The 69,046-nt window shown below is 38.2% G+C and overlaps 4 long non-coding RNA genes and 1 pseudogene across 4 annotated transcripts; 2 read left to right on the top strand and 3 right to left on the bottom strand.

The window, feature by feature from the left end:
* Nucleotides 1–22,948: 22,948 nt before the first annotated feature.
* LOC131017291 (uncharacterized) lies at nucleotides 22,949–23,941 on the bottom strand. The gene is made up of 2 exons (XR_009099529.1): nucleotides 23,738–23,941; nucleotides 22,949–23,260 (listed from the first exon to the last, which is right to left on the bottom strand). It is a non-coding gene; the product is annotated as an uncharacterized LOC131017291 (long non-coding RNA).
* Nucleotides 23,942–27,309: 3,368 nt separating this feature from the next.
* LOC131017298 (uncharacterized) lies at nucleotides 27,310–28,267 on the bottom strand. Its single transcript, XR_009099536.1, has 2 exons — nucleotides 28,103–28,267; nucleotides 27,310–27,625 (listed from the first exon to the last, which is right to left on the bottom strand). It is a non-coding gene; the product is annotated as an uncharacterized LOC131017298 (long non-coding RNA).
* A 2,576-nt stretch (nucleotides 28,268–30,843) lies between these two features.
* On the top strand, nucleotides 30,844–33,885 carry LOC131017288 (salviol synthase-like; annotated as a pseudogene).
* A 7,237-nt stretch (nucleotides 33,886–41,122) lies between these two features.
* LOC131017305 (uncharacterized) lies at nucleotides 41,123–43,531 on the bottom strand. Its single transcript, XR_009099543.1, has 2 exons — nucleotides 43,406–43,531; nucleotides 41,123–41,391 (listed from the first exon to the last, which is right to left on the bottom strand). It is a non-coding gene; the product is annotated as an uncharacterized LOC131017305 (long non-coding RNA).
* Nucleotides 42,538–43,414, top strand: LOC131017292 (uncharacterized). Its single transcript, XR_009099530.1, has 2 exons — nucleotides 42,538–42,875; nucleotides 43,198–43,414. It is a non-coding gene; the product is annotated as an uncharacterized LOC131017292 (long non-coding RNA).
* Nucleotides 43,532–69,046: the final 25,515 nt, after the last annotated feature.

Genomic DNA, 69,046 nt, shown 5'->3' on the forward strand with positions numbered 1-69,046 from the left:
GATACGACGTTGCATCCCTGATGAGGAGATTCATTCCATTTTGAATTTTTGCCATGCTCATGCTTGTGGAGGTCACTTTGGTCCCAAAAGAACGGCACGTAAGATTCTCGATTGTGGTTTTTATTGGGAAACTATTTTTAAGGATTCTTACAATTTCTGCAAAAATTGTGACAAGTGCCAAAGAACAGGTAATATCTCTTCTCGCAATGAAATGCCTCAAGTCCCTATTTTGGTTTGTGAAATCTTTGACATTTGGGGAATGGATTTTATGGGGCCGTTTCCTAGTTCTTTTGGAAATTCTTACATTCTTTTGGCTGTTGATTATGTTTCGAAGTGGGTGGAAGTGAAGGCCACCCGCACTAATGACTCTAAAGTTGTTGTAGGGTTCCTTAAAGCTAATATTTTTAACAGATTTGGAGTGCCCCGTGCCATCATTAGCGATCAAGGAACTCATTTTTGCAACCGCACTTTGGAAGCACTTTTCAAGAAATATGGAGTCCATCATCGAGTTGCCACGGCATATCATCCACAATCCAACGGTCAGGCTGAAGTTTCTAACCGAGAAATCAAGAGCATCCTTGAGAAAACAGTCAACCCGAGACGAAAGGATTGGAGTTTGAGACTGGACGATGCAGTGTGGGCATACCGCACTGCTTTCAAGTCACCGATTGGTATGTCTCCATACCGGCTGATTTTTGGGAAGCAATGTCATCTACCTGTTGAGATGGAGCATAAAGCTTTTTGGGCCGTGAAGGAATTCTGTTTAGATGAGAAAATCGTTGGCAAAGAAAGGCAATTCCAACTGCAAGAATTAGAGGAGATTCGATTGGAGGCGAATGACCATGCAAGTCGTTACAAGGAACGAACCAAATTTCTGCACGACAAATACATTAGAAGGAAATCCTTTGAAGTTGGGCAGAAGGTTCTCTTGTTTAACGCACGCTTAAGGATTATGCCAGGAAAATTGAAATCTCGTTGGTTGGGCCCGTTTGAAGTTGTTAGTGTGAGTCCTCATGGAGCTGTGGAAATCCAAAACCTCGAAACACGAAAGTGTTTTAAGGTTAATGGACAATTACTCAAGCCATATTATGTTGGAGTCGAGATGGAGTCGTTCAATGCGCTCAGCCTGACGTCTCCAACCATCGTGAAGGATTTTTGAATTTCTTTTCTGTCCAGCCAAGGACGTTAAATAAAGGCGCTCATCGGGAGGCAACCCGATTTTTTCTTTCCCTTGTTTTTGTTTATTTTCGTTTTTCTTTAAAAAAAAATGAAAAAAAAAATTATAATAAAAAAAAAAATACAAAAAATGGTATATTTGGGTGTGTTTTGGTCAATTTCGCAGGTTTGGGGATCTTTTTGCAGGATCTGAAGAATTGGGGGCTGCTACTCAATTTCTGAAAATTTGGGGACTCTTTTGAAAATTTTGGAGTTAGGGTTTATTTTGACCAAAGTCAAAATTCTCCCCACCAACTCTTCCGCCGCTCCTCCTCCATTCCCGCCGCTGCGCCATTTTCGACACCACCTCTTTCGGCCGAGCAGCACCACCGTCCGCCCAGCCACCGCTCCGACCATCTCCCCATCGGCCAAACCACAATCTGCCACCGCTCCGACCATCGCGCCACCCGAGCCGCACCGCCGGAGCAGCGCCACTCCGCACCACCGGAGTCGGTCCACCACAACAGCCGCCATTTTCGGTTTCGTACTACCAGTTCAGGGAAGTTTCTCTCTTTTTTTTGCTTTTCATTTTTGAAACTTCTATTTCTTTTAGTTGTCTGCTGTTGTTTCTGTTTTGGTCTGTCATACTCTCACACAATGAGGACATTGTGTTGTCCAAGTGTGGGGGGTGTCTTTGTTTTGTGTGTCTTTGCTTTGTTGCTATGTTGGTTTTCTTGTCAGTTTCGAGTCCTTTGGCAATTTTTATGATGGATGATGTGAAGAGTTAAGATTAGGATATTGGATTTGGTATGATAGGCTGTTGCTCTTGTGATGGAATTATGCATATGTTTGTAGGTGTTCTTGTATGAGAAAAACGTGCAAAATTTGATCAAAATTACTTGAAACCTACTAAATTGTGAGGATTGAGCCCTAATGAGCACACATGACTAGCTCTAATTGTTTCTTTGATGAGTGATTGATTCGAACTTCAATGCCGAATTTCTGGTTTGCCCTGTTGCCATAGTCAAGACTGAGTTTGAGAATTTAATGCATGAAAATGATTAAGGCATTTAGGAATAACCATTATTTTGGCCTGAACATATTATCCGAAACTTCACTATTCCCTTAGTGAGCCCGTTTGTGCCTAATTTGCTCCTTTTTGTTTGATGAAAACTCACATATATTGAGCCTTAGCCTGTTTTAGCCTGCTTTTGTCCCTTGAAAACATGTGAATGCACTAGATTATGACGAGATGAGAAGATGAGTACTCCTATAATTTTAGTGTGTTGAGAGATAGTTCATTGATTCTATGGGATATATATGCTGTTAAAAGAAAATAAAAAAAAAAGAAAAAAAAAGAAAAAAAGAAAAAAAAGAAAAAAGAAAAAAAAAGAAAAATAGAGTTATATAATAAAATGCATACGTTTTGAGGATTGTGGATATGTTGAGGAGCTACTCTAGAGTTTTATTGATGGAAGGTCTGGTGTGTTGCATGTTTTCAATCATATATTGAGCCTCTTTGATCCCCTTTTTCTTGTTTTATCCCACCTGTACGTACCCTAGCCCCATTACAACCAAAGTGCAAGACCTTTTGATTTGTGCATTGGTTCCATATTTTGGTGGAGATAGTGACATAACGGCAAGCTGTGTTTGAAGGCATGAAGTTGTGAATTGTGTGAATCTATTCTGTCCATATTTGTCTTTTGAAAGAAATTGAGTGAACTTGGTGAGGCAGGATTGAATTTGCACAATTTTGACTTGAATGAAGAACATGGCATAATTTTCTGAGCAAGAGCATGGTTAGTGGTTTGTGGATGATTGTATCTTGATCAAGATTTTGAGTATTATCTATCATATTGTTGCCAAAGCTTTGTTTTTGCTATTTTGAGTCTTCTTTTGTTCCTTCCCTGTCGTTTTGTTCTTTTTGGTGCTCGAGGGCGAGCTTTGTTTAAGTATGGAGGGATTTGATTGGGCGTATTTATACGCATTTATTTGGTGGATTTTAGTATGATTTCTATGCTTAATTCGTGTTAAATATCATCTTTTGGATATGAATTATGGCCTTATATGAATTTTGATGGTATTTAATAGGTTTTGAAGAAAAGACATGATTTTGAGAAGAATTTTGAAGCTCGGAGCTGTGAAGAATACAAGCTGAAATTCAAACTAAATGGAATTGTTGGTGTGGCGAAAATAGAGAACTTGGACTGCATTTTGATTTTCTTGTGGGCTGAATTCGATCCCTTTTTGCCCAAGGACTAGCGCCATTTATTTCTTTTAATCATTGTAGATTAGACCCTTGTTTATTCTTTTAAGTGGGCCTGCGTCACTTTCCTTGTTTTAAGTTAATTAGTTTAGTTATATTGATTAGGTTTCCTTTTCTTGGTTAGGCCCATGCGCCACTTTTTAAATAGTAGAATTAGGTTTATTTCCTTATCATATATATATGATAAGTTAGCTGCAACTTTGGCACAATCACAATTCAGACGTCAACTTTTGAGAGCAGCAACTGGACGCGATTTTGGAGTTCTTCCAATCAAGTTTTATTTCTTTCATCCCTTGCAATTTATTTATTTGTTTTGTTTAATTATTATGTTTTCTAGCTAAATTTGTTTATTCCGGCATTGATTAGGGAAGCACTAGCGAAATTATTCTGTGAGATCTAATTGTTCTTATACGTTATTTTATGTTTGAATCTGCGATTCTCCATGTTTAATGATATTAATTGTTTTAATCCATTAGATAGTTGCAAATATTTATTGGGTTAGAATTAATTATATAGCCAATTGAACCGGCCATCCGTAATTGTGGTTTAGGTTTGATTAGTGGTAAATTGACACATCAGGGTCAAGAGAAAAGCAATCTTAATTAAATAATCCTGCGTCAGAGTTTATTGGTTTTGAATCGGGTTTCTCTAAATATTAATGCTGTCGGCTCATTAAACCTATAGAGCGTCTCTTACGGTTGTCAGTCGATTAGGGTAGTAATTAGTGAAGCGTCTTCCTGATTATCGAATAATTAAGGAGAAATAAGATCACGTCAGAAGCGTCTTCGGTGGTTATAACTGGTTTGTTTGCATAATTTAAAGTTATTTTTGCATCGATGATCGGAATAATTGAGCTAGGGTGGACTTAATTGATTGCTGGAATTCTTTTATTAATTGTTGGAATTTTTATTCATCTTTTAGTTAATTGGAAAAATTGGTTTATTCGGATTTTATTTATTTAATTTTAAGTTTAGTATTTTCTATATTTTCTTCTCAAAATTTCGTGGTTACTTTGCAGACTTTAATTAGAGAAATTCTCGCCAGTCCCTTGGGAGACGATTTTGCTTACTGCTGTCTGCGCAGTGTGGGCATAGCGGCTGACTGCCGGATATTTTTGGTGTAAAACGACGCACCAGCTGCTCTGCTCTGGCTTGGGCTGCTCTGCTCTGGCTTGGGCTGCTCTGGCTTGGGCTGCTCTGCTCTGCGCTGGGCTCTGCTCTGGCCTCTGCTCTGTCTGCCAAGATAAGCTGAGAGCCTGGGGCTGCGCGGATCTACCGTCTAACTGAATCGAAGTGGGAGTTTGTCGAAGACGATGAGGATTGCCTAAAGACGAAGACTTTAATAATAGATTAGTTTTTTCTTTGTAATAAAGTAGGCAGGGACAAACAAGTTCCAGTTTCCACGATAAGACGACACCTTTTACATTTTTTTTTCGTAAGCATGTCGTGGTTTTAATCACCGTTAAGGTGTTTTTGAGCATGTTTTACTTGCGTTATTTGGTTTAAATGCGCATAGAATATCATGCTAGGTGTTTTCACGTTTTCACTAAGCACATTTAGATTCCAAGCGAGCATGTTTTACTACATGTGTTCTAGGTTTGCATGCTTAGATTTTTCGTGTCAACGTGATTTAACCTGTAAACCTTTTGAAGTAAAAGACTAAGCGGATAATTCAATTTTTTTAAATAAAATTGATATAGACCTCCACAGTTGGTTTAAGACAAAGTAAATTGATAATTGGTGTAAACGTCCACACGAACGTGGCTTGCACTCGTTATTAATTTGCAGCTTTTGTCGGTTAAACTTCTAAATTAAAAACGTTTTAATCTTGTGAATAAGTGGGAGTTTTGCATGTAAACGTTCACACTATCGTGACTTGCATGTATTAATTTCTGCGAGTTATTCAGGAAATGATTAAAATTAATTATTTTAACCTTGAGAATAGTGGAAGCTTCTCGTATAAACGTCCACACGAACGAGGCTTGCACGGGTTAGTTTTTCATGGATTATTCTAGAAGGGGTTATAATAAAAGATGGTCATAAAATTGACTAAACTGTGGTCATAGCTTAGGCATTTATTTCAAGTACAACTCCCCAACGGAGTCCCTTCTTGAAATTGCGTGGTCTAGTCAAGGTCCGTTTATTGGTCCCATTTTGTCATAAGGATAAGTTGACAATGGAATGAGACCAAAGATTGGGTGTCTGGTCAAACGAAGAGCGCGTAAACGTCCACACGAACGTGGCTTGCGTGTAATTCGATTGGGCTAATGGAGGTTTCAATAATATTATTTTATCAAAAGGTTACATATTATTGCTATGAATCTTTATGCAATAACGTGTTTTCTAATGTGCGCTTGTTTGTTTATATTTCAGATATGACTGTTACCCCGCTTGTAACACCCCGATAATTTAGATTTATTTTATAAATTTAATTAATACTCCCTCCATCCGCCAAAAGTATTCCACTTTGGCCGGGCACGGAGTTTAATAAAATGTGTGATGATGTTGATGTAGTGGAGAAAGGGTCCCACCACTTTATGAGATGTGTGGTTGAGATTGAATTTGGGGTGGGTTTTTTATAAATAAAGAGTGTTTGTAAGGATAAAATATAAAGGTGGATAGTGGGACCATGGCTTAAAAAGGAAAGTGGAATACTTTTTGCGGACGCCAAATATAGTAATTGTGGAATACTTTTGACGGACGGAGGGAGTAGTATTTTCTTGTATAGCTTATTTTTTTAAATAATTACATGATACATATAGATATGCACCATTAATTTTATCTAGACTATTATTATTATTATTATTATTATTATTATTATTATTATTATTATTATTATTATTATTATTATTATTATTATTATTATTATTATTTTTGTTTCCTATTAGAACTAGAACTCTTTAAAAACTAGTATAAATATGGGATCTATTTTCAAACCCTAAAACAGACGGACACACTAATTAATTAGGGTTTTAGAGAGAGCAGAGAGGGCCAGAAACTTGTAGGCAGAAGATCTGAGCTGGAGTCAGATTTTCGCAGGAAATCAAGTTCTGGCAGTTTCGGGAGAACGGCCATGACTTCCTCCACAGAACTCCGATTCAAGCGAAACAGGCGGTCACGGAAAGCTCTCTTGAAGACGAAGAAGTCGTATTTCTAGGAAAAATACGATTTGAGGACGTTTGAGGCTTCAAACGAAGGCTTGAAGCTGACTGGTCTGTTCAGCTGCGATTTTGACGAATTCTTCTGGTGCGGCGCTATTAAGACCTTCATTCCAGATTTTAGTTAATTGCCTTCGACTTTAAGGTGAAGGGTTATATGCTTGTTGTTATATTCATGTATGTTTGAATATGCTTTTAGTTCATGTTTGATTATACTTGCTCAGCCATGTAGAAATACATGTTCAGAATATCATGTTCAAGTACATGATCAGAAACGCAGAATATCATGTTCAAGTACATGATCAGAAACGCAGAATATCATGTTCAAGTACATTATCAGAAATTCAGAATATCATGTTCAAGTACATGATCATACATTCAGAAACACTCATAATTCAGAATATGTGTATGACAATGTGAATTATTTGCATGTTTAAGCGTATGTGAATATTTGCATGGTTTCTCACTGAGTATATTTTCAATATGCTCACCCCTTATCTTTTCAGTTTTGCAGTTCTGGAGTCGAGGTGGCCATGGAAGTCGAGAATGACTAGAGATTTAGTATTTCCATATAAATTTAAGTTGAAACGTGTTACTTTTTAGTTTATCATTTTATTTCATGTTACTACTTTAGTTTTGACAAGTTGATTTTAAATTGGTTTAAACTTTTATAATTCAAGAAATTTTATTTTTTTATCTATTAGTTTTCAAAGATTTTATATTGAAAAGTTTATGAAAATTGGGGTGTTACATAGTGGTATCAGAGCGGGTCTACGTTCCTGTAGACTCGTGCTTTAAAAAAAAATTGTTTTGCTTTTAAAAAGGTTTAAATAAGCCTAGTCATTCGAAACTCATGTGCTGCATCGACTCCAAGGTATGTGTTTTAATTGTTTAAGTATATGGCCGTTATGATGTTTTACATGACTTTTTTTATGATACCTTTATGTTCTAGTACTATTATGTTAAGCTTCGTTAGAAATAGTTGAAATTGTGAAATTGTTAGATGGCACGGACACGTCAAACTCCCACTAGAGCTCAAGTACCCTACAAGCACGAATTGAGGAATTGCGCGAAGAATATGAAAGATTAAGTTAACGTTGTGAATTCTTGCGTGTACAATGCGAGAGATACGAAAGGATTAGGAGGCTGCAATCGGTGTACGACTGCTATACATGGAGTAGCGACTACGGGTTCGTGGAACACGCGACGAATGATGAAGTTACCTCATAGAAATAGATTATATGGCTCAAGAATCGTGACTAGAATTTCGAGGACGAAATTATTTTAAGTGGGGTAGGTTGTAACACCCCGATAATTTAGATTTATTTTATAAGTTTAATTAATAGTATTTTCTTGTATAGCTTATTTTTTAAAATAATTACATGATACATATAGATATGCACCATTAATTTTATCTAGATTATTATTATTATTATTATTATTATTATTATTATTATTATTATTATTATTATTATTATTATTATTATTATTATTATTATTATTATTCTATTAGAACTAGAACTCTTTAAAAACTAGTATAAATATGGGATCTATTTTCAAACCCTAAAACAGACGGACACACTAATTAATTAGGGTTTTAGAGAGAGCAGAGAGGGCCAGAAACGTGTAGGCAGAAGATTTGAGTTGGAGTCAGATTTTTGCAGGAAATCAAGTTCTGGCAGTTTCGGGAGAACGGCCATAACTTCCTCCACAGAACTCCGATTCAAGCGAAACAGGCGGTCACGGAAAGCTCTCTTGAAGACAAAGAAGTCGTATTTCTAGGTAAAATACGATTTGAGGACGTTTGAGGCTTCAAACGAAGGCTTGAAGCTGACTGGTCTGTTCAGCTGCGATTTTGACGAATTCTTCTGGTGCGGCGCTATTAAGACCTTCATTCCAGATTTTAGTTAATTGCCTTCGACTTTAAGGTGAGGGATTATATGCTTGTTGTTATATTCATGTATGTTTGAATATGCTTTTAGTTCATGTTTGATTATACTTGCTCAGCCATGTAGAAATACATGTTCAGAATATCATGTTCAAGTACATGATCAGAAACGCAGAATATCATGTTCAAGTACATGATCAGAAATTCAGAATATCATGTTCAAGTACATGATCATACATTCAGAAACACTCATAATTCAGAATATGTGTATGACAATGTGAATTATTTGCATGTACGTATGTGAATATTTGCATGGTTTCTCACTGAGTATATTTTCAATATGCTCACCCCTTATCTTTTCAGTTTTGCAGTTCTGGAGTCGAGGTGGCATGGAAGTCAAGAATGACTAGAGATTTAGTATTTCCATAGAAATTTAAGTTGAAACATGTTACTTTTTAGTTTATCATTTTATTTCATGTTACTACTTTAGTTTTGACAAGTTGATTTTAAATTGGTTTAAACTTTTATAATTCAAGAAATTTTATTTTTTTATCTATTAGTTTTCAAAGATTTTATATTGAAAAGTTTATGAAAATTGGGGTGTTACACCGCTTTTGAATGTTTTATCTGCTAAGCCGCTTACTGGTCTGAATTTTTCGGAATGGAAGCGCAATCTGGGATTTGTCCTAGACGCGGAGGAGTATAAGTTTGTGCTTACTACTCCCGCTCCCGCGAACCTTAATACTCGATCTTCCGAAGAGCAAAGGGAAACCCATAAATGGTGGCATAGGGCTAATAATATGGCGAAAGCTTATATTATGACCACAATGTCTTCTGCGTTGCAGCTGCAACATCAGTTATTGGAGACTGCGACTGCAATTATGAGGAACCTCGAGGAGCTCTTTGGGGAATCGGACCGATCAGTCCGTTTTGAACTCATGAGGAAACTCATGTCTTCAAAGATGACGGAAGGGTCGTCTGTGCGCGAGCACGTGCTTGGAATGATTAATTATTTAAATGAGTTGGACGTGCTCGGTGGAGGAATCAAGGATGCTACTAAAGTAGACATGGTTCTCCACACTCTGCCCAAATCCTACAAAAACTTCCGACTCAATGCCGTAATGGGCAAGAAAAAGTTCACTCTAAATGAACTGCTTAATAAGTTGGTAGCGGCCGAGGGGGTCATGGGAAAGAGTGAAGGAATATTAAACTGAATTAATGCTCCGTTTTCCCGATGATCGTTTCTTGGATTATTATTAATTTATCATACAACGATTAATCCTAACATGCTCCTATGAATTTAACAACTACACGTTGGAGTTAGAGAATACCTGAAGAATTCCTAAGAATTCGTCAATCTGTCGCTGAACAGGTCAGCCAACTTCAACACTCCGGTTGACCCCTCAAACGACCTCCAATCGTATTTTGTGCAGAAATACGACTTCTTCGTCTTCGAAAGAGCTTTCCGTGGCCGCCTGATTCGTCTGAATCGGAGTTCTGTGGAGGAAGTTATGGCCGTTTTACGGAGACTGCCAGAACTTGGTTTCCTGCGAAAATCTGACTCCAGCTCTGATCTTCTCGACTGTATCCCGCTCAATTCCCAACGTTGGATGGACAACGAGCTATGGAAATTCCCAAGACAGAATGACCACACACGTTTCCTGCGCCTCCCTCTGCTCTCAAAACCCTAATTTTTATCAGTGTGTTTTCCTGAGAGCTGACAGCTGTATTTAATAATACAGAAAAGAGGAGGAGGCGCCAATCACTATGTGAGGGCCGAAAATCTGTCTTCTTGGGCTAGGAGACATTGGGCCAGCCCAGGGACCAGATACAAGGAATAAAGATGGGCCTCAAATAAATTAATTTATCTATGGTCAGCCCAGACCATAATTAATTTATAAATATCAGTTCATTCCACTAGAGAACCGATACTGACTTACCCCTTTATTGCCGGTGATGAGTCGGGGCTTGTATTTAAACTTATTAAATCTCCGTATTTAAAATATCCGACATCCATTAATTAATTAGAGCTCTGACAGCTTAAATTAATTAATCTCTTAATAATTCCTTAAGTAGTACCACTCAAACTTTATTATTACGCCTGAACTTAATCAACCTGCAGGGTTTAGCGTAATAAACCTTATTGAGCTCCTTAAGGGGATGTCATTATCCTATACCGGATACGGGTACTAATACAGATAATCAAATATCATATATTAACCGCTATCACCCAAGATACAGAGTACTCGAGTTAGTATATAACCTTCACCCATAGTAAGTCAAAGTGATATACGAGTTAACATATATATCTGAATACTTATTAGTATTAAGATTTATAAGTCACCGAGATCTTGATTCTTCACTTAAGTCAGATAGAAGAATACATCTCAAACTGTGGTCCTATCAATACGTAATGACGTACCAGTATAGACAAGTAGCCAAGACAAACTACTTCCATCTATACTGCAGCCTAAACCAATAACTTGTCCTAGAGTTATTTCGGCTGTGATCATATTATATCTCTTAAGGTTATTCCAATTATATGGTCTTCTGTGATCTACAACACACCATATAATCTACTTATATAGAGATAAAGAACATACATATGCAATCATGAACACAATCAGATAGGAGATTAGATAGTGAACTTAGGAAACATTGTATACAAGCATAAAACGTTCTTGCTTTCAGTATACAAATCCAACAATCTCCCACTTATACTAAAGCAAACTTTTAGTATACAATGCGTCTATTTACCAATCACCTAACACTTCTCCCACTTATACTTAAAGTTTCCTAAGTGGGTGGCATCAATCTGGCATCAATCGCATTCCCATCTTTCAATGACCATTTACGATAAGCCTTTTGTGAAAGATCAGTAGGTTTCTCCAATATGTGAGAATTTATTCTTTGAGCACAAAAACCTCGATTTACGAATAATCGTATAACTTGGTACTTACTCTCCATGTGTTTAACCCCTTGTGGTTCTTGGATTCCTTAGAGTTCGCAACTGCACTTGAGGATATCACGAAGGTGATGCTCCCACGCAAACTAGGAATTACCCTTAGATCCTGGAGGTAGTGGTCAAACCAAAAGGTTTTACCTCCCAAGAAAAAACACATAGCTCGAGGTAATTATTCTTTGTTCCGGTCAGCCTGGAAATCCGAAATCATATAATCCAAAAAGGAACTAAACTGTCTAACTGGTAAACTATCCTTATTCTCTAGTCAGGGACTTGAGAATATAATTTACCACAATTCAGTGTCCTTAACTAGGACTATACTGATATCTTACAATCATGCTAACTGCATAGCAAATATAAGATCTCGTACATAGCAATCCATACATGAAGCTATCTACTGCGGAAACGTAGAATACTGCCTTCATTTCCTCAACCTTAATAGGCATCTTAAGACATAGTCTTTAGATAAAGGAACGCCATATCTAAAAGGTAGCAATCCTTTCTTGGCGGTATTCATACTAAAACGAGTATTCTCAGTATCAGTGTAAGACACTCGAGATAAGCCCAACATCTTTTTCTAGTGATCCCTTATAACCTTGATCACAAAGATGTATACTATACCTCCTTAGTCTTTCATCTGAAACTGTTCGGATAACCATTACTTTATGTCTTGACAATAGCTACATATTGTCGCCTATTAGGAGGATATTATCTACATAAAATGCAAGATAAACCACATCACTGATGACACGAGAGCGATTGACACGAGATGCTTCTCTCCCTCCCTCACGTAACCTTCAGGTTGTTGCACATGGATGTCCTTACCTTTTCCAATGTAATGTATATGACATCCATTTGCCAGGCCTCGATGGTTTAAGTGAGCTGCTATGGGTAAAATGCTCCGAATGTTCTGAGCATGGTACTGGCGAAAAAATCATCATAACCTATACCCTTACACTGGGCATAACCTTTCGCCACCAGTATAGCTTCGGAAGCTACGACCTTTCTCATTCGAGCTTGTCAATATCTTGCATACTCACTTACAACCTAAGGCATGATTGCCTCCTGGTAGCAAGATTTTCTAGTATACACCCATATTCTTAATGGATTGCTCCATTGAGGTGTGCCAAGAATCTACATTCTCGTCTTCCACTAATTCCAAGTAGATATCTGGGTCGATTCTCTTATATTCACTACCAGGGACTGAATCCAAAGATTCTCCCAAGAACATAAATCGATCGGGTTGTCCCACAACCCTCCCACTACAATGGATCTGTGGTGGCACATGTGTGTCAACAGTGCGTGCAGTGTCTTGTGGTACAATACTCTTGCATACTTGGCTTGGGTGATGGAATCGCCTGTCTAATGTCTTCAATTTCTTGAAACACACTATCTGACTTGGATTAGTAATTATTCCCATAGTCCACTTCTAAGAATCGTGTGTCATTGCTAATAACCACCTTCTGATTCTTTAGGACTAATTGCAAAGATGCATAACTCATCATCGGACATATTTTTCCAAGAGTGACCTATTTCTTCTCTCCACCACACCATTTTATATAAGGATTACATGGTGTAGTAAACTGGGTTGAAATCCCAAACACTGACAATGAATCAGAAAAGATCATTCCTAACACATTATTGGCCCTTTATCCCCTTTGCCATGAATGACCTGGTCTCCATCTTTTCCTCTATACAGGATTCGCAGGTTCGAAATAGTACAACCTGGATTGAATTCAATGTACTTATTTAGACACGAGCCTTTGGATCCTGTTAAGATAGATGTGACCTATTTCTAGGGTATCAATATATGTGTAAGATCCTCATGAGAGATTAGCCTTAACTTTTCTCTTTCTTTTGTTCGATGATGTAAATGCAATATAAAGGTATTTTGAAGACAAGTTATAGTATGAAGAGAGATGTTCAAAAATACCAGAATAGACAACTTTGTCATTTCTTTTGATAGAAACACCACTATCAAAAATGACGTGTAATCCATCCATTCAAAATTTTGAAACATGATAAGGAACTCTAAAAAACATAAACTATGTCTTTAGAACTTAAAGACAAGTCTCCAATTGCAACAACTGCGACTCTAGTCACGTTGCCTATGAAGACAATCATCTCATCACTTTTCAGCTTCCTTGTCAGCCTAAAAGCCATGCAAGGTGCAACAATCATTATCAGTTTCTCTCGTTATCCACTACTCACAACTGAGTAGAAAACGAGCTGACATGTCTCAGTTACTATAGCAAGTGAAGTACCTTAACCCTTTGCCTTGAGTATTGAAAGAAGAAATCTCCAATACTCAATCTTATCACACCACTACTCCCACTATTTCCCTTGTCTTTCTTGCCCCTTGGACCCTTCTTCTTCCCGTCATTTGACGAAGAAGATGGTTCACCTTTGGCAATAACAAGTGCTTGCACATCTCTTTCCCACAACTTCCTTAGCCATAACTAGAGTAACTCAAAAGAAGTATCTTTCTTGCTCATAACAGCATTGAGGCGGAAGTTCTTAATTAAAAGACTTGGGAAGAGAGTTCAGGATAATATCGACTTTTACCTCACCGTCGATACTCCCACTGAGCAAGTCAAATCCGTCAAAATTTGCATGACATGCTCGTGCACTGAGCTGTGCTCACTCATAAAAATAATGAGATTACTCTCATCAAATTTAAATGAGCAGCTCAGTCCAACTCTCCAAACATTTTCTTGAGATTCAGCATGATGCTAATAGCATCGTCCATGCCCTGATGTTGGAGCTACAAGGTTTGTGACATTATACTCATAATATAGCATATAGCCACATTATTCGTCTTATGTCACCTTTTATGTAATTCCTTTTTCTCATCAGTTGACTCATTGTTCGGACCATAAGAACGTGGAGTAGTAAGCAACACAAAAAAAAATGTGTTAGTTTGTGATAAAGGTGAAAATCCAAAACTGCGTTTCCATTTTATATATGTGGACCGGTTAAAAGACTTTGTGCAAGAATAAATAAACAGTAAGAGACATAGACATATCTGAAAGTAACGAACATAAAGCACATGATTCGTAACAATAATATTGTAACCTTTTGATAAAAACAATATTAATGAAACCTCCAACGGCTCAAAGAATCCCATGTGCAAGCCACGTTGGGTAGACGTTTACACACGAACTCCTTAACCAGACTATTCACCTAGTCATTTAATTTCTATGTCAACTTAACCTTATGACAAAAGAAATTAATAGTTGGCACCTTGACTAGACCATATCATCATCAAGAAGGGACTCCTTTGGGAGTTGTACATTGTACTTGATATGATATCTAAGCAATGACCACATTTTAACCTTGAAAATCAAATTCTCGAAATTAACATACTCACGCGGACCATGTCGCTTTCAATTTAATTTTCTTGGTTATCTTATTTAATTCCATTCTCCAAAGTACTTGTGAAAATTACACAAGTAAGCCACGTTGGGTGGACGTTTACTGCATAACTCCCACTACTTCAATGGATTAAATATTTTTATAGAAACCTCTTCTGACAAACTTATGAGAAACAAATATGAAGTAAGCCACGTTGGGTGGACGTTTACTCACATTGCTAATCATTTTGTCTAGAGACCGCATGTGGAGGTCTATATAATTTTAAGAATAAAAATTATTAAACAATAACCACAATCTAACTTCGAAATTAAATTCTCAAATTTGACATACTCACTAGGACCATGCCGCATTCAATTTAATTTCTTAGTTATCTTATTTAATTCCATCCTCTAAAGTACTCGTGAAAAATTATACGAGTAAGCCACGATGGGTGGACGTTTACCGCATAACTCTCACTACTTAAATAGATTTAAATATTTTTAATAGAAATCTCAACTTGACAAACTTGTGAAATCAAACATGAAGTAAGCCACGATCGTGTGGACGTTTACTCACATTCTTAATCACTTTGTCTTGAGATCGTTTGTGGAAATTTAAATAATTTTTAATCATCTATAAAATTATTAATACAGCTTAGTCTTTTTTCTTTCAAAAGGTTTGATCATGCTCAACACATAATCCTAAACATGCTCTTCTAGAACGCAACATCTAAAACATGCTCGCAGAATTCTAAAACATGCTTAAGAAAACGATAAACCTAGCATGCTTGTCTAAGCGCAGTTAATAAACACATATTAACAAGCAAAGACAAAAACAGCATGCAAAGAGCATAAAGGATTAACACCACGACATGCAAAGAACAGAATTAAAACAATAAAGTTCTTCGTGACCCATTCGTGGAACCCCAAATTTCTAATCTATTACAATTAAAACAGAAAAGAAAAGCCCAAAAACGAAACTTGACCGAACACACCATCCGGCCCGTCTTTGGAAAAACTAGGGTTTGGGCCCCCTAGGGTTTGGAAAAACTCACCCACCTAGGGTTTGGAAGCCCCAAGCGCCGCCGCCTCCCTTTGCAGCCCCCACCGCCGCAAAGCAGCCTCCCGGCGCTGCAGCAGCCCGGCGCGCGCAGCGCCCCGGCGCTGGCAGCCTCCTCGGCGTGCAGCAGCGACAGCAGCCGCCTTGGCGCGGCATCCGGCACTCGGCAACAGCTCTCCTCCGCGAGCAGCAGCAGCATGCCAGTAACAGCAGCACAGCAGCAGGCCCCGGCGAAGGCAGCAGCAGTGGCAGCGCGTCGCCCGCTGGGCGCACAGTCTCTTCGGCCCGCCTTCTCCTCGCTCGCCTGACCCGCACAGCAGCAGCAGCCTCGGCGTACACCCTCAGCGAGAGCAGCAGCAGCCTGCACGGCAGCCTGACCAGGCGCGCGACGCACAGCGCGCAAGCGCTCGTGCGCGCGCTGCCCTCGGCGCCGGCAGCCTTGCTCGCTCCTCACCCGGCACACCTCCTCCACACCAACTCCGTTCTTCGCTGTTGATTCGTCGCCGTCTCCGTCTCGTTCCACAGTTTTACAGATTACAAAGGAAAACAAATACAATTTGAAATCCTAATCTAACCACGGATTTTCTCGTGGTGAAAAACGATTACAACGTCAAACCGACGTATCCCACGAATCAACAAGCCACGAAGAACAACAGCAGTAAAAACAACGCACATTGTTAATCGTACATAAATTAATAATAGAGCCAAGAAATTAATCCTGGGCTCTGATACCAATTGAAGGAATATTAAACTGAATTAATGCTCTGTTTTCCCGATGGTCGTTTCTTGGATTATTATTAATTTATCATACAACGATTAATCCTAACATGCTCCTATGAATTTAACAACTACACGTTGGAGTTAGAGAATACCTGAAGAATTCCTAAGAATTCGTCAATCTGTCGCTGAACAGGTCAGCCAACTTCAACACTCCGTTTGACCCCTCAAACGACCTCCAATCGTATTTTGTGCAGAAATAAGACTTCTTCGTCTTCGAAAGAGCTTTCCGTGGCCGCATGATTCGTCTGAATCGGAGTTCTATGGAGGAAGTTATGGCCGTTTTACGGAGACTGCCAGAACTTGGTTTCCTGCGAAAATCTGACTCCAGCTCTGATCTTCTCGACTGTATCCCGCTCAATTCCCAACGTTGGATGGACAACGAGCTATGGAAATTCCCAAGACAGAATGACCACACACGTTTCCTGCGCCTCCCTCTGCTCTCAAAACCCTAATTTTTATCAGTGTGTTTTCCTGAGAGCTGACAGCTGTATTTAATAATACAGAAAAGAGGAGGAGGCGCCAATCACTATGTGAGGGCCGAAAATCTGTCTTCTTGGGCTAGGAGACATTGGGCCAGCCCAGGGACCAGATACAAGGAATAAAGATGGGCCTCAAATAAATTAATTTATCTATGGTCAGCCCAGACCATAATTAATTTATAAATATCAGTTCATTCCACTAGAGAACCGATACTGACTTACCCCTTTATTGCCGGTGATGAGTCGGGGCTTGTATTTAGACTTATTAAATCTCTGTATTTAAAATATCCGACATCCATTAATTAATTAGAGCTCTGACAGCTTAAATTAATTAATCTCTTAATAATTCCTTAAGCAGTACCACTCAAACTTTATTATTACGCCTGAACTTAATCAACCTGCAGGGTTTAGCGTAATAAACCTTATTGAGCTCCTTAAGGGGATGTCATTATCCTATACCGGATACGGGTACTAATACAGATAATCAAATATCATATATTAACCGCTATCACCCAAGATACAGAGTACTCGAGTTAGTATATAACCTTCACCCATAGTAAGTCAAAGTGATATACGAGTTAACATATATATCTGAATACTTATTAGTATTAAGATTTATAAGTCACCGAGATCTTGATTCTTCACTTAAGTCAGATAGAAGAATACATCTCAAACTGTGGTCCTATCAATACGTAATGACGTACCAGTATAGACAAGTAGCCAAGACAAACTACTTCCATCTATACTGCAGCCTAAACCAATAACTTGTCCTAGAGTTATTTCGGCTGTGATCATATTATATCTCTTAAGGTTATTCCAATTATATGGTCTTCTGTGATCTACAACACACCATATAATCTACTTATAGAGATAAAGAACATACATATGCAATCATGAACACAATCAGATAGGAGATTAGATAGTGAACTTAGGAAATATTGTATACAAGCATAAAACGTTCTTGCTTTCAGTATACAAATCCAACAAAGAGTCCACCGGCTTTGGCCACTGCCACAGGACCCAGTTTTCCACCGAAAGGTAGGAAAAAGAAATGGGCCCATGGCAAGAAAGGCCAAGCAAAAGGTGGGAGCAAGAAGAAGCTAGGCCCGACCGGAGGCGTTGGCAAGCCAAAGGGGAAAGTGAAATGCTTCAAGTGTTAACAAGTAGGACATTGGAAGTCTGACTGTCCCATGATGAAGAAAGCTCAAGGTATTTCTACTGCTCTTGTAACAGAAACATACTCAGTTTCAAGATCTTCCCATCAATGGGTTGTTGACTCGGGTGCAACTGACCATGTTTGTTACACTTTGCAGGGGTTCCTGCGGACAAGGGAGCTTAGTGGAGGCGAGCTATCACTCTCCATGGGAAATGAAGCAAGCTTGCCTGTTGTTTCTATTGGAGATGTGAATTTGTTGATTGATGGACATGTTTTGGTTTTGAGACATGTACTCTATGTTCCGGGTTTTCGGAAAAACTTGATTTCTACTATTCAATTACGAAAGTATGAATATTCTGTTCTTTTAGAAAACAGTGCAGTATTCATCAAAGATGGTCAAGTTTTATTTAGAAGTGCGGCTGATTCTCTTTATACTTTTTTCATGTCCATTCGATTATTCTTCATCTACTTATACTTTGACTACAAACCAAAAGAAGAGAAAGGCTTCTTCTCTGGAGAACCAAACTCTTCTTTGGCACCTAAGATTGGGTCACATCAATCTAAGGAGGATCCAAAGACTGGTTTCCGATGGTATCTTGGAGTCTCTCCAAGTAGAACCAATCCCAGTCTGCGAATCGTGCATAGAGGGAAAGATGACGACCCGACCTTTCAAGGTCAAGGGGTATAGAGCCACAGAAGTGTTGGAACTGGTTCATTCTGACTTGTGTTGACCTATGTCTACTCAAGCTCGTGGAGGGTACGCGTATTTTGTCACTTTCATTGACGATTACTCAAGGTACGGATACATTTACTTGTTGCGCTACAAGTCTAAATGTTTTGACAATTTTTAAACATTCAAGGCAGAAGTAGAGAAGCGACATGGTAAAAGTATCAAGTCACTGCGATCTGACCGCGGTGGCGAATACCTCAGTAATGAGTTTAGAGCATACTTGTTAGAATCTGGGATTACATCTCAGTTGACTACACCGGGTATACCCCAACAGAATGGTGTAGCAGAGAGAAGAAATAGGACTCTTCTAAAATGGTTCGTTCGATGATGAGTTTCGCTACTTTACCAATTTTGTTATGGGGATATGCCTTAGAAACAGTTGGTTACATTCTTAACTTAGTGCCTTCTAAGTCGGTTGCAAAGACCCCGTCCGAGCTGTGGTCAGGGCGCAAGCCTTCTCTCAACCACATCCGGGTTTGGGGCAGTCCAGCACACGTGCTAAACAAGGATGCCGATAAGTTGAGCCCTAGAACTGAAGTAAATTTGTTCATAGGATATCCTAGAGGAATGAAATGTGGTTATTTTTATTGTCCTAAGGATCAGAAAGTCGTTATTAGCACTAACGCAAGATTCTTGGAAGAGGACTATGTAAATAACCACAAAAGTAGGAGCGAAATCATCCTCAATGAGGTCAAAGACATTGGCACAACAAGTCAACCAACTCAGCCAATTGTGCAAGATGTAGTACCTCAAGTCTCATCAGAAAACGCACAAGCTGTCGATACTGGATCTGCAATAGTGCCACGTCGTAGTGAGAGGGCATCAAAAGGGCAAACCGCCCAATCGAAATGCATTTGTCAACAAATCTACGGATTCAGTTGATGATGGGCTTGTCGAAGAAGATCCCTGGACTTACTCAGAAGCACTAGCAGATCCAGATGCTCTTGAATGGGAAGCATGTATGGTTTCTGAATATGAATCCATAACTACCATGGATGTAAACGAGAAATGTTTGCTACTTGTTAGTCGTGAGGCCATTGGCTGCAAATGGGTATACAAACGCAAGAGAGGACCAGACGGGAAGGTTACGGCCTTCAAAGCGAGACTAGTGGCGAAGGGTTATACTCAACGACCTGGTATCGATTATGAGGAAACTTTTTCGCCAGTAGCCATGCTTAAGTCTATCCGAGCTCTTTTGGCCATGGCTGCCCATATGAACCTAGAGGTGTGGCAAATAGATGTCAAGACCGCATTCTTGAATGGGTATCTTGAGGAAGATAGAGACATCTATATGCTACAACCAGAGGGGTTTATCAAGGAAGGTGAGGAGCATCTAATGTGGAAACTCAAGAAGTCCATTTATGGACTTAAGCAAGCTTCACGATCCTAGAACAAACATTTCGATGACGTGGTCAAAACTTATGGTTTTAAGCAATGTGTCAACGATAGTTGTGTTTATAGGGTCTGTATCGATGGGAGTTTGGTATTCCTTATACTCTATGTGGATGACATAGTTCTCATTAGCGATAATGTGAATGTATTGTCTGGCATTAAGGAGTGGTTATCCCAACAGTTTCAAATGAAGGATCTGGGAGAGGCAGCATATATTCTCGGGATAAAGAATGGTCGTGACCGAACTAAGAGAATGTTGAGTTTGTCTCAAACATCCTACATTGACACTGTTTTGGCGCGGTTCAACATGCAGAATGCCAAGAAAGGTTTTCTACCTTTCAGACATGGTGTTCCGCTATATAAGGCAATGTGTCCCACAACGCCTGAGAAGATAGCGAGCATGAAGATAATTCCCTATGCCTCAGCTGTGGGAAGTCTCATGTATGCAATGCAGTGTACCAGACCTGATATTTGTTTTGTCGTCGGCATTGTAGCAAGATACAAGGCAAATCCAGGTCAAGCTCATTGGACTGCTGTAGAGCACACACTCAAGTACCTTAAACGGACTAAGGAGTATGCGTTATTTTACCAGTCTGATGATCTGACACTGGTAGGGTATGTGGACACCGATTATCAAGGTGATAAGGACAAGAGGCGGTCTACTACTGGCTATGTGTTTAAGTTTGGGGGTGGAGCCATGCATTGTGTGGAGAAGTGTAAAGCAGAAATGCAATTCACTATCCACCATGGAAACCGAGTATGTAGCTGCTTGTGAAGCTGTTAAAGAGGCTGTATGGCTCAGGAACTTCCTAACTGAGATTGATGTGATTCCTAGTTTGTCAAAGTGCATCACAATTTATTGTGATAACGAGGCGGCTATTGCGAATAGCAAGGATTCAAGATGTCATCAATCCATGAAACATATTGATGGCAAGTATCATTACATTCGGTCTGTGGTCAAGCATGGTGATGCAGCATTTATGCATATTGCGGGAGTTGATAATCTGGCTGATCCTTTCACGAAGAGTCTTCCTGGTGCGGTGTTCAACAAGCAATTTGAAGGCCTTGGAGTTCGTGGCCTCCCTATACTAAATTAAACTTTAGTATAAGTGGGAGATTTTGTAATAACTAGAGGATATTATCAGTTTTCAGTCACATTGTATACTAAAAGTTTGCTTTAGTATAAGTGGGAGAATTGAAGGGTTGTATACTGAAAGCAAGTTTTTGTGATTGTATACATTGGTTCCTTTGTTCACTGTGTTTCTTCTATCTGAAATATTGTTATTGCATAATCTTATTATAGTCCAATTTATATCATACTATAGATTATATGGTGTGTTGTGGATCACAGAAGATCATATAATTGGAAAAAGTTGAGATATAAATTGAGTTCACAATCGAGGCAACTATGGACGAGTTGCTGGTTTAGATTGTAGCATAAATGGATAAATAGTTTGTCTTGGTTATTTATTTATGCTAGTACCTTCGTGTATTGAATAGGATCACGGTGAGATGAATTCTTATATTCTGACTAATTAAGAATCAAGATCTCGCGACTTAAATAGTCTTAACCTTAGTTGGATTAATCGGTGTAAATAATATATTAACTATTGCTTCGATTTATCATGGGTGAGAGTTCTCTTGAAACTCAATATACTCGATACTTTGGGTGATAACAATTATTATTTGACATGCGATTGTATAGCAATAAGGATCCGTGTCCTGCTAATAACAAAATGATAATATCCTCTTGAGGAACTTAATAAGTTTATCGTATTAAACCCTGCAGGTGGAATTAGTTTCGATACGATAATAAGTTTAAGTGGTAGCATTCAAGATGTCGTTTATAATTAAACGACTAATTAATTAATTAATTGATCGTCAGATGTATTAATTAATTAATGGATATTGGATATCTTAAACACGGAGATTAATTAAGTCTAATGCTAGCCCTGACTCACCTAAAAAATAAAGAGGTAGATCAGTATTAATTTTCTAGTGGAATAAATTACTACTTGTGTCTCGATTTTATTCTGGGCTGAATAAGAAAATCGAGCACTGGGAGGCCAAACTTTATTCAAGCTAGTAGATCCCCGCTTGGCCCAATAAAGGTTTAACTCCTTAAGTAGGCATCCCATCTCCTCTCTTAAGCTTTTAGGCTTGGTCTGTTTTAATTATGTTTTGGGCTTATTATTTAGGTATGTCTAATACCTAGTATAAATAATAAGAGACAACCCAAAAACCTAAGTAATTAATCACACACGTGAGATCAGAATTGCGAAAGAGCAGACTCCAATTTTGCTGGAGGAGACTTCAAGATCGTTGCCACTCAACGTGAAGTTTCACCGTGGGAACAAGTTGGAAAATCAACACTAGAGTCTCTCATCGCCGGATTTGCAAGTAAGTTTCGATCTCTTGCAATAGGCACGTGTGATTTTTGTATGTACTTGTTTGGCATCCGGATTGGGTCACGGGACGGGCTGTCACAGCCCGACCTAATCTAGCGTATAGTTAAGCCAGGGAAAGGTGTGACCGGGAAACAGAGAAAGAAAATGGAAAATAAAAAGGTGTCAATAAAAATAATTATCCTGCTTAAGCAATACTTTACCATAATATCTGGTAATCATATACAATCACTTTTAAAACTCACTAGTTGACAACTTACAATAACACAACGACAAGTTCTCTAAGTGATATAATTCTCGAAGCTATTGGTTTAAAATCTCTACAACACATCAATAAAGTAAAGTACATTAAGTGTTGCAGCGGAAATAACTCAAGTGGATTACATGTATGAGGACATGAAATCCCGAGCCTAAATTATATATATATATACACTGAGGGCTTTGCTCTGCTTGCTACCATCTGCATCACAGCTTAACCTGCATATTTAGAAACATAAGCAGGGCTGAGTACCAAAAAGTACTCAATGGTCATGCCGAAATAACTTTAAAGCTTGCTCTTAGAGCTATATATTGAACTTGCCATCTCAAACATCACAAAGGAGTTTTATTTAAATAACCTGTGTATGCAAAACTGTAAAACTTCTCTATAATCATCATAACATCATATACGTCTGCAGACAATTAACATGTATGTACCATATCTACGCATCATATAACTCTGAGTGTTGAGAAGTAGGCCTCGTTCTCAAACACGATGACAAGCAAACTCAAAGGTTAACTGTCAACTCTGTGTACACAAATCCTGACTCGCTCAGGACCCGAATTCGTTCTTCTATGTAGATGGTATCATACAAATCTCAAATATTGGCAAGTCAATAATTGGAAAATAAATGCATACACTCAAACTTTATATAATAAAGTATGCATCTTTACTTCTTGAGTTAGTAAGCCCACCTGATACGCTTAATGAAATAGAAGTCCTTGCTTGTTCATTCTACACTGCCACTCGAACCTCAATCTGTGATCTATGAATGATATTTGAGATTTTAGAGGCTAAGATTTGAGCTTGCAAATAAAAAGAATGGAGGTTTGATGGGGAAGGGGTTGGACGTCTGCCAGGGGAAGAAGAAAAATGGGCTTTCTTCCCTTATAAGCCAATATATATATATATATATATATATATATATATATATATATATATATATCTTATTAGGTATAGTAAAAATAAGTAATAAAATATTACTAGTATGTGTGGGTTTAAAATTCTACACTTTAACTAACTCACAAAATAATTCAACATTTTCTTTCATTATTTAATAATATAAAACCCCACTTGAATAACTTGAAAAATAATCTAAATAATTAAGAAATAATAATAAATCTCATATTCATGGTTTAATAATAAATCATCACTATTAAAATAAGAAAGCTCATATATAAATAATTAAATATCCATCACTTCAATTAGTCGAGCGATAAATCGACTAATAATATTTCGTATTTATCACCATTCTCATCTCTGAAAATAATAAAATAATCCCTTTACTAGGAATTATAAACTTGCTTCCAAGAATAAAATTAATAAAGGATGCAAGAACACTTAATTATTCAAATCATGAAATCACTGAATTAAAAGCTCATGGTATTATAATAATATCTCATCTCATCTCAGTGATTCTACTTATTTCTTCTTTTAAATAATAGAAACTAGAAAATAATATTAATAATATAAACTGTAGTGAAAATGCCGGGTGTTACATCCTCTCCCCCTTAAAGAAATTTTGTCCTCGAAATTTGACTACATCATAAAATAATTCTAGATACTTCTCTTTCACATTGAACTTGTGCACTCTTAGAATACGGAACATTGAGAAAAACTTCATCCTCTACAAAAAGTTTATGTCGCTCCTGAGGTTCCTTGAGTAGTTGTCGAATTTGTCGGATAAGCGTAATCATTTCTTCAACCGCATCAGGTCCTGTCACGTTTCTTTCACTTACCTCCTGTCAATAGAGTGGAGATCAATATTTCTTTCCACAATAAGCTCCATATGGTGTCATATCAATTGTTGTCTGAAAACTATTATTGTAGGCAAATTCAATGAGTAGCAAAAGCGTTTTCCCAATTCATCCTTCAATCTAGTGCATAATGCGACTTCTGAGTACGCGTGATGCACCTTGAAATGATCGTCTCCTGCCCTGTTGGCGGGGAATTCGCTCATTCTGAAAAATCATTTTTGAAAAGAGAGTTTTGGAATCCGGAATCACTCACGATTGCCAGTGTCCCCCATCGCTAAAGTAGATTCTTCTTCGCTCTAGTACAATAGTCTATATCACATTTTCCAAGGTTTAAAGATTTCCGTCAAATTGCTCATCTGTTACTGGATGAAAGGCTATTTTAAATTTGGCCGAATTCCCAAAGTCGAAAGACCATATGAAATCGGTCTTGTGTATCAAAGATGGATTTGGTCGAGCATTGTTGCAAAGTGAAAGAGTTATTGTTAATGGGTCATGAAAACTTAGACCGCAAGAACTGAATTGCTCAACACCTTGGAACTAGCAACAATAGTATTATGGAACGAAATGTGGAATTGATACACCTCATAAAAATTTAAAATACTTATTCGAGCAAAAGATCTAAGTATGAGGCAAGGAATATAGCTCGAATTAGTAAGGGACTATGATTTTAGTAAGGGACTATGATTTTAGAATAAATTATCACCCACGCAAAGTCAATATAGTAGTGGATGCCTTGAGTAGAAATACTCAAGTTAACTAAGGATTTCTCCTTACCCATGAAGAAAAATTCTCATCAAGGATTTTAAAAGGTTGAATTTAGAAGTGGTTTTACCACTACAAACAATATAAGCTATCATTGCAATGTTAACAGTGTCTCCTGGTTTGATAACCATAATTGTCACAGTACAGAGGAAAGATGAAAATAGAAAATTACGGGTAAGGAATCTGATAGAAGGGATCAATAATTACCAAGAAACTCAGGGTAATACTGCCTTGTTTAAGAAAAGGTTATGTACACTCAACAATGAATGGCTGAGAAATGAGTGAAGCTCGTGTATGCTAGATACTGCATACCCAGAAAGCACAAAAATATATCAAGTTCTCAAACAAAAGTTTTGTGGGAAGAAATGGAAATGAGATATATCTTCATTAGTTGAAGGAATGTTTGGCTTGCCAACAAGCAAAGGCACTACATCAAAACTCTATGAGAAGTTACAACTACTATATGTGTCAACCTTATAAGGCGCATATCGAGATACATCACATAATTCTCAATTATATCCAACCATGGTCATCTTTCCTTGCTTTAATTAAATTGTTAAATTACGTCTCATTTTGCTGACGACGGCTTATGAAAACATATTCTTCATAAAAACTTCTGTGAACTGACCCCAAATAAGATTCTCTAATCGCTCAAGGGTATATATCTTCTGCTTCGTCTCCCACTAATAATCAGTCGATCCTTGTAGTTAAAATAACATACAAGAAGGCGCTCTTGATCATTGCATCTAAGGAAGCGAAACTCGCGAAACTCTACTATAAATAGGGGAATTTTGACGATGAAAAACTTCTGCAATTCTTCTTTCTAGTTGAGGGGGAGGAGTAAATTCTCTAAATTGTTCATCTGGTGGATGGCAGGTTTCCACTTCTTCTTTTGAGACATCATGCCGAGTAAATACACAAAATCTCCAAAATTGAGCTTTCATCCCATCAATAAAGCAATCACTGCTGCTAACTAACTATAAATCAACTAAGTCATAAAACTCATACACAAAAATTAAACCATCTAAACAATTAAAGCTCAACGGCCTAGTAAATGACCACTTTGGTAATTTCATATCATGCGAAAATTTGCCTCCATGAGGACTCTTACAAAAGATGAAATATACCTTACAAAAGATTTTAGTACTAAATGTGATGCCCTATCTGTACAACATCACTGGTAGTACTAGGTCAAGGGGTGACTGACATCCATCATTATTGTATCATCAAACTGTCTATCTCTGCATCCACATATTATATATATATACTCATCATCATCTAAAATATTTTTATTAGCATGTAACAAATGAAATTCCCCCACATCTCAAGATATTTATACTGAAATATGATTAACCTTTTTATCCATACAAGAAGTTCACACTGATAGAGGATATCTATAAAGAACCATGCTGTTTATTTCACTCACTTGAAAATATGCAAATTTCCATCATACTAATATTTGCAAAACTGCAAACTCATACTTGTTTAAAACTTTAAAATGATACTTTAAAACTCTGAAAACCCATACCTGGCTAAGCTGGATGAGATGGAGAGCAGAGCTTAAATTATATTACTTCTACTAGTCCAAAGATTCAAATTTAGACTAGACTCAAGGAAATATTTAGGTTCCGCTCAGAGCAAATGACCTGCTCTGATACCACTTTGTCACAGCCCGACCTAATCTAGTGTATAGTTAAGCTAGGGAAAGGTGTGATCGGGAAACAGAGAAAGAAAATGGAAAATAAAAAGGTTTCAATAAAAATAATTATCCTGCTTAAGCAAGACTTTACCATAATGTCTGGTAATCATATACAATCACTTTTAAAACTCACGAGTAGACAACTTACAATAACACAACGACAAGTTGTCTAAGTGATATAATTCTCGAAGCTATTGGTTTAAAATCTCTACAACACATCATAAAAGTAAAGTACATTAAGTGTTGCAGCGGAAATAACTCAAGTGGATTACATGTATGAGGACATGAAATCCCGAGCCTAAATTATATATATATACATTGAGGGCTTTGCTCTGCATGCTACCATCTGCATCACACAGCTTAACCTGCATATTTAGAAACATACGCAGGGCTGAGTACCAAAAAGCACTCAGTGGTCATGCCGAAATAACGTTAAAGCTTGCTCTTAGAGCTATATATTGAACATGTCATCTCAAACATCACACAAGAGTTTTATTTAAATAACCTGTGTATGTAAAACTGTAAAACTTCTCTATAATCATCATAACATCATATACGTCTGCAGACAATTAACATGTATGTACCATATCCACACATCATATAACTCTGAGTGTTGAGAAGTAGGCCTCGTTCTCAAACACGATGACAAACTAACTCAAAGGTTAACTGTCAACTCTGTGTACACAAATCCTGACTCGCTCAGGACCCGAATTCGTTCTTCTATGTAGATGGTATCATACAAATCTCAAATATTGGCAAGTCAATAATTGGAAAATAAATGTATACACTCAAACTTTATATAATAAAGTATGCATCTTTACTTCTTGAGTTAGTAAGCCCACCTGATACGCTTAATGAAATAGAAGTCCTTGCTTGTTCATTCTACACTGCCACTCGAACCTCAATCTGTGATCTATGAATGATATTTGAGATTTTAGAGGCTAAGATTTGAGCTTGCAAATAAAAAGAATGGAGGTTTGATGGGGAATGGGTTGAACGTCTGCCAGGGGAAGAAGAAAAATGGGCTTTCTTCCCTTATAAGCCAATATATATATATATATATATATATATATATATATATATATATCTTATTAGGTTTAGCAAAAATAAGTAATAAAATATTACTAGTATGTGTGGGTTTAAAATTCTACACTTTAACTAACTCACAAAATAATTCAACAGTTTCTTTCATAATTTAATAATATAAAACCTCACTTGAATAACTTGAAAAATAATCTAAATAATTAAGAAATAATAATAAATCTCATATTAATTCATGGTTTAATAATAAATCATCACTATTAAAATAAGAAAGCTCATAAATAAATAATTAAATATCCATCACGTCAATTAGTCGAGCGATAAATCGACTAATAATATTTCGTATTTATCACCATTCTCATCTTTGAAAATAATAAAATAATCCCTTTACTAGGAATTATAAACTTGCTTCCAAGAATAAAATTAATAAAGGATGCAAGAACACTTAATTATTCAAATTATGAAATCACTGAATTAAAAGCTCATGGTATTATAATAATATCTCATCTCATCTCAGTGATTCTACTTCTTTCTTCTTTTAAATAATAGAAAACAGAAAATAATATTAATAATATAAACTGTAGTGAAAATGTCGGGTGTTACACGGGCACATGGATCATATGTCAAAATGTGGTTCCTACAGCTGACACAACGGGGCATTTATGCCTCAAGAAGTTCTGCACGGCTGTCATCCAGGCTTTCGAAGCCCATTATCTTCGCCGTCCAACGCCGGCGGACATCCAACGCCTTACTCAGATGCACGAGGCGCGACACGGATTTCCTTGGATGCTAGGGTGTCTTGATTGTATGCAGTGGTCGTGGAAGAATTGCCCAAAGGCGTGGCAACTGGCACGGCACATATACACGCAGTGATCGAGGGAAGCCCACCTTGATCTTGGAGGTCGTTGCATCCCACGATCTGTTGATTTGGCATGCCTTCTTCGGCGTCGCTGGTTCGAACAACGACATCAACATTTTGAACTAGTCGCATCTCTTCTCCGACGTGTTGGATGGAACAGCGCCGCCGGTGATCTTTCAGGCCAACCGGCGCTACTACCAGATGGGCTACTACTTGTGCGACGACATATATCCGGAGTGGTGTTGTTTCGTCAAGAGTCCACCGATGGCGACCAACTCGAAGGAGGCGGGGTTTAAGAATATGCAAGAATCGGCACAGAAGGATGTCGAACGTGCCTTTGGAGTGCTTCAAGCTTAATGGGGAATCATTTGAAGTCCAGCGCGAGGTTGGTACGTCAAGAATCTCAAAGACATCATGATGTGTTTCATCATTCTCCACAACATGATTGTGGAGAACGAAGGTGATAGAGCTGCCCATTGGAGAGATGACGATGCAGGACACGGGGCGTCTAGCAGTGACTTGACGGAGAGTGCTCGAGCAACCCCAATTTGCTTCGAGGAATACGTGCAAAGAGATTCAATTCTCTGAGATAGGCAGATGCATGCTGTGCTCCAACATAATTTGATGGAGCAAGTTTCGGACCTCTAGGGTCGGAATAGTTATTTTAGGATATGTTTTTAAATTTTTAAGATTTATGTAATTTTTTTAATGTAATTTTTAGGATTTTAAAATTAATGCAATTTAAATTTGAAGTAAATTGTGTTATTTAAATTTGTGCAATTAAAATTAAATGAAAAAATACAATAATCAAAACTAAAAAGATCAGGTCAGCTATCATGTCATCCCACTGCAGCCTCCTTAACCCAATGTGGTCCCCCCTCTATCAGGTCAGCTATTAGGTCGCCCCCACTGCTGATGCTCTTATATAATTATTTTATTTATAAAATAAAAAAATATTAACATATAATTATCTCTAATTAATATTTATCACGAAACAATTTTAAAAAAAACTCTACCCTAAGATTATTATAATGTAAATGTGTGTAAAAGTATGCATGTGAACTCGTATTTGTAATAGTAATTAAAAATTGATTACTTAAAAAAAAAAAGACATGTCAAGTTGAATGGAACAATTCAAAAAAGAAAACAAGTTAAATCAAATGGGGCAAAAGAAGTATATAATAAATTAAAGAGGGAAATCTTATTATAGCCCTCTTTCATAAAAACATAAGTTTTATAGCCCTAGTTTATAATAGATAAGTTATATAGCCATTTTAAGTTTAAAAGACTATAACACCCTTTGACTTTTTTGTACTCGATGGCACCATCGAGTATACCATCGAGTACTCGATGACACCATCGTATACACCATCGAGTACACCATCGAGTACTCGTGGTGCCATCGTGTACACCATCGAGTACTTCGATTACTCGATAGTGTTGTAGAAAATCTTCATTTTTTTCATTACTCGATGGTGTACATGATGGTGCCATCGAGTACACCATCGAGCACTCGAAGTTTCAAAAAAATTCAAATGGTGTTATAGTCTTTTAAGCCTAAAATGGCTATATAACTTATCTATTATAAACTAGGGCTATAAAACTTATGTTTTTATGAAAGAGGGCTATATGTGATAATTCCCACTAAATTGAAAGTGAAACAATACAATAATCTCATCCCCTATAAATACACGAGAAAGAAATGATCAAGTATACATCTCATAAATTCCAATTTCCAAAACTCAAAATCCCTTCTTTAATTTGTAGCCCTCCCTCATGGACTTCGAGTACTTCTCTATCCTCCTCCTTATTACCACTTTTGTGTTCGTGTTCGTGTTCGTGTTTCATAAGCCGAATAAAAATCTCCCTCCAGGGCCGCGCAAGTTGCCTTTTATAGGCAACTTGCACCTCCTCGCCGGCTCCGCTCCGTCCCACCACACTTTTGCAAACTTGGCTGCCGAATACGGACCTTTGATGCACTTAAAACTAGGCAAAACCGACGCTGTAGTCGTCTCCTCACCGGAAACCGCAAAACTCTTCTTGAAAGAAAACGATGTTGTGTTTGCCTCCCGGCCGTCTCTCCTTGCCCCCGAGATCAACTGCTACGGAAACACAGACATCGCCTTCGCTCCATACGGCGATTACTGGCGACAGCTGCGCAAGATCTGCTCGCTCCAGCTCTTCACGGCGAATAGCGTGCAGTCATTCCGGCCAATTAGGGAGGAAGAAGTTGCAGACCTCTGCAAATCGGTGGCTCTAAACGCCGGCTCGACGATCAATCTGACGAAGAATATCGGCACCACGAATCTTAACATCATGGTTAGGGCAGCATTTGGGAAGAAGGGTGGTGGAGAAATATGTGAGCTAAATTCCATCATTAAAGAGGCTCAAAAATTCCTCACTTGCTTCAACCTCGTTGATGTGTATCCTTCCATGAGATTCCTCAAGCTCTTCAGTGGGATGAAGAGAAATTAAAGATAGAGAAACATCACCGGAAACTGAACAGGATCACGGAGAGCATCATCGAGGAGCGAAGGCGAGCCCATCATGAAGGTGATGGTGATGGTGATCGTGATCTGCTCGACGTTCTCTTGAAATTGCAAGGCGATGGATCGCTCCAGATTCCGTTGACAACAGACAATATCAAGTAAAATTAAGGCAAAACCATAATAGTCTATTTATAGTTTCTGACATATTGAACTTTGGCAATTAATGAGATAATTTAAACTTTGCTAAATTGTTTAATTATGTACCTCGTCAAAAATTTGAGAATTATATATCTGACTAGACACTTCATTCTTTCAACATCAATTCCATCTCGAGAAAGGGTTGGTCTACTGTGCGGTTGACTACATCCCATGCCGGTGGCATATTTTTAATAAGTATAAGATGAGATATATATATTTATTCGCACAAATGTATATTTATGTAGGACAAGTTCTCATAAATAAAAGTAACAATTATAGTGAATAAATGTAATAATTTTTTAAAATATTACATTTCATTGTAACAATAATTATTTTTTGTTACGATAATAATTACTTAACCAAATAATTAGGAATAAAGGTATTAAGGAGCACTACAAAAAAGTTTTCACTAGTGATATGAGGATTGGTAGCTATTATGTGTGTCACAAAAATTAGTGGTTTTTGATGGTGTAGCTAATGACTAATAGTTACACCATCAAAAGCCAACACACATAATAGCTAACAAGTCTTATATATATCACTAGTGAATTTTTTTTTGTAATGGCGAAAATAACTAAAAGTAAAAATTCTTATGAATAAAAGTAAACATTATTATGAAAAAATGTAATATTTCGAACCCGCCGCATGGTATATATGCGATTGACCGCACATGAAAATTTGCTCGAGAAATATGTTTTATGGAGTATCGTACATAGTAAGATTTCTGACTGCGGAATTTTTTAGGCGTCCCATTAGTTATTAAACAATTTTGCAAATTTTAGGTTATTTAAATTGAATTGAGATCATAAATAAATTAGAAAAGAACTAAAGTTTATGTTATAAATTATAATTAACCTTCTATTAATACACGCCACATTGATTTATCCTGATAAAAAATTGGACCAACGTTTTTGAATACAGGTAATGTTTTTATTGCAAATTTAGGGTGTATTCTCATTGGTTGATAAATTTAATTATCTTGGGAAAATAAGGGATAACAAAAAATTCCCCCGCTCATTTATTTTCCCTCATTTTGGACAAAAGATGATTTCATCATTTCTCATTCATTTTTTTCACTTCAAAGAGGGATGATAATATTACCGCTCCTTAAAGTAGAAATGAAGAATGAGAAAGGGTGAAATTTTCTCTTGTAAGAAATGGAAGAAAAGAGGCATCTAAAGGGAGAATTTTTTGTCATCTCTAATTTTCATATGATAAATTTATCAATAAAAAATAACACATCCTTATAAGTCATGTTCTAAATCAGAAAAAACGTCACATGCAATTAGTCAATCCTAATGTTGATTATAATTAATTAACAGGATGGTGCTGGAATTGAGTCATCAACCACAGCAACAGACTGGGCAATGGCAGAGATGCTCAAGAATCCTAGGATTCTGAAGAAAGCTCAAGATGAGGTGAGAAGCGTTTTCGATGGCCAAAAATATGTAGATGAAAGCCGCTTTCATGAGCTAAACTACCTCAAATTAGTCATCAAAGAGACTCTCCGATTGCACCCGCCGGTGCCTATTTTACTTCCTAGAGAAAGCAGAGAGGCGTGCACGATTAATGGGTATCGATTTCCGGCCAAAACATGGGTACTGGTGAATGCTTGGGCCATCGGAAGAGACCCCAAGCATTGGGAGGATGCAGAGAGCTTCAAACCAGAAAGGTTTTTTGAAAAAATAGTTGATTTCAAGGCGAATACATTTGAATACATCACTTTTGGTGGTGGAAGGAGGATTTGCCCAGCGATCGGTTTTGGGATTGCTAATATAGAAATCCAAATGGCAATGCTTCTCTACCATTTTGATTGGATTCTGCCTCATGGCATGAAACCAGAAGATGTGGATATGAATGAAACATATGGTTTTACGGGGAAGAGAAAAAATGATCTTAGTGTGATTCCTATTATTAGGAGGCCTTTGCCTTAGTAATTAACAAAGTTTATAGTTTGATATAGTTTAGAATAAACCGCCAGTATGGGCTCTGTTATAATTTTTTCCATTTTCGCTTGTCTCATAAGAATGTATCACGTGTATTTTGACACATGGTTGCACATTTTATTTTAACCACAACCACTCATTTATGTTATATAAGATATATCTATTGTGCGTTGGAAAATGGAAATTATAATAATAATAAATACAAAGCAGGGATACAGAAAGAGCTGTGGTTAGTGTTGGACACTATCTCCATAAGACAATTAGGTTGCCCCGCAATATATGCTACCGCAGTTCGACGACAAATGTATCCAAGATACAATGGTTCACGTGAACTCGAGGTGTTTCACACTAACAAGCTCGATGTTCCGGCAAACTACTCGATACTAGGGACTCAGCATTTTCCTATGACTCGAACTATATGAAAAATATACTCCCTCCGTCCTACAAATAGCTTCCACTTTGGGGACGGCATGAGTTTTAAGGAAAAGTTGTAAAGTGTATTGATAGTGGAAAAAAAGTGTTATAATTATTATTGAAAGTTGTGAAAATCTGTTATAATTAGTATTGGGAGTTGTGAAAAGTAAGAATAAATAAAGTATTATCAATTGTGGGGTAGTTGTCCAAAGATGGAAAGAAAGAAAGAAAGAGGAAGTTATTTGTGGGACGGAGGGAGTATATGAAAGTAGATTTGAGTACGTTCGATTCAATATGTTGAATATGAATGATTCTGACCATGGGACTCCTATTTATAGCTAGAAGGTGGTTGTTCGCGAAGGGATACAAGGTGGTTTAGGGAGAGGTTGAACCTGTTAGGTGCTTGCGGTTGAACCCACGCGTGTGCAGCTGGGTCCGAACGTGTACCTCTCCTAACACTGGGCTAGGACGCGTGCCACCCATATGCTAACTGCCGCCACGTCTGTGGCATAACCGCTGCCACGTGTGTCCGCCTTCTACCATCACACGTCCACGTACGCACTAAACCGCACCGAATCTAGGGACAAGCCACTGCCGAGCCACCAAACCACCATTGAGCCTCCTCTACGAGCCACTTAGTTTGGCTATTCAATGCTCCTTGCGATGATGCGCACGTATAAAGTGTCTCAAAGTATCCATTGCGACGTTCCTAGACCCGAACCCATACTCGGACTCGGGTGGTGCTACGCACCATTCTTGTAGGAAACTGGCTAGCCATAAAATGACTAACCCAAAAGTCCCACTAGCTAGAGTGCACCATATTGGTGCGCACTTGATTATCTCCTTCTAATGAGATAAGACTTATAAATGGTATAGAAGACTTGTCTTTTTCCAATCTGGGATACTATACTCCACATTTCCGAGCATTAAATTGTGCATTTAAATACTTCTCAAACACTAAACTTTGTGCATAAATTGCTCATTCGGTACAACTTGGAAATGGACAATCAAATACATTAAATTAATGTGTTTGAGATATAGATTCCAAATCTACATGAATTAAATCTCAACAAATTTCAATGAATCTTACCGTAATTAATTTATGAATTTACTATCATTTATAACTATTTTTTCCAACAATCCCCCACATGAATGACAAATTAATGTTAATGTATGAATACACAGTACATATGACCTATTATTGCATCTGGATAGACAATTTTAGCTTTGAATCTTCTGTAGTGTAATACTATTGAATTTACTCGTTGTTTGATGAACATGATGTCTTTAATCGATCAACTTTTTATCTACCACTATAACACTACCCTTTCCACATTATTTACAATCTCAAAGAAAACATCCGTAGTGGATGCTCTTATCTATCAGCTAACGGTTTTGTTATAGTGATCATCCATACTTGAGGGTAGGGCTGTCTAAATGGTTAACGGTTTTTGGATAATCCAATAACTGAACTGAAATTCTCGGGTTTGGCCAGGTATCCAATAATCAAAATTTTTGGTTATTGGATCGGTTTCGGTTAGTGCTTTTGTAAAAATTTTGGTTATCGGTTAACCCGATAACCGATTCGGGTTAACCGAATACCCAAAAATTATATCTATATATATATATATATATATATATATATATATATATATAGGGTTGCATTCTATGACAACCACTGCCTTAGATGGAGAATAAAGACCAATCCTTGTGCGTTAATCTCACTCAAATCAACGATCTAGATTTTTTACGGATTTATTGTTTTAATGAATTTAATAATGAATTATCTGATTTTAATGAACCGAAAAGGGTAAAACCGTGAACTTTTATTTCACGGAAATTATGCTGTTTAGTAAATCCCGTGAATCACGCATTTTCCATTCGAAAGAAAGTTGTTCCGATAGAATGGCGATGATATTTTCCCTTTCAAGAAAAATTTTCATAGAAGATAGAATTCAAGATTTTTTTTATCGCACTGTTGATTCATTGTCTTCTCAATCGCTGGTGCAAAGGGTATTTTTTAGGGTTGAAAATCGATACCTTCTGAATTCAACTAAACACCGTGAATCGGAATACATATTAATTGATTTCCGGGTAAAACCCTCAATATATACGTTAAATTGGTTTTACGAACTGTTGAACTTTTTGGAATTTGTTTTGTTTCTGTGTATTCGATGAACTGCTTGTATTTTAAAATCTTTTTATTCTGTTTTGATGAACTTATTGTTAATTATTTTTCGACCTGAATCCATAATATACTTCCTTTAATTTAAGGTCATTTAGATTAAAATTTTCAGAAGTTGTGTATCTAGGTTTGTATTGTTTAGAATTTATGAACTAACTGCAGTATTTAATTTTATATGACAGTAACATGATGCATGCCACAGATTTGTAACTGCATCTTTTGAAAGGCTTGATTCGGAGCAAGCTTCAATTTCACATTATTTTCTAACTTGCAGGGAATTTTATACTGTGGTTCCTCACGACTTTGGTTTCAAAAAAACAAGTTCTCGGCTGATAATATTAACCCACTTCTTCATTCTCACATAATTCCTGAGATGGTTCTTCTGTGAGTCAAGGCTTTGCTAACTGACTTGATTTCCCTAATCTGAAAACTTTCTTTTATTTGTTTCTTCTTTCATAAAGACTTTCTGGTATAATTTATAATTTCTTTTATTTGATTTCCCTAATCTGGAAACTTTCTTTTATAATGTTCGAAAAATTATTGCTTTATGAACGTTAATGAATGCATGTAATTTTTTTTAAATATTTTTGTTCTTTGACATTCTAAATGGTATAATTTTCTGATAGTTATGGAGTTGGAGCATGGAAATGATTATGTCGTTCAAGGTACATGTATATTCAAATTAATAGTATTTTTAAGTTCATTTGTAATTATTTTTTGTTTTTTCCTAGATACACTAAGTGATTCTTCGATCTCACCGGAAAAAGAAAAAGAAAAAAGTTACTAAACGCACAGAATGTCCGACGTGACAAAGGTATACTATCAACAACACGTAACTCTAGGTCTAATAGACATGGTAATTTTTTGTATGCTTATTTAAAATAATTTTTTGTTTTATAGTAATATTGACCTTTTGGATTATTTTTCAGTTCTTTTCCTGTCTTTCCAGATGATCTTCCATATCTTCTTTGTTTTGACCTACGCAAAGAGTTGATGTTCATTATCGACAATTCAGTTCAGCTTAATCATCATCCTGTTGGATCCAACTACGACCTCTTGTGTGATGTTTTTGTAAGGTTCGAACCTAAAACAATGTACACTGTTGTCTTGATTTATAATCTTTAACATACTTTTATTAAATTTCAGCATGCTCTATTGTCCGAGTTTCTAAACGATAACGGAGAACATTTGAGTGCGGCGTCAATTGCAAAATCGACAATTGAAGTCGTTGAACTCAACTGGGCAGATAAAAACAACACAATTGACTCTTCGTTGTATTTGATGAGGCATATGGAGACTTTTGTTGGCGATACATCGACTAGTTGGATGACTGGTTTATTGAACGCACCGAACCTTCATCTGCGCATATTGAGGGTGAGATATTGCGTATATATAATTTCATGGGATAAGAACAAGTTTAAGGATAGAGTTTTAATGGATTCTTCTGCAACTCATGGTTCTGAGCTCACAGTTAATCCAACAAAATTTGATGGTATTCTGTTAGGTTGATAATACAGGTCTCTAGATTAACTTTGGTGGTGTTCTTAACATTTCCACATATTGGTTGGACGTATCAAATTTTGTATTTTTATTATTTTTGTTATTTTTGGATGATTTATTGAATTTTTATATGATATGACAATTCTATTTTGATATTCATGTTCCACGTGTTTGATAGATTTTTTACAAATGTAGTCCTCCTATGCATTAATAATTTATTATTCATATATTTATAAATTGTGTGAATAGACATTTATTTAACAGTTCGTTGAACGTTTATTTAAACTGTTATATGAACATGAAGATGATATGATCGCAACAAGTCATAATCTTGTTCTTTACAAGTTAAGTAAATAATAAATATATTTGACCGCAGAAAATGCGAATTAACTTTATGAAAATCTGTAAATTTTGAACTACTGTTTTTAAACTTTATTCATTTGAACCACAAAAAATGCATATTCATTTTCAATATTTTTATTTAAACTTTATTATCATAATTTTGAACTGTATTTTTTTATTAAAATAAGTATTATATTAAGTTTTTAATGATGGCAATTTTTATTTTATTAGTTATATGCATAGTGTAAGAGCCAATCCCGTGAACAATGTAGGAAAGTAAAACTGAAAGCTGTAAACAACACAGAGACTTTTACGTGGTTCGGAAAAACCCTTTCCTACATCCACGATCGGTTGATCAGACCAACAATCCACTCTGCAAGTGCTTAACAGGTGCACTGCAAACCAAACCGTGTGCTTGCCGGGTGCACACAACCGTACCACTGAAGAAACCACTTTTTCAGTACCCACGCTTCACTCGCGTCGGATTTCTCTCGCTTAACACAACCCGCGCTAAGACTCTCAGAGTCAAAGTACCTTCCTGAACTCCGAATCACTCAAACACTTTTCTCTTTCCTTTTGAAAGGAGGTTTGAACGGGTGCCAACTATACTGCAAAGAACAAGTTCTTTGGAGCAAGTTTGACCTTGGCTTCTAGGTAAACAGAGGTTTGCCTAAGGTCTAAGAGAATGTATGTAATCAGCAGTGACTGATTTTAGCTTTGGAATTCTCTTCTTCGATTCAAGCTTTGGGGAGGTTGAGCTTTAGGCTGAGTAGCGATTTTGGCAGAGCTTCAGCTTATGTCGTTGAATCGGTGAAGATTGAAGTGATCATCGAGCGCTATTTGTAGGAGAACTCTTGAATAGATCCGTTGGCGTAGAACGTCCTGAAGATTTCTTCCGTTGGAGAGCAATTCGAATTTGGGCTGAGGCTTCAATCTTCGAGGTTCCTTGTTTGGTGGGAACGGCTCTCTTGAGGGACAGGAGATGTGACGTCTCTGATAAAGTAGTGTCACGACCGGACTTAATTAAGGATAGTTAAACCGAGAAACCATGACCAGGGAAGGGAGATTAAGAAGTGGGTTTAGAAAGGGGCGCATAAAAAGAATACTCAAAGAACTTGAATACGCGTGAAATATTCCTTGAAAGGAAAAAAGCATAGTTAAAGGCTTGACTAGAACATAATCAGTGTTTGCAGCGGAAGGCATAACTGAGATACATGTATGAAGACATATATCCTTTCTGAGCCTACTTTAAATTCGACAAAAGCCCCACTCAGCAACACTTCATTACCCATCACAGCTCAACCTGCACAATCATAAACATACGAAGGGCTAAGTACAAGAGTACTTAGTGGGCAGTTGCCAAAACTTAAAACATAAACTTAACATCATCAACAAACCACAACATCGCATAAGAGGCATGAGTTCCTTTCAAATCCTTTGTTCACTAAACATTTCCAAAACTATAAATAGCGTGAATGCATTCTTCATCATCAACAATCATTTTAACAAGCATCGTGTCGTGAGGAAGGCCTTTCCCAACGAACACGGGCATCGCGCCGTGAGGGGGGCCTCCCTCAGCAGTCACGGCATCGTACTATTGAGGGAGGCCTCCCCCAATAGACGCTAGTATCGTACCGTCGAGGGTGGTTTTCCCCAACGGATGCTGAAACACTGGCATACTGGCATCGCGCCGCGAGGGAGGCCTCCCTCAGCGGACACGGGCATCGCGCTGTGAAGAAGGCCCTCCTCAGCGGACACGGCATCGTACTGTTGAGGGAGGCCTCCCCCAACAAACGCAAGCATCATTCACAGGCATAAACTTATTAGCGTAAAGCATTCAAGCGTAAACAAACGTAATTCACATAAGGCGTAAATAGCATAAACAACATAGCGTAAATCATTTAGCGTGAAGCATAATAAAGCTTAACTCATTTAGGCATAATAAAGCATAAAATTTGCATAGTTCTTTAATAGCATTTTATTTTACGCGTAAGAAATTGCCCACCTGATAGCAAGATTTTGCTAAGGTATTGTGACTCCTTGAGTAGTTCTTACTCTCACGCTTGACCTTAATCACGAGAATATGAAATAAGACATTGGCTCGAGGAAAATTCTCAATTAATGAGAAAGCGTAATTTAACTATGCATGAATCTCGTATGCATAAACTAACATTTCCGAACGATACTCGGGGAATTCTACTATTAATCCTCGTTAATAGATTTAGCTAATTCTCGTCTAACGCGGTCGAATAAAGCTGTGATTCTTCCTTCCTCATCGGAATATTCTAGTTGTGAAATAAACCTCGCCTTTGTACTCGATCGAAAAAAGACTAACTCGGCTTTAATCGAGGTGTGACCTCGTAGAAATTATCGGGCTTTTCGATAGAAACATAATTACTAATGTAACCTCAAATAATTAATAGGCTCAAAAGAGAGTAGCCAATTAATTAAATAAACCAGTGGCTTTAATGAAAATAAACAATGATAGCTCGCTTTAAAGTTTGAAGTCCAAAAACAATAATTAATAAACTGGGCGGCTCATTTACTGAATAAGAATCGGCCCACCCACTGATAAATAATTGGGCTCCATCAAAATAGATACTGAAAGGCTTAACTAAAGAAGTAACTTCAGCCCAAGTGATAATAATAATTTTTTTTTTTTATCGGGTAAAGTCATGTTAGATGTTAGTAAATGTGGGCTAGAAAGAATTAATCTTAGCCCAAAAGTTCAATAAATCGGCCCAAAACTTTTTAAAGCAATTTAAGTGTCACAGCCCGACCTAAGCTAGTGAATAGTTAAGTCGGGAAAAAGGTGTGACTAAAACCAAAATAAGAAAATGAAAAAGATAAAAATCACTAACCTGCTTAAACAATAATTTACCAAAATATTTGGTAATCATAAACAATCTTTTCTAAAACTCAAAAGCAGACAACTCACGATACATAACGACAAGTTGTCTAAGTATCAAGTGACATAATTCTGTAAGCTATTAGTTTGAAATCTTTGCAACACATCAATAAAGTAAAACGCACTAAGCGTTGCAGCGGAATAGCTTAACTGGATTACATGTATGAAGACATGGAATCCTGAGCCTAATTTAGTACTTATATATCAAAAGCTTTGCTCTGCTGACATCCATCTGCATCACAGCTTAACCTGCACATTTAGAAAATATATGCAGGGTTGAGTACTAAAAAGGTACTCAGTGGTCACATGCCAGAATAACTTGAAAGCTTGCTCTTAGAGCTATATATTGAATTTGCCATCTCAAGCATCACACAGGAGTTTTATTTAAATAACCTGTGCACGCCAAAACTGTAAAACTTCTATATACATATATATATCATCATAACATCATATACGTCTGCAGACATACTTCGTTGTACTATACCATATCTGCAATGATATCTGTGTGCCGAGAAGGTGGCCACCTTCTACGGTCACTGACCGGCCGATACGCTAAACCGGCTCACGGTCCTAGACCGGCCGATATGCTAAACCAGCTCACGAACCTAGACCGGCCGATACGCTAAACCGGCTCACGGTCCTAGGTCGGCCGATATGCTAGATCGGCTCACGGTCCCTTGTGTACACTAATCCTGTCTAACATCTGGATAGAACAGGATCCGAATTCGATTAACTTCTGGTGCCAGATAGGTATCATACAAGCTCATAAAAGTTTTTGGCAAGTCAATAACTTTAATATAACTTCATTCATGTAAACATCATGAAATAGTGCACACTTCACATTTTGAGTTTAGAAAGCCCACCTGATCGTGGTCTGACGACACAAGTAATTCTGAACTAATGCTTTACTTCTTTTCCCTTGTATTTGACCTTCAGTATAAATACTGACTAATAAATAACGAGAAAATAATATGGATTTAACTTAAAGAGTACGTGTGTGGGTCTTAAGGTGATATTCCTATTTGGAATTTATGAACTAAAGACTAACTGCTATTTGGCAAGCTTATCAACAAATGCCAACATAGATTCAAATGCAGTAATCATCACTCTAATCGTACTAATTAATAAATAAATACTCTGTGTTTAAAAACTTTAATTAACCACTTCTAATTATTAATGAATAGCTAATCTGAATTATTGGGCTTAAATGATAATAAAGCAGGCCGCGTGAATAAATCAAAGGTCCAATTAAAACAAACCTGAGCCATTTACAGAATTAATCCAAAGCCCAACAGAGATTAATTGATCCAATAATTATTAGCCCAATTCACTTTTATTCAGATTAAATAAATTAAAAGCCTTATACTCTTCCTTTTAATAAAAGGAATCAAATTAACTTCTCTCTCCCTTATTTCCTCACACATACATACATATACATTCTCTCTCTCTGCGTGACTTCTCCCTCCCTCTCAGCTCTGTCGTCTCTCTTTCTCTCTCCCTGTCTCCGGCGGCCGTCGCCGGCCTTCGTCGCCTCCGGCGCGGCGAGGTCGGCCTCTCCTCTCCCCCTTTCCTTTCTTTCCATTTCTCTTTTCCCTATGTCTCAATCCCCAAATTATAAAATCAAAATCCTAGGGTTTCTACCTCTCTTCATCCCCTCTGGAATTCGTCTCTCCGGCGAAGCCTGCCGCCCCGCCGTCGTCTCTGTCACGCCACCGCCGCCTCTTCTGATTCAGGTAAGTCCCTGTCTCTCTCTCTACTTCTGTCTCTGCTCTCTCCCTCGAACTCCCTCTCTCTCTGCCCTCTCTCGATCTCTCGCTCAAACTCTCTGTGCTACTGGCGGCCACCGCGGACCGCCGTGGCGTGGGCAGTGCCGGCGGTCGCTGCCGCCAGTCGCGCCTCCGTCGCGGTGGCTCGCGGTTGCTGCTGCTGCTGCCATCCTTTCCCCTGTTCTAATTATTTTCCTTCTTCTTTTCTCTTTTTCTTTATTTTCTATTTCAATAACCTATTTCAGTTCTAATACCTCAAACTAATCAATCCCTAGTTTTTCTATTTCAGGAATCCATGATTCAGGGTGTCTCTCGGAGTGGCTACTGCTCAAGATCCGATTTTTATATGTGATAAATCTATTTCTTTATTGTTATTAAGAAATTGGAACTGTGTTTATGAAGTCAGAATTGCATATGTGATTATAGTTATTACTCATCACAGTTCTTGGTTGCTGCCTTTATGATATAAAGTTAACTGTATTGAAAAGAAAGACTACCTTCTTTGATGTCTGCTGTGGATGATTGTGTGTAATTTGTGTGTTGGATGGATGTTTACTGGAGTAGTAGTTAAGATTTTGCAGAATGAAGAAAATGGTTCAACGCTTGAGGGATGAAGCTTATACTGACTTGAGTCGGTTTGTGTGAGCAGCTGCGTGGAAGCTAAATGCTACGTGTATGAAGAATAACTAATCTGAATTAATAATCTGAATAATTTAACTTACGCTAATAAGGTTGATTAATCTGCTTAATGAAAGAATGTTGGGTTTGGGCTTCCTCATCATTTCTTAATATTCTTAGCCCAACCAAATAGCTATTGTTTTTATACTTAAAAACTGAATTCATATACACAAATTGGGCTCTGGCTACTTCACATTCAAATAAAATTGCTAGCCAAAATGCTAAGTATTGGGCTTTTTTGCATAAAATCCTATCATGAAATACTCGGGCTTCTATGATTTTAAAAAGATTTTAAAAATCTCGATATAATCTGCTCGTTAAATAACTAAGTTCAGGTTTTACATAAAAATTAAGACTTCTCTTTCTTCTTTAAAATCATAAAAAATAATATTAATAATATATATAATGCAGTGAAAATACTGGGTGTTACATTAAGCCCAACATTATAAAGGGAATGGCCTGATTTCAACAAAAGACTGGGCTCAATTCGAAATAGAAGAAAAGGCCCAAGCAATTGAAATAATATCAAGCCCAAACTCTCTCTCTCTCTAACTCGAGGACCGCTCCTTCACAAAGCCGATCTCTCTCTCTCTCGGCCAAATTCTGGTTGGCTGCACCTCCTCCGGCCGTTCAGCCGTCATCTGCTCCGGTCAGCTTCGACCGGCGACGCGTCAAACCCTGGCGCCATTCTCTCTCTGTTCTCCATTCCATTCGCGGAATCCAAATCGAGCCCTAATCTTAGGAAGTCACCGTCGCTGCCGCCTGGAAGCGGTTCGGTCCAATTCCCGTCTCCATATTCCCCCTCCGACATCAAGCCTTGGTTTCCAGAAAAGGGAATTTGTTGGATTAAATTATTAATTAATCCAATTAGTGGACAAATATATATACTCCCTCCGTCCGCCAAGATTATGTCACAATTACTATATCGGGCGTCCGCCAAGATTATGTCACTTTCCTTTTATGGCAATGGTCCCACCATCCTCTTTAATATTTTATCCTTACTAACACTCTTTATTTACAAAAAAACCACTCAAAATTCAATTTCAACCACTCATTTCATAAAGTGGTGGGACCCTTTCTCCACTACATCAAAATCATCACCAATTTTATTAAATCCCGTGCCCAAGCAAATTGCCATAATCTTGGCGGACGGAGGGAGTATAATTTATGTAAATAAATACTATTATATTATGTATATATTAAATATTATATTTATTATTTGTTGAGGGACCAAATAATAAATATGGATAACTTGAGAAGTTATAAATATGGGGTCTGGTCCCCGGGAAACTGTACCATTCTGTATTCTTTTTCCCATCAAAAGAAATACGCTAAAAGAAGATACTGTATTCCTGGAAGATCAAATCTTCATACAGAATTTGGAATGGCTTCAGGTTAGTGATTTCGGTTTAATTATTTTCAGTTTATCATCATAGATTCAGTGGTAATTACATGAATTACTTCTAAAAAGTGGTATCAGAGCCACTCTATTGATGATTTTCTGAATTTTGGATATATAACGGAAATTTAAAATTTTTTCGTATAAGTGAAGATTTCTTTCAGATTTTAGTTTCTTGGGATAACGAAATTTGGTATTTTGATTCTTGTGAATTGACGAACTGATGCGCAGTGATGGTTCACGAAATTTTGTGATTTTGAATAATAGAATTGATATTCTGGAAATAGCGCCGCACAAATTTTTGTGATTTCCGAAAACATATGTGTAGTGACCCGCTCTTTTATTTTATTTAAATATGGTATCGCGATAATTAATATCGCATCTTTCAGTAAATAGAACCCAGATGCCAGTTATATATGAATCCAGCTTATGATCCTGATTTTGTTTTATCAGAGACGGAGTTATTATTTTAGCCTTATGCTTTTGTATCGCTTGAGAAAATCGCGATGAGAATTATTGAGCTACTCAATAATTATTATTTTTCCAGTTATAATTGACTTAGCGAAGTCATGTTATTTATTAATCGAGAAACAAAAGCAGTTATTTTTTTTAGTGTTACTAGAAGTCGAGGATTTATTCCGACTGCAACGCAGATTAAATCTACGGATTTAATTTAAGTTATATTACAGTTTATCAAGTTAGCAGGCAAGGAAAAGATAGTAAAGAGATACAGAAGCGCGATGATTAGAGAAACGAAGCCAGTATTTTATTACAGTTCACGATTACAGTCTAGTTCCCAGTTTGGGAAAAATCGTTTAGTATATTACAAAGGATTGGACTCTACGTGGCCCACTAAGTGCCTTTCACTCAAGTGTGGGCACATTAGTCAAAGAGAGAGAAAATTCAAAAGTAGGAAATGTAGAGGAAAGAGCCGACCACCCTCTGCACTCCATCTCTTCAAGCCGCCTTCCATGGCTGCCATGCTCCCTCAAACCTCAACCTCCAGCCACCTACCTCTGCTCATACTTGAGTATGCGGCAGCAACTTTCCTATTAGTATCAACTCTCCCAACAAATGCAATACTCACTCTCAGCTGGTTCACAGAGTACCAAAGAACAACTCCAGCTCGTTTCGGCCGAAACACTCAAGTTATTCTCCAATTAAAGCCAATCGGCTATAACAAACAGTACAGCAACTAAGCCAAGCAACTTCAAGATTTTCTCAGCTCATTCGTTTCATAAGCTCAGCCACAAACCAACAGCATACTTCAAGGTCAAGCGCGAGAGTAAGAACTACACAAGGAGTCACAGTACCTTAGCAAAACCTTGCTATCAGGTGGGCAATTTCTTACGCGTAAGATAAAATGCTATTAAAGAACTATGCAAGTTTATGCTTTATTATGCCTAAATGAGTTAAGCTTTTATTATGCTTCACGCTGAAGTGATTTACGCTATGCTATTTACGCCTTATGAGAATTACGCTTGTTATGTTTGAATGCTTTATGCTAATAAGGTTATGCCTGTGTTTGATGCTTGCGTCTGTTGGGGGAGGCCTCCATCAACAGTACGATGCCGTGTCCGCTGAGGAGGGCCTTCCTCACGGCGCGATGCCCGTGTCCGCTGAGGGAGGCCTCCCTCGCGGCGCGATGCCAGTATGCCAGTGTTACAGCTTCTATTGGGGGAGGCCTCCCTCAATAGTACGATGCCGTGACCGCTGAGGGAGGCCCCCCTCACGGCGCGATGCCCGTGTTCGTTGGGGAAGGCCTTCTCCACGACACGATGCTTGTTTATGAGTTTTTATGATTGTTAATGATGAAGAATGCGCTCATGCTTTTTATGATTTTGGAAATGTTTAGTAAGCAAAGGATTTGAAAGAAACTTATGCCTCTTATGCGATGTTGTGTGTTGTTATTATTGTTAAGTTTATGCTTTAGTTTTGGCAACTGCCCACTAAGTACTCTTGTACTTAGCCCTACGTATGTTTATGATTGTGCAGGTTGAGCTGTGATGGGCGATGAAGTGTTGCTGAGTGGAGCTTTTGTCGAACTTAAAGTAGGCTCAGAAAGGATACATGTCTTCATACATGTATCTCAGTTTATGCTTTCCGCTGTAAACACTGATTATTTCAGTGACACCTTCCGCTGCAAACACTGATTATGTTTTAGTCAAGCCTCTTGCCATGCCTTTTCCTTTCAAGGAATATGTCACACTCATTCAAGTTCTTTGAGTATTCATTTATGCGCCCCTTTCTAAACCCACTTCTTAATTTCCTTTCCCCAGTCATGGTTTTCCCGGCTTAATTATCAATAATTAAGGCCGGTCGTGACAGAATGGTATCAGAGCAGTTCGTTTGCTCTGAGCCTAAGAGTTTATTTAAGCCAAACTTAGAATGGATCACTAAAGTGTCTAGAGTTCAATCGACAAAGCTCAGCACTTCATCGCATCACACTCAACGAAACAGAATGGTAAGCTCTTCCAAGTTTTGAGTTAATGCTTACGAAAAGTGAGAATTATCGTAATAGCAAAGTGTGTAACTGTCAATAGCTATGTTATGTTGTTTGAATGGAATGATTTACGCAAGCACGATTAAGTATGCCTATGGAATGAATCCCTATGAACATAGAGCTATTAAGTTATGAGATCACCACTACGACAGAACATAGAAGCAAACGTAGAAGAAATTAGATTGTATCTGTTGGTGGCTATAGTAAAGGCAGCAAGATAAGTGATACGTATAGAATAAATTTTTTAAGCTCATGATTTTATAGCCGCTATAAATCTCCATGACTTATGCCTAAGTATTCAATTTAGATGATGTGATAGTATATGCTTAAGAATTGTTATGACTCATGGATTTGAGATGCTAAGGACCATTAAAGCTTACTACATCAATGTTGTCATTGGAGTTATGACTTGTTTACAAGTTAGGATAAGTTGACCTTTACAAGAATTCTTTTGAGGTTTGTATTAGATTATGCTAGAGTGTACTAATTGGCACATCTTTGCTACCAGAATGCCGCCTAAGAGGGGTCGCCCTGTGAGAAACAATAACAATCGCAGAAACCATAACGTTGTACCAGAAGAACCACAAGATGCTCGAGAACATAACCCACCCCCTCTGCTCCCAACTAGGAGAGTCGAAGAACTCTTTTTAAGGCAAAACCCACCTACGTTTGACGGAACGAGTGAACCGGCTGAAGCTGAGATTTGGGTGCGTGCAATGGAACGCATCTTCAACTTTCTACGTTGTACTGATGAAGAACGCCTATCTTGCGTCTCATTCCAACTAACAGGATCAGCTGACTTCTGGTGGGAAGCACGTCGAAAGATTCTGACACCTGAACAATGGGCAATTTATACTTGGGAAGATTTTAAGACGGGATTATATGATAAATATATTCCGAAAAGCTATAGGAAGAAGAAAGAAGCTGAGTTCTACGAGTTAAAGCAAGGAAAGAAATCTGTGGTTGAATACGACAAGGAATTCTGCAACCTGTCTAGGTTTGCTCCACAACAAGTAGACACAGATGAAAAGATGACAGATAAATTTTGTTCCGGTCTGCGGTACGAGATCAGGATGGCTCTAGCGAGCCACGGAGGACTCTCATACACGGAGTCTCTGAACAGGGCACTTGACATTGAAGCTGCAATGCCGTCGGACAAGTTAGCCTCACCATTTATCTCGACGCCAAACGACTTACCAGCAGCCTCCCATACGCTCAAAGGGAAGCGCAAGTGGGACAACAATGAAGATAATATCAATCAGACTAATAAGACAGTATGGCAAGAAAATGAACGGGCTGAACAGTATGTTCAACAAACGCACGAGGCACAGACTAATCTCGAGCCTACTGGAGGTAACCAAGGTCAGAAAGGAATTTCACCTTGCCCAAGTTGCGATAAGATGCATAGGGGTGTCTGTCGGGCCGGAACTAACGGTTGTTACAATTGTGGCCAAAAGGGTCACTACTCCACGCAATGCCCCAACAGACAACGAGGTTCATCAATTGAGAACACCCACACCCCCTTGCCAGCAATACGCGGACACTTGCGAAATCAGGCTCAGTCACATCAGTGAAAATCTTATGGAGACACCGCAGACAAGAAAAAGCTACGTGGGAGTTTGAAGACAAAATGAAAAAGAAGTACCCGAATTGTTTTAGCGGAGTTTATCAAAATTCGGGACGAAATTTTGTTAAGAGGGGTAGTTTGTAGTGACCCGCTCTTTTATTTTATTTAAATATGGTATCGCGATAATTAATATCGCATCTTTCAGTAAATAGAACCCAGATGCCAGTTATATATGAATCCAGCTTATGATCCTGATTTTTTTTTATCAGAGACGGAGTTATTATTTTAGCCTTATGCTTTTGTATCGCTTGAGAAAATCGCGATGAGAATTATTGAGCTACTCAATAATTATTATTTTTCCAGTTATAATTGACTTAGCGAAGTCATGTTATTTATTAATCGAGAAACAAAAGCAGTTATTTTTTTTAGTGTTACTAGAAGTCGAGGATTTATTCCGACTGCAACGCAGATTAAATCTACGGATTTAATTTAAGTTATATTACAGTTTATCAAGTTAGCAGGCAAGGAAAAGATAGTAAAGAGATACAGAAGCGCGATGATTAGAGAAACGAAGCCAGTATTTTATTACAGTTCACGATTACAGTCTAGTTCCCAGTTTGGGAAAAATCGTTTAGTATATTACAAAGGATTGGACTCTACGTGGCCCACTAAGTGCCTTTCACTCAAGTGTGGGCACATTAGTCAAAGAGAGAGAAAATTCAAAAGTAGGAAATGTAGAGGAAAGAGCCGACCACTCTCTGCACTCCATCTCTTCAAGCCGCCTTCCATGGCTGCCATGCTCCCTCAAACCTCAACCTCCAGCCACCCTACCTCTGCTCATACTTGAGTATGCGGCAGCAACTTTCCTATTAGTATCAACTCTCCCAACAAATGCAATACTCACTCTCAGCTGGTTCACAGAGTACCAAAGAACAACTCCAGCTCGTTTCGGCCGAAACACTCAAGTTATTCTCCAATTAAAGCCAATCGGCTATAACAAACAGTACAGCAACTAAGCCAAGCAACTTCAAGATTTTCTCAGCTCATTCGTTTCATAAGCTCAGCCACAAACCAACAGCATACTTCAAGGTCAAGCGCGAGAGTAAGAACTACACAAGGAGTCACAGTACCTTAGCAAAACCTTGCTATCAGGTGGGCAATTTCTTACGCGTAAGATAAAATGCTATTAAAGAACTATGCAAGTTTATGCTTTATTATGCCTAAATGAGTTAAGCTTTTATTATGCTTCACGCTAAGTGATTTACGCTATGCTATTTACGCCTTATGAGAATTACGCTTGTTATGTTTGAATGCTTTATGCTAATAAGGTTATGCCTGTGTTTGATGCTTGCGTCTGTTGGGGGAGGCCTCCATCAACAGTACGATGCCGTGTCCGCTGAGGAGGGCCTTCCTCACGGCGCGATGCCCGTGTCCGCTGAGGGAGGCCTCCCTCGCGGCGCGATGCCAGTATGCCAGTGTTACAGCTTCTATTGGGGGAGGCCTCCCTCAATAGTACGATGCCGTGACCGCTGAGGGAGGCCCCCCTCACGGCGCGATGCCCGTGTTCGTTGGGGAAGGCCTTCTCCACGACACGATGCTTGTTTATGAGTTTTTATGATTGTTAATGATGAAGAATGCGCTCATGCTTTTTATGATTTTGGAAATGTTTAGTAAGCAAAGGATTTGAAAGAAACTTATGCCTCTTATGCGATGTTGTGTGTTGTTATTAATGTTAAGTTTATGCTTTAGTTTTGGCAACTGCCCACTAAGTACTCTTGTACTTAGCCCTACGTATGTTTATGATTGTGCAGGTTGAGCTGTGATGGGCGATGAAGTGTTGCTGAGTGGAGCTTTTGTCGAACTTAAAGTAGGCTCAGAAAGGATACATGTCTTCATACATGTATCTCAGTTTATGCTTTCCGCTGTAAACACTGATTATTTCAGTGACACCTTCCGCTGCAAACACTGATTATGTTTTAGTCAAGCCTCTTGCCATGCCTTTTCCTTTCAAGGAATATGTCACACTCATTCAAGTTCTTTGAGTATTCATTTATGCGCCCCTTTCTAAACCCACTTCTTAATTTCCTTTCCCCAGTCATGGTTTTCCCGGCTTAATTATCAATAATTAAGGCCGGTCGTGACAGAATGGTATCAGAGCAGTTCGTTTGCTCTGAGCCTAAGAGTTTATTTAAGCCAAACTTAGAATGGATCACTAAAGTGTCTAGAGTTCAATCGACAAAGCTCAGCACTTCATCGCATCACACTCAACGAAACAGAATGGTAAGCTCTTCCAAGTTTTGAGTTAATGCTTACGAAAAGTGAGAATTATCGTAATAGCAAAGTGTGTAACTGTCAATAGCTATGTTATGTTGTTTGAATGGAATGATTTACGCAAGCACGATTAAGTATGCCTATGGAATGAATCCCTATGAACATAGAGCTATTAAGTTATGAGATCACCACTACGACAGAACATAGAAGCAAACGTAGAAGAAATTAGATTGTATCTGTTGGTGGCTATAGTAAAGGCAGCAAGATAAGTGATACGTATAGAATAAATTTTTTAAGCTCATGATTTTATAGCCGCTATAAATCTCCATGACTTATGCCTAAGTATTCAATTTAGATGATGTGACAGTATATGCTTAAGAATTGTTATGACTCATGGATTTGAGATGCTAAGGACCATTAAAGCTTACTACATCAATGTTGTCATTGGAGTTATGACTTGTTTACAAGTTAGGATAAGTTGACCTTTACAAGAATTCTTTTGAGGTTTGTATTAGATTATGCTAGAGTGTACTAATTGGCACATCTTTGCTACCAGAATGCCGCCTAAGAGGGGTCGCCCTGTGAGAAACAATAACAATCGCAGAAACCATAACGTTGTACCAGAAGAACCACAAGATGCTCGAGAACATAACCCACCCCCTCTGCTCCCAACTAGGAGAGTCGAAGAACTCTTTTTAAGGCAAAACCCACCTACGTTTGACGGAACGAGTGAACCGGCTGAAGCTGAGATTTGGGTGCGTGCAATGGAACGCATCTTCAACTTTCTACGTTGTACTGATGAAGAACGCCTATCTTGCGTCTCATTCCAACTAACAGGATCAGCTGACTTCTGGTGGGAAGCACGTCGAAAGATTCTGACACCTGAACAATGGGCAATTTATACTTGGGAAGATTTTAAGACGGGATTATATGATAAATATATTCCGAAAAGCTATAGGAAGAAGAAAGAAGCTGAGTTCTACGAGTTAAAGCAAGGAAAGAAATCTGTGGTTGAATACGACAAGGAATTCTGCAACCTGTCTAGGTTTGCTCCACAACAAGTAGACACAGATGAAAAGATGACAGATAAATTTTGTTCCGGTCTGCGGTACGAGATCAGGATGGCTCTAGCGAGCCACGGAGGACTCTCATACACGGAGTCTCTGAACAGGGCACTTGACATTGAAGCTGCAATGCCGTCGGACAAGTTAGCCTCACCATTTATCTCGACGCCAAACGACTTACCAGCAGCCTCCCATACGCTCAAAGGGAAGCGCAAGTGGGACAACAATGAAGATAATATCAATCAGACTAATAAGACAGTATGGCAAGAAAATGAACGGGCTGAACAGTATGTTCAACAAACGCACGAGGCACAGACTAATCTCGAGCCTACTGGAGGTAACCAAGGTCAGAAAGGAATTTCACCTTGCCCAAGTTGCGATAAGATGCATAGGGGTGTCTGTCGGGCCGGAACTAACGGTTGTTACAATTGTGGCCAAAAGGGTCACTACTCCACGCAATGCCCCAACAGACAACGAGGTTCATCAATTGAGAACACCCACACCCCCTTGCCAGCAATACGCGGACACTTGCGAAATCAGGCTCAGTCACATCAGTGAAAATCTTATGGAGACACCGCAGACAAGAAAAAGCTACGTGGGAGTTTGAAGACAAAATGAAAAAGAAGTACCCGAATTGTTTTAGCGGAGTTTATCAAAATTCGGGACGAAATTTTGTTAAGAGGGGTAGTTTGTAGTGACCCGCTCTTTTATTTTATTTAAATATGGTATCGCGATAATTAATATCGCATCTTTCAGTAAATAGAACCCAGATGCCAGTTATATATGAATCCAGCTTATGATCCTGATTTTTTTTTATCAGAGACGGAGTTATTATTTTAGCCTTATGCTTTTGTATCGCTTGAGAAAATCGCGATGAGAATTATTGAGCTACTCAATAATTATTATTTTTCCAGTTATAACTGACTTAGCGAAGTCATGTTATTTATTAATCGAGAAACAAAAGCAGTTATTTTTTTAGTGTTACTAGAAGTCGAGGATTTATTCCGACTGCAACGCAGATTAAATCTACGGATTTAATTTAAGTTATATTACAGTTTATCAAGTTAGCAGGCAAGGAAAAGATAGTAAAGAGATACAGAAGCGCGATGATTAGAGAAACGAAGCCAGTATTTTATTACAGTTCACGATTACAGTCTAGTTCCCAGTTTGGGAAAAATCGTTTAGTATATTACAAAGGATTGGACTCTACGTGGCCCACTAAGTGCCTTTCACTCAAGTGTGGGCACATTAGTCAAAGAGAGAGAAAATTCAAAAGTAGGAAATGTAGAGGAAAGAGCCGACCACTCTCTGCACTCCATCTCTTCAAGCCGCCTTCCATGGCTGCCATGCTCCCTCAAACCTCAACCTCCAGCCACCCTACCTCTGCTCATACTTGAGTATGCGGCAGCAACTTTCCTATTAGTATCAACTCTCCCAACAAATGCAATACTCACTCTCAGCTGGTTCACAGAGTACCAAAGAACAACTCCAGCTCGTTTCGGCCGAAACACTCAAGTTATTCTCCAATTAAAGCCAATCGGCTATAACAAACAGTACAGCAACTAAGCCAAGCAACTTCAAGATTTTCTCAGCTCATTCGTTTCATAAGCTCAGCCACAAACCAACAGCATACTTCAAGGTCAAGCGCGAGAGTAAGAACTACACAAGGAGTCACAGTACCTTAGCAAAACCTTGCTATCAGGTGGGCAATTTCTTACGCGTAAGATAAAATGCTATTAAAGAACTATGCAAGTTTATGCTTTATTATGCCTAAATGAGTTAAGCTTTTATTATGCTTCACGCTGAGTGATTTACGCTATGCTATTTACGCCTTATGAGAATTATGCTTGTTATGTTTGAATGCTTTATGCTAATAAGTTTATGCCTGTGTTTGATGCTTGCGTCTGTTGGGGGAGGCCTCCCTCAACAGTACGATGCCGTGTCCGCTGAGGAGGGCCTTCCTCACAGCGCGATGCCCGTGTCCGCTGAGCAAGGCCTCCCTCGCGGCGCGATGCCAGTATGCCAGTGTTACAGCGTCTATTGGGGGAGGCCTCCCTCAATAGTACGATGCCATGACCGCTGAGGGAGGCCCCCCTCACGGCGCGATGCCCGTGTTCGTTGGGGAAGGCCTTCTCCATGACACGATGCTTGTTTATGAGTTTTTATGATTGTTAATGATGAAGAATGCGCTCATGCTTTTTATGATTTTGGAAATATTTAGTAAGCAAAGGATTTGAAAGAAACTTATGCCTCTGATGCGATGTTGTGTGTTGTTATTAATGTTAAGTTTATGCTTTAGTTTTGGCAACTGCCCACTAAGTACTCTTGTACTTAGCCCTACGTATGTTTATGATTGTGCAGGTTGAGCTGTGATGGGCGATGAAGTGTTGCTGAGTGGAGCTTTTGTCGAACTTAAAGTAGGCTCAGAAAGGATACATGTCTTCATACATGTATCTCAGTTATGCTTTCCGCTGTAAACACTGATTATTTCAGTGACGCCTTCCGCTACAAACGCTGATTATGTTTTAGTCAAGCCTCTTGCCATGCCTTTTCCTTTCAAGGAATATGTCACACTCATTCAAGTTCTTTGAGTATTCATTTATGCGCCCCTTTCTAAACCCACTTCTTAATTTCCTTTCCCCAGTCATGGTTTTCCCGGCCTAATTATCAATAATTAAGGCCGGTCGTGACAATATGTTTCGAAAATTTGGTTGAAAAGTGGTGGTTATTATTTAACCCAATAATCACTTCACTTCGAAAATTTTTAAAGTTATTTCTGTGAGTTTTGAAATTTTGTTTTAAACAAATTGTATGGTTAAATTGGTTGTAATCATTATGGTGTATATATGGCTCAAAAGTGATTACGCAACTAGTTGTTTTTCCTAAAGCAAAATTTGGTTGTAATCAAATCTTGGAACAAACCTAAGTTTTATATTCTGCATTTGGTTGTATCTTCTGTATTTGCGGAGAAACCTAAGTTTTATTTGATAATATGATTTTGATTGAGATTTTATTTGTTGGGATAGATGTATTAATTTCTTAAGGATCTTCTCCCTATGGGATAGATTTTAATACGTCTTAAGGATCGTCTCCCAATAATAATATCTAGTGTTTGTTGTATATTAAATAAATTGATTGAAGTAAAATGTCGCCAAAGTGACCTCTTTTGTGTAGATCAATTTATTTAATACATTTGGTATGGTTGTGAGTTTATAATTCATGCGTTTATTAATTGACCCAAAGGTTAATTGATGCTTGGCAGAATTATATACACACTTGTGGTAATAAATGTGTGACAATTATATGTATTATATGTGGGCAACATATTAATCCAAAGATTAATTCGCTGTTCGACATACCTTATTGTCAATGTTTGATTACTGCAACAAGAGTACCGTTTACGATTAATATTACTATCCAAAGATATGATATTAATGTTGTGTTTGGTGGTATCTTGAGATGGGATTAACCATTATTTTGAATTTATCCAATTATGGATATTGATGTGAACTTGTTTTTATTTCTTTTGTTTTATATTCAGCTACTTCATCTTCCGCTGCCACAATATCTTCTAACATCAATTCTGTGCTCATGCTTAATGGAACTAATTTCAAGGAATGGAAAAGGCACTTGATGATAGTGCTTGGCTGTATGGAATTAGACCTTGCACTTAGGGCGGAACAACCCGCACCTCTCACTGCAGATAGCGCCCCTGATGATAAAAGGGATTTTGAGAGGTGGGACCATTCTAACCGCATGAGTCTAATGATCATAAAACACAGCATTCCGGATGCCTTTAGGGGTCCAGATTCTGAGGAGATTACTTGTGCTAAAGATTTCCTTGACGAAATTGAACAACGTTTTGCGAAAAACGATAAGGTTAAGGGTCAAGGAAACATTTTTACTTTGGTCTGTTCTGAGGTTAATTTAACTTCAGTACCTAGAAATACTTGGTGGGTAGACACTGGTGCTACTACTCACATAAGTATTTCTATGCAGGGTTGTCTGAGCTGCCGAAAGCCGAGTGATGATGAAAGACACATCTTTATGGGCGATGGAAATTCGGTGGAAGTGGAAGCAATTGGACATTTTAGGTTGTTATTAGAAACTGGTTTCTATTTGGATTTGAAAGACACATTTGTTGTACCGTCTTTTAGATGGAATTTGGTTTTTGTTTCTTTGTTGGACAAATTTGGTTATTGTTGTTCATTTGGAAACAATCAGTTTACTTTGTCTTTGAATTCAAATGTTGTTGGAACCGATTATTTAAGTGCCTATGACAACCTTTATTTGTTGGGAACAATTGCATCATATAATGAAACCTTGCACGTGGAATCACGTGGTACTAAACGCAAATTAAATAAAAAAAATTCTGCATCATTATGGCACAAGCGTTTAGGTCATATCTCAAGAGGTAGAGTTGAACGTCTTGTGCATGATGGCATTTTGGAATCACTTGACTTCACAGACTTTAATGTCTGTGTAGATTGCATAAAGGGAAAACAGACCAAAATTAAGAGATTAGGTGCCAACAGAACTACAGACGTCTTAGAATTAATTCATACTGATATTTGTGGGCCATTCCCTATAGCATCTTGGAATGGTCAACAATATTTCATTACATTTACAGACGACTATTCACGTTATGGCAACCTATATCTAATTCATGAGAAATCTCAATCTTTGGACGTGTTCAAAGCTTATAAAGATGAAGTTGAGAATCAACTCAACAAAAGAATTAAGATCGTCAGATCTGATCGTGGTGGTGAATACTACGGTAGATATGATGGATCAGGTGAACAACGTCCAGGACCATTTGCTAAATTCCTAGAGGAATGTGGTATCGTCCCACAATATACAATGCCAGGGTCGCCTAGCATGAATGGTGTATCTGAAAGACGAAATAGGACTCTTAAGGATATGGTGAGGAGCATGATTGCTCATTCTACCTTACCCGAGTCCCTCTGGGGAGAAGCATTAAAGACAGCAGCTTACATTCTAAATCGAGTACCAACTAAAGTAGCAGCTAAAACACCTTATTAGGTTTGGACTGGTCGAAAGCCTAGTCTAAAGCACTTTCATATTTGGGGATGTCCTGCTGAGGCAAAGCCTTATAGGCCACATGAAAAGAAATTGGACTCCAAAACAGTTAGCAGCTATTTTATTGGTTACTCTGAGAGATCTAGGGGCTATAAGTTTTATGATCCCACATCTAGAAATATTTTTGAGACGGGAACTGCAGTGTTCTTTGAGGATGTTGAGTTTGGGGGGAGAAATAAGGTTAGAGACATTGTCTTTGAGGAGGAATTGAGTTATACTTCAGTTCCTACCATCACTTTTGACGATGTTCAGGTGTCCGCACCTACCATTGATCAAGAAGTGAATCCAGAACCTCAACAAGACAATGTTGAAATCTCCATTCCAGAAGTGCAACCTCAACAACCTCAAGAACAAGTGTCATTAATTAAGGAGATCCACGAGAGAAAGGAGAAATGCAATTTCGGATGATTACATTGTATTTCTTCTTGAACATGAGGACAATGGAATGATGGAAGATGATCCTATCAACTCTCATCAAGCCTTGAAAAGTTCTAACTCTCAAAATTGGATGGATGCCATGAAAGAAGAGTTTGATGCTATGCAATATAATACCGTTTGGAGAATCGTCCCATTATCTGAAGGTATCGAACCAATTGGTCGTAAATGGCTATTTAAAACCAAAAGGGATGCAAATGGTAATGTGGAGAGGTATAGGGCACGCCTTGTAGCCAAAGGCTATACTCAGAAAGAAGGCATCGATTTCAATGAGACTTTCTCTCCAGTTTCATCGAATGACTCTTTTAGGATAATTATGGCGCTTGTTGCTCATCTTGATCTTGAGTTACATCAGATGGATGTAAAGACTGCGTTTCTCAATGGAGACATTGAAGAAACAATTTAAATAGTGGCAACCAGAACACTTTGAGGTGGGAGACCCAAAGAAAATGGTTTGCAAATTAGAGAAATCCATCTATGGACTTAAACAAGCTTCTCGTCAATGGTACCACAAATTTCATCAGGTAATTATCTCATTTGGTTTTGAGACGAACGTTGCCGATGATTGTTGATGAGCCCAGGTTTGTGCTCTGTTTTTATGTATGTTTTAAGTCTAGATCGAGTCTTTTTCCTTGTGTTTGTGTCGTTTGGTCGCTTGGGAGGGCGTAATTCAATGGCAGGACCAGCTCGTGGGAAAGAGGCCAAAATGCCAGAGAAGTGGAGTGCCAGAGGATTCAAAGGACCAGAGAAATCGAGCTGCCAGAGGATTCAAAATGCCAGAGAAGCGGAGTGCCAGAGGATTCAAAGGACCAGAGAAATCGAGCTGCCAGAGGATTCAAAATGCTAGAGCAGCGGAGTCGGCTTCGCCAGAGGAATCCAGCTGCCAGCGGAATCACAAGAGCCAGAGCGGAAGCCGTTCCTTTGGACGCCAGAGCGGAGGTCCATTCCTCTGGACGCAAGAGCAGCGGAATCAACCGAGCAGAAGAATCCTCCGAGCACTCCAGGGGTCGAAAGTGCTGTCACCTCTCGTGAAAGAGGTATGTGCGAGAAGCAAAGGGATTTTGGAGGCAAAACCATCCCTTATGCCCATAAGTACCGCACGAGAGCTGGCAGGCAAGAGAAGGAAGGAAGGCAAGAGAAGACGGAGGCACAACAGGCGGGCGAGGAAGGATTGCAAGTAGGAGTCCGAGAAAGGCGGAAGGCGGCAGCTATCCAAAAGAGACCGATAAGGCTAAACCAACGCCTTATCCAAAAGGAAACATATCTTCATGAAGATTAGGTCTGAAAAAGGATAAGCATCTCCATGCTTGCATGGATCCGGCCGCACCTAATGGGCTGGGCCTTCGTACCCTAATGACTCCTATAAATACCCAACGAGCTTCACAAGCCAAGGGTGCTAAAATTCCGTTCTGTTGTGCATTGTTTGAGAGTTGAAGCTAGCCCAGGCTGTGGGCATAATCTCGTACTTTTCTGTTTATGATTTGCACGACACTTTCGGCCGTAGGTACTTCGATTTTCATTTAAGTAATTTCAATTTCAGTTATGTTTTCCTTTATATCTTTTGCTTGTGTTATTTACGTTATGGTTGGCTAAGTTTATATTCTGATTTGGGCAAGATGATCTAAGCATGAATGAATAAACTCGAGAGGTCTAATTTGAGCATAACAACTATATGAGCATATTCCCGATACACTAGGTTTGATTCCAAAAAGGTTGTAACAACTTGGTTAATTAATTGATCACTAGTTAACTAGGAAGTTCTGACCACAAGTAATAATTTGGGCATAAGGCGAGTTGCCATCGACCTCCAAAATAGTACAACTGGTGTTGGAGCCGTGACTGCTATGAAATATCGGCGTAAGAGTCAAGTGGGTTTATCTAGTTCTTAAAGCATTCTGGGCAAAGCACAACTAGCGATAGGCCATCGCAGAGAGCGTGGGTGTTGTCCGGGGTAGTTGATTTCCATTAGCTGACCCTTCTAAGGGATCATAAACTGAAAGGATAGATTGGGCAAGGGGTTTGTTGTGTGCGTGACGAGTGACAATAGGGGCACAACAATTCTTATGCCTATAACCACTGGTATGCGAATATAGTGATTAATCTTTGCACCAATGATCGAATGTTAATTCATGTTTAGTGATTCGAACCCAAGTCAGAATTGTTTTGTTATTTGATTTATCTCCCTTGTTATTTCAGTTTAGGTTGGATACCCGTTCTGCCCATAACCACGTTTTGGTCAGAACACTGCAGAAAACAAAACCCTTTTAGTGACACCCTTGCAGGAGAAGTTACTTCTCAGTTCCCTGTGGATTCGACTCTGGACTTACCACTAGCTAGTCTAGTTGTGGGCACAGGATTATTTATTTGCACAAAGCTCAAACGACAGCTTCGTCAATTGTGTGTATCACAAGTTCAGTGGGAGTAAGTGTATATTTCTGGTTCTATATGTCGATGACATATTGCTTGCCACTAATGATATGGGCTTATTGCACGAAATCAAGAGATTTCTATCAAACAAATTTGAGATGAAAGATCTTGGAGAAGCCTCTTTTGTTTTGGGTATTGAGATACATCGTGATCGTTCTCGAGGCATCCTCGGATTATCACAAAAGAGCTATATCAATAAAATACTCAAAAGGTTCGGCATGCAAGATTGTAAACCAGGTGATACCCCTATTTCTAAAGGAGACAAGTTTAGTCTAAAACAATGCCCAAAAGGTAACCTTGAAATTCAAGAAATGCAGAAGATTCCATATGCATCAGTCGTTGGAAGTCTTATGTATGCTCAAGTATGTACGCGTCTGGATATTTCGTACATTTTTGGGATGTTAGGAAGATATTTAAGCAACCCTGGTATGGAACATTGGAGAGCAGCCAAAAGGGTTTTAAGGTATCTTCAGAGAACAAAAGATTACATGCTCACATATAGAAAATCAGATAATTTGGAGGTCGTAGGATATTCGGATTCTGATTTTGTTGGATGCCAAGATAGCCATAAATCTACATCAGGCTATGTTTATCTATTGGCTGGAGGAGCTATATCTTGGAAAAGTATCAAACAGACACTAGTAGCTTCTTCAACCATGGAAGCAGAGTTTGTAGCATGCTATGAGGCATCAAACCATGGAATATGGTTGCGAAATTTTGTCACTGGGCTGCGCGTTTTGGAGAATGTTGAAAGACCACTCAAGCTATTCTGTGACAATGAATCAGCAGTACTGTATTCCAACAACAACAAGAGCTCGTCAAAGTCAAAACACATCGACATAAAGTTCCTTGTTGTTAAAGAAAGAGTGCAAAATAAACAAATATCTATAGAGCATATTGGGACAAACTCCATGATTGCGGATCCGTTCACAAAAGGCTTACCACCCAAGGTCTTTCATGAGCATGTTGCTCGTATGGGTGTTGCATCATTTGATGATATCATGGTTTAGTGGGAGTTTGTATTCCATTTGTTTTATATTGGTTTCAGATACTTATGTATTTAAGTATTTTCTACAGAAATAAAGTATTAAGTATTTCACTCTTTTGTGACCTCACTTTAGTTTAAAGAGGACCAGTCGAAAATATACATGTTTGATTAACATTGCGTGTTATTTTCGTTTGACCATTGATCTATGTCATTTGACTATATTTGTATATGTGACCATTGATGAGTTAAGTCATGTTTTTTATGACGAAAACTGCTTTGATCCTATATGTTTATAGTTGATGGACGAGATTGTTAAAGAATATATATTTTATGATAGCATATTAAGAGCTCATAAAGTTGTACATTTATTATGATATATATGTTGTCCAAGTGGGAGATTGTTGGATTAAATTATTAATCAATCCAATTAGTGGACAAATATATATATAATTTATGTAAATAAATACTATTATATTATGTATATATTAAATGTTATATTTATTATTTGTTGAGGGACCAAATAAATATGGATAACTTGAGAAGTTATAAATATGGGTCTGGTCCCCGGAAAACTGTACCGTTCTGTATTCTTTTTCCCATCAAAAGAAATACACTAAAAGAAGATACTGTATTCCTGGAAGATCAAATCTTCATACAGAATTTGGAATGGCTTCAGGTTAGTGATTCCGGTTTAATTATTTTCAGTTTATCATCATAGATTCAGTGGTAATTACATGAATTACTTCTAACAGAATTTGCTACTGTCGAGCGGCCGCTGCTCCGGCCCTGGTACCGGTCGGCTTCGTCCCCTCCAGTTCGGTATCGCCGTGGCTGCCGTCCTCGGGTCTTGATGAGGTTGGGCGAGTTTGCCCCTGTCGTAGCTGTCTCAAACCAATCGAGGCAGTCAGCCATCCCCTCTCTTAAAAGCTAAGTCAAACCATTCTCCATCGTCGGTTCTTAACGTGAAATAGGCAATGATAAGGTGTAAATCTCTTTTTGCTTTGCATAAACTCATATGCTCGTTTAAACTACATATAAACTGTCACTTGCTCATGAAAGCGTAGTTGGGATGTTTACTAAGTTCAAGATGCTTATACGTCGTCTATCCTTGTGAAACTACTCATGATCATGCTTTGATATGAATGCTCATTGGTATGAATAATAGGATAGCATGATTACCTTGAAGTATGCTGTTGGTTTGTGGCTGAGCTTATGAAACGAGTAAGCTGAGAATAAGCCGAAGCTTGAAGCCTTTATGTTGGTTGAATATTGTTGTTTGTTGAACTAGAGTAACTTAAATGAAAAGTTCGAACTTGTTTCTTTCAATAAATGCAAGTTGCAATTGAAGGAGATGATGAATCAAAGTTAACTTTTACCTTGAGGTTTCTGGCAAAGAAGAAATGAATGATTCCTTTTGCTTTTCAATTATGGTGTTGAATGAAGTGAAACTGAAATAATATTGGTGTTGTTGTCTCAATAATTGCAGGTGAACTAATCAAGAAAAGAAAGCATTGAGCTAAGTCTTACCTTGGGCGCTCCGGCCAAACGAAATGGGACTGTTCTTTGATGTTTCTTGGTGAAATAAGGTGTGAATGAAAATTTGCATATGTTGGCTGGTTGGCATTAATAGAGGAATAGCGTCGCATACTTGAGTATGCTAGTGAAATGAACGGAGGTAGGGTGGCTGGAGGTTGAGACTTGAGGGAACAAGGCAGCCATTGGAGGCGGCTGAGGAGATGGGGTGCAGAGATGGTGGTCGGCGTCTTCTGCAGGGGAAGAGGTAGTGCAGAGTTTGTTCTCACTGCAGCACACATTTCCCTCCCCCTTTTTGACTTTTCTTTCTCTTTTCTTTCTTTGTAAGTCAAAGTATTTTCCTGCAGCACTCTACTTTTGAACTTTCTCTCTCTCTTTGACTGTTGTGCCCAATACTTGAGTGAGTGGCAGTGAGTGGCCCATGTAGAGTCCACAACTTTTGTGATATACTAAACGATTTTCCCCAAGCTGGGAACTAACTTGTAACCGTGAACTGTAAATAAAATACTGGCTTCGATTTTCAATCATCGCATTTCTGTATCTGCTTGATATCTGCTTCCTCGTCTGCTAATAGCGATAAACTGTAATATAATTTAAATTAAATCCGTGGATTTAATCTGCTTTGCAGTCGGAGTAATTCCACGACTTCTAGTAGCACTAATAAAATATAACTGCTTCTGCTTTCCAATTAATAAATAACATGACTTTGTTAAGTCAGTCATAACTTGGAGATAATAATTATTGAATAGCCCAATAATCCTCGACGCGGTTTTTCTCACGCGATACAAAGGCATAAGGCTAAAATAATAACTCCATCTCTGATAACAACTCAGGATCATAAGCTGGATTCATATATAACTAGCAACTGGGTTCCATTTACTGAAGGATGCGATATTAATTATCTCGTTACTGGATTTAAATACTATAAAAAGAGCGGGTCATTACAAGTAGCAACCAAATAGGAATGACCTCTGCAGAGATAAGGAGATCCTGAGATCTCTGCATTTAATGTGGCTGTACTTTTGTGAGTACGTGGCTTCCTTTAAACGTTGGAAGTTCAGTCCTAGGAGGAATGTTTAACTGATACTTGACTTTAGTATCAGTCCGCTGAGTCCACGTGGCACGCATTAAGTAATCAGTTTCCGAACTGATACTTCAACTGATACTTCAGTTGGTATCTTCAGTCTTCATTCCTTCGTCCTTCAGTCTTCAGTCTTCAGAACCGCAAGCTAAACTAGAAAGGAACTCTAACACTTGAGTTTAAAGCAGTTCTAGTCTATTACAATTAAGACCTATGAATTTTGGTATCATCAAAACAAGGATTAGGATATTTGTTCGCTATTATTTTCACCACGCCGCAAGTGTACGGTGTAGTTGCAATATAAGGGAAGCAAGGTCGTATTCCACAAGGATTGGTGAATTTAAACTTCTAAATATTATTAACAAGTTGTTTTCAATCTATTTAGACAACCAAAGTTCAAGAGGTATTGATAACTAAAACAAAACTAAATAAAGCAAGAAAAGTAAATAACAATAACATAAACTTAGTGAATAAATTGGGGAATGACTCGAAGGAAAGTTATCATATGGACTAGATTTCGATGGATCGTAATGAACTTCAATCTAAATCAATATAAATCTTGATATGGCCTACTTATCTAGGGCGATCTCCCCACTAGTTTTAGCCCCCTCCCGGACGACTAAAACAGTAGATTACGGGTCATAATTGCCGTCCCCGGTCAATTTCTAACCTATAACTCCCAAGAGCACAAAAGATCAACAAGCCCTCACCCACCTCTCAACCTCCCGGTTTATTGAGATGATATGTATCAAACTCCTAATCTATTGTAATTATCCTCTCCCGATTCAAATCACAAATTAGAAATGCACAAAAGGTGGCCAACCAATCATACAAGAGATAAATCTAGGACTTGAAAAGATAACAATAAGCACAATCAAGATATATATTGAACAAAGAAATCAATCCATTACAAATCCATCTAATCTAATCCCTAAGATAAGAGATTTTAGCCAAGCATATTCATAATAAAAGCAAATCTCAAGTCATAAGAAAACATAAATAAAGATATAGAGAGATAGAGATTCATAGACAAATCCTATAATCTTGATCTTCAATCATGTAGTCTTGATGAGCTCCTTTCCAAGTCTTCCCCTTCTTTATTTGATTTTGGTGTTGTTTTTGTGTGTGGAAGAGAGAAAAAATGGTAGAGAATGGAGGCTAGGGTTTGGGATTGGAGAGTTGGGGAAGATGAAGTGGGTGTGTGTGGTGAATGATGTTAGAAAAGAAGGGAAAAATGGAGTTTTGGGGCTAAAATCGCGTCTGGGGCCCACTTGGGGAGGCTCCGCCCTTTTCCCGCGGTCCTGGCCCGCGCCCGCGGCCGGCAAACGTGGGGGAGAGTCAGGGGACCCGCGGTCCCGCCCCGCGGCCGCGGGTGGTGACCGCGGGTGACTCCTGGAGTCGGGAACAGCTGACCCGCGGTCCCACCCCGCGGCCGCGGGTGGTGACCGCGGGGTACTGGGCGTTTTGCACAGTCCGCTCGTTTTGCTCCGTTCTCCCTCGTCCGGACTCGGATTTGGTCGCCGTTTGCGCTCACGGATTCCTATCGAGACGTACTTCAATCTCATATCTTCAAAATCCTCCAATTAATCCTTGATTTTTCCTGAAATTACTCCAAAACTACACCAAGACATCAAATCTTCATAAAACTCAACATTATGGTACAAACACGCATTGGCAAACAAAACATGAAGGAAAATGACAACAAATCATGTGGAATTGAGGTACGAAAACCATGTTTGTCAAGCCCCCAAACTTAAAGCGTTGTTTGTCCCCAAACAACAAAGAGAAGAGAAATAAAAGATAACAAACATGTGAGAATGAATTGGTGTCATTTCAAGGGCTTCAACAATTTCAAAAATCTTTCAAAAGTGTATCACAAGTAGAAATGCATTCCAAGAAATCACAAGTGATGAAGAGTTCAATATTATGGCCTCCAAGCTTGAATCCTCACAAATGTGGATGTTTCAATGATGCACTCAACTCTCAAGTGTTTAGATTGGGCGTGTTTGCACTCAAATTGAAACAATGTATGCAATCTACCATAAGCTTGCCATTTATCCTAACTCTCTATACTTCAATGTGTTATAAATAATGATCAACAAGGGCTTTTCTTAAGGTTGTAATGAGGGCTCTTTGGTGATGTGAGGTGTTTTTAGGCAAATGACTCATATTCCACAATCTAACAATCACAATGAACAAGTCAAATTCACCATTTCTCTTTTTTAATCAATCAAAAACCAATATCCCCACATTTCTTCTTTTCACCCTTAGTGATACTTATCATGATATGATTCAAAAGGCAAATCACTCCCCTTTATGCTCTTTTATTCACATTCATTTTCATTTTTTTTTCATTTTTTTTTCTTTTTCTTTTTAAGCTCATAGGGGACTAGTGATTTTCACTCAATCAAAGCTTGATAAGCAATTTCAATCATTTCCCAAACATTTTCATCAAAGTAACCACTAACAATCTAAGTTCTACCCATCATTGGTTAATTCAAAGAAATGCTACAAGGCACAAAGAGGGTAAACTAGGATCATATGAGAATTTGGACACAATTTAAGTCAAGTGGCTAACAAGGATGGCCTTAAATCACTTCAATATTAACAACACATCTACTTTTATTTTCAAGAGAGGACTCATGGCAAGTTCTAGAGATCAACACACATGCTCAAATGATTTACACTCAAGAACAAAATGAGATTGTAAATGTATGACAATCAAAGGCTCAATTCTCACAAGCTCATTTTCTTTTTCAAGTTATTGGAGGTACAACATTTAGCTCACTTGTCACAAGTTCAAACTTTTCATGCATAATCCACAAGTGATACACACAATTTTTCCAAAAACAAAATTCATATCATAAGCCCAACACACATTTCATCCAACTCATGTTTTTCAACAATCAAGCTCAAACTCAAGGGACATGGAAAAGCTCAAGAAAATAGACAAAATCTCATTATTCGAAAACTAAACTAACTAAATAAATAAACAACGGAATAAACGAGATAAGTAACCCATCTTCACCCTCCCCCCAAACTTATTTCACACAAAGGAGAAATAAGTTTGGATGAAGGATAAAATGGTTACTTATCTCGTACTCACAAGTGAGGTGGAGGCTTAGGCGGTGGCCACTTCTCATCAAATTTGAATGCTCCATCTGTTGCCACCCAAAAATATGGTGGCTTTGCAATTCTTGAGACATCTTGGGCGTCATGGTAATCTCGTTCACCATCTAGAGTACCATCGCACTCAAACAATTCCTTATTAGACAAATCAAAGTGAAAATCAAAAGATGAAGATAAATAAAAGTGAAAGAAGCAAGCATTCATAGAATCGCCCATGTCGAGGTAAGGATCGACAAAATTTTTGACTTTGCATTCTTTAAAGCTTGTGAAATCTTCATCTTTTTGGAATTGTAGAGGTTGCGTTGGAAAAGTTGGGCTCTCAACTTCAAGGGGTTTGGAGAATTGATCCTCATCTTCTTTATACTCTTCTTCAACTTCTTGAGGCTCTTCACTTAGCATCGGCATTGGTTCCTCATACAAGGTTCCATTCCGTAGGCTAATGGCCACGCACAAATCATCAATTCGCTTTTGATTTTCCATAGTGGTAGCCAAAGACCTCCTTTGCTCATCTAGCATAACCTCCGATTTTGCTAGACTTTTTTCTATCCAAGCTTGTGTAGTTAAGAAGCATTGTAGGAGATCGTCTTTCGAATTCGATTTCTCCACTTGATAGTATCGATTTCCCCCTTGGAAGCCTTCTTGAGTGGAATAAGAATTTTCATAATTCCAACTATTGAAATGGTCCTCATACTCCAATGGTGATTGCCACTCCATGGCATTGCACCCCATGTCATAATACTCACCATAGGAAGGTGTTGGTTGGAAGGCTTTTTGGATCATTGGTTGCCTACAATTTCTTTTGGCTTCCAAAACACGCAACTTAAGTTGCATCAACGCCAATTGTAGTTGGAGTTGCTCAACCAACTCATTCCTTCCATCATCCATTTTTGGTGCCGCTTTTACGGTTGTGGAGCAATTTTCTCTAACAAAAATAAATAAACATATAAATAAACAAACATAAAAACAATATCTAAATTAGATAAAAACAACTTTTCACAATATCAAAAGTAAAAACTCAACCAATCCCCGGCAACGGCGCCAAAAACTTGTTCGCTATTATTTTCACCACGCCGCAAGTGTACGGTGTAGTTGCAATATAAGGGAAGCAAGGTCGTATTCCACAAGGATTGGTGAATTTAAACTTCTAAATATTATTAATAAGTTGTTTTCAATCTATTTAGACAACCAAAGTTCAAGAGGTATTGATAACTAAAACAAAACTAAATAAAGCAAGAAAAGTAAATAACAATAACATAAACTTAGTGAATAAATTGGGGAATGACTCGAAGGAAAGTTATCATAGGGACTAGATTTCGATGGATCGTAATGAACTTCAATCTAAATCAATATAAATCTTGATATGGCCTACTTATCTAGGGCGATCTCCCCACTAGTTTTAGCCCCCTCCCGGACGACTAAAACAGTAGATTACGGGTCATAATTGCCGTCCCCGGTCAATTTCTAACCTATAACTCCCAAGAGCACAAAAGATCAACAAGCCCTCACCCACCTCTCAACCTCCCGGTTTATTGAGATGATATGTATCAAACTCCTAATCTATTGTAATTATCCTCTCCCGATTCAAATCACAAATTAGAAATGCACAAAAGGTGGCCAACCAATCATACAAGAGATAAATCTAGGACTTGAAAAGATAACAATAAGCACAATCAAGATATATATTGAACAAAGAAATCAATCCATTACAAATCCATCTAATCTAATCCCTAAGATAAGAGATTTTAGCCAAGCATATTCATAATAAAAGCAAATCTCAAGTCATAAGAAAACATAAATAAAGATATAGAGAGATAGAGATTCATAGACAAATCCTATAATCTTGATCTTCAATCATGTAGTCTTGATGAGCTCCTTTCCAAGTCTTCCCCTTCTTTATTTGATTTTGGTGTTGTTTTTGTGTGTGGAAGAGAGAAAAAATGGTAGAGAATGGAGGCTAGGGTTT

Source organism: Salvia miltiorrhiza, chromosome 3, assembly GCF_028751815.1.
Source record: "Salvia miltiorrhiza cultivar Shanhuang (shh) chromosome 3, IMPLAD_Smil_shh, whole genome shotgun sequence".
Lineage (NCBI taxonomy): Eukaryota > Viridiplantae > Streptophyta > Magnoliopsida > Lamiales > Lamiaceae > Salvia > Salvia miltiorrhiza.